The sequence below is a fragment of the Trachemys scripta genome, chromosome 13 (assembly GCF_013100865.1).
Source record: "Trachemys scripta elegans isolate TJP31775 chromosome 13, CAS_Tse_1.0, whole genome shotgun sequence".
Taxonomy (NCBI): Eukaryota; Metazoa; Chordata; order Testudines; family Emydidae; genus Trachemys; species Trachemys scripta.
The window spans coordinates 40395843-40466232 of NC_048310.1; the positions used below are offsets into that span (position 1 = coordinate 40395843).

Consider the following 70390-nt stretch of genomic DNA (forward strand, 5'->3'; position numbering starts at 1 on the left):
CTTGTTCTTGGCAATTTTTGCCAGCGGCAGGCACGACTGCAGAGGGCCAGATCATCTGATTAATATGCTGCTCCCACACTAATTGTCCTCAGCAAAGAAAAATGGCAACTGTTAATTTTTAATTAACAATCCTTTAAGTTCACAGCACTCACTGCATCTGTCATTTTATTAACACTAAGCCTAGTGCTCACAGGTCCAAGCAGAGGGAGGTTTGCCCAGCTTAAGGGCAGGAGGGTGATATAACTACAGCAGCTTAGATTAATGCAATATTAATATTGTCAATGAACTGAGTAAAGAGCTTCCCCCATTATCTACAGCTGGGTAACAGAGGTGAGGGACAAAATACTCTAGCAGCTTGGAGCCCAGCTCCAACACCCATTCTCAGTACAGCTCATGCTTCCAGTGGTTGTAACAGAAAGGGGAGGTTGGTATGCACAGACTCTTGGTTTTGATGCATTTTAATTTATTAGAAGGTTGACAATATTTACTGATATTTAGCACATTGGACTGTGCTCTGCAGACTTTACATTAACTAGTTAATCCTCACAGCAGCCCTGGGAAGTAGGTCGGTATTATCAGCTCGATTTTAGTCAAGGAACAGCGACAGAGGGGTGAAAATGAAGTGACTTAACCATGGCCACACCAGGAGACCTCAGAGCTGGATTAGGACACAAGTTGCTGGCTCTCTAGCCCTTGTTTTGAGCACTACGGCATGATTCTGCTAAAATGGATTCAGACGGAATGATGTGCAACATCTGCCTCTGCAGACTCCATTAGAGTAAACTGTAACCTATCAGCCAGGCTGATGAGAATGAGGAGGGAGTGGAGAGCATTCCCTTATGTGCCATGAGCCAGTGCAGGGCATTAGGTCAGTTCTTCAACTCGCCCAGGTGGAGCCTGGCAAAGTCTGTGGCCAGTTTCAGAGCCTTCTCTAAGCAGCCAACATTCTTGCCCGTAGCCTGGGCAGAGACATCTTTCCCACCACCTTTGCCATCCATCAGCCCCGACACCTCCTGCACCCACTGGTTGGCCTTCAGCCCCTTGTTGGCTGCCTCCTGGAAAAGCAAAAGAGTTCAGATTATTATAAAGACAGCGAAGTTTGGAGTCAATTCCAGTGCCGGCTGGGGGAAGGCAGGATTTCCAGGCTCTGTGCTGTGGCTGACAGTGCCAGGGGTTGAAGGAGCTGTCTTTTCCAAGCAGGCAAAGAGCCCCCATCTTTGTTTACATCAGTGGCTCAGACTACTGTACCCCTTTCAGGAGTCTGATTTGTGTTGCATACCCCAAGTTTTACCTCACTTAAAAACTACTTGCTTCCAAAATCAGACATGAAAATACAAAAGTGGCATAGCCACTAGTACTGAAAAATTGCTTACTTTCTCATTTTGACCATCTAATTATAAAAAAAATCAATTGGAATATAAATATTAAGAACAGCCATACTGAGTCAGACCACTGGTCCATTATAGAATCATAGAATATCAGGGTTGAAAGGGACCTCAGGCAGTCATCTAACCCAACCCCCTGCTCAAAGCAGGACCAATTCCGATTTTTACCCCAGTTCCCTAAATGGCCCCCTCAAGGACTGAACTCACAATCCTGGGTTTAGCAGGCCAATGCTCAAACCACTGAGCTATCCCTCCATCTAGCCCAGTAGCCTGTCTTCTGACAGTGACCAATGCCAGGTGCCCCAGAGGGAATGAACAGAACAGAGAATCATCAAGTGATCCTTTCCCTGTTGCTCATTCCCAGCTTCTGGCAAACAGAGGCTATGGACACCACCCCTGCCCATCCTGGCTAATAGCCATTGATGGACCTATCCTCCATGAACTTATCTAGTTCTTTTTTGAATCCCATTATAGTCTTGGCCTTCATGATGTCCTCTGGCACAGCGTTCCACAGGCTGACTGTGCGTTGTGTGAAGAAATATTTCCTTGTACTTACAGTTCAGTGTATAGGGTATAGAGCAGTATAAACAAGTCATTGTCTGTATGAAAGAAGTAGTTACCTTGTGCAGTAACGATGGTTCTTCGAGATGTTTCCCCCTGTGGGTGCTCCACTTTAGGTGTCGGTGCGTCCTTGCACTGCAAATCGGAGATTTTAGGTAGCAGTGCTCGGTCTGGTCATGCATGCGCAGTATCGTCTCTCGGTGTTGTTAGCGCCTCATGTAGCATGCACATGACCCAACCCTTTCAGTTCCTTCTTTACTGTGGAGCTCGAGGTACAAACTCCGAAGTGGGGGGGGGGGGGGGGAGGGCAGGTAGTGGATCACCCACAGGGACACAGATCTCGAAGAGCCATCGTTACTGCACAACGTGAATAACTACTTCAAGTAGTGTCCCTGTGGTTGCTCCACTTTAGGTGTCTATAAAGCAGTGCCCCACTGTGGACGGTAGGGGCTTGGGAGTTGTATGTTGTAGCAGAGAGCACAGTAAGGCCTAGTATAGCATCCAACATAGTGCACTGGGTGATGACATAGTGTTTTGCAAAGATGTGCTCTTATGCCCACGTGGCTGCCCCACATATATCGATTAGAGGGACATTGTTCAGGAAGGCTATGGATGTAGCCATGGCACAGGTAGAATGGGATCGGATGCCTGGTGGAGGTTCCTTGTTGTGCAACTGGTAGCAAAGTTGGATACAGGTAGCGCTCCATTTAGATAGAATGCTCCAAGGGCTGGGCAATATCGCTCTGTTATGGAGATACACAGGCTTGGGGATTTGCGGAAGGGTTTGGTTCTGTCTAAATAGAACACTATGGCTCATCTGACATCTAGTGTATGTAGGACAGCCTCTTGTGTATCCCCGTGTGGTTCAGGGTAAAGCGTGGGTAGGTGTATGGTTTGATTTACATGAAAGGACGTCGCTACTTTCGGTAAAAAACGTGGGTGTGTGGTTGTAAGATGATTTTGTCTTTAGTGAACACAGTGTAAGGAGGTTCAGCCATAAGTGCCCTGATTTCGCTGACTCATCTGGCTGCTGTGATCGCTACCAAAACACAACTTTCATAGACGTATGAAGGAGTGAACAGGGCGACAGTGGTTCAAAAAGTGCTCTCGTAAGGCATTTGGTACATGATTCAAGTCCCCTGGTGGTGCCGGTTGTCGGACTTCTGGGTGCATGTTCCGTGTAACAACGAGGAAGCATCTAGTGGTTGGGTGAGCGAAGACTGGCGTTCCCTCCATCTTATGGTGAAAGGTTGTAAAGGCTGCTAGGCATACTTTGACCGAGCTTATGGCTAAGCCCGATTCTTCTGAGTTCTAATATATAATCTAATATGATCAGTAGGGCGCCGTGACTGCAGTTAGTTTTTGTTGGCACCATAGTGAGAATCTCTTCCATTTCTAGAGGTAGGTATGTCAAGGGCTAAATCTCCTGCTATTTAACAACAGCTGTTTCACTCTTTCTGAACAGTCTGATTAGCTACGTTGGAACCATGTAGGAGCCATGTTTTGAGGTGGAGTTTCGCCAGATTCGGATGGAGAGTCCAGCCTCCATTCTGTGAGAGGCGATCCATCCACAATGGAAGAGGTCATGAAGCACACACTGTTAGGTGCGACAGGTAAGGGAACCAAGTCTGTCTGGGCCAAGTGGGAACAATCAGAATGTGTGCGCTCTGTCGGCCTGTATCTTGTGAATAACTCGTGGGATTAGAGGTATTGTGGGAATGCATACAGGAGTGATGTGTTCCACCATATGAGAAAGGCGTTCCCTAGTGACTTGGGTACTAGTCCCCCTCTGGAGCAGAAGAGTGGGCACTTGTGCTTTGCTGCTGATGCAAACAGGTCTATGGATGGATAGCCAGTTTAAGGACATTCATGTATTTCCCATTTGTGTTCCTCGGAGAAGTGTCTGCTTAACCTGTCCGCTGTTGTGTTCTGACACCCCGGAAGGTGATGCCACAATGGTTATGTTGGGGCGAATGCACTAGTTCCACAATTTCAGGGCTTCTGTGCAGAGAGAATGGGAGCGAACTCCTCTTTGTCGATTGATATAGAACATGCATGTTATGTTGTCGGTCAGTATGCGGATTGATTTGTTCTGTATGATCGGGAGAAAGTGTCGACACGCATTGTATACTGCTCGGAGCTCCAGGAGATTGATGTGGAGTTGAGTTTCCGCTGCTGACCACTTGCCTTGTATGGCGTGTTGGTCTAAGTAAGCACCACATCCTACCAGGGACGCGTCGGTCAGGATTATTAGTGATGGAGGGTCCTGTTGGAAAGGGATCCCTGTGCAGATGTTTTCTGGTTTCGTCCACCAGTGTACTGACGCAATGACCTTTGAGGGTAGTGTCACTTTCTTGTTTAGAGAGTGTTTGCTGGACTTGTACACAGTGCTCAGCCAGCCCTGTAGGCATATGTCGTCTCGCATGGTGCACGACGAACGTCGTGGCCGCCACATGACCTAGTAGTTGTAGGCAAGTCCTCACAAACGTTTGTGGGCTGCTGGTGACTGTCAATATGAGATTAGTTAAATTTATGAACCTGTGGTTGGGCAGCATTGCTCTGGCCTGTGTGGAATCGCGGTAGGCCCTGATGAATTCCAGTAGTTGTGTCAGGTTCAAAGTAGATTTCTGTATATTTATCTGCAATCTTAGTGTGTGGAACAGTTAGATGGCTGGCTGTACCCTGTGTGTTGCGTCTTCCCAAGTCGTACCTTTCAGTAGGCAATCGTCTAGGTACAGGAAGATAATCATTCCTCTCCTTTGTAAGTGGGCCGCGTCACTACCACAGAGGTTTTTGAAAAAACTTGAGGGGCAGTGGAAAGGGTACCAAAGGGTAGTACTCGGTATTGGTAGTGGTTGGACCCTACAGAGAATCTTAAGAATCATCTGTGAGCCGGGTGTATGGTAATATGGAAATAGGCATCTTGGAGATAGAAGGCTGAAAACCAGTCCCCCCGTCTAGTGTAGGGATAACTGTGGCCAGTGTGACCATCTTGAATCTGTGACTGCGCACAAATTTGTTGAGTTTCTGAAGGTCTAAGATGGGTCTCCATCCACTGATTTTCTTTTTGGTGAAAAAATAATGGGAGTAAAAACCCTTCCCTTTGTATTGATTTGGAACTTGCTCCTCGGCACCAAATTGTAGGAGATGGTTCACTTCCTGTTGTAAAAAGTGCTTGTAAGAAGGACCCCTGAAGAGGGACAGGAATGGCATAACCCGATCTTATGATCTCCAGTACCCATTGGTTCATTGTTATTGCTGCCCAAGCATAGTAAAATGGGCGCAGGCGGTGGCCAAAAGTTGGGGTAGGAGTGTCTAGCAGCACTGTACTGTGGGGGAGGTCATTCAGACCCTCAACCAAGACTTCAAAACTGTGGCTCGGTTGCAGATGTTTGAGAAGACTAGGACTTGTTCTGTGGAGCCCTACGTCTTTGTGGACGTTGTTTGTTTCTGTTGTGATCAAATTGCTGTTGTTGTGGGTGTTGGAAATATGTGTCTCTACCTTTCTGGTATGGTGTATACCAGCGTCGCTTAGTAGGCGGAGTGTATATGCCTAATGTGCACAGGGTGGCCCGAGAACCTTTCATCGTGTGTAAGACCTCATCCGTTTATGTGCAGAAGAGCTTTTCCTGGTCAAACGGAAAGTCCTCCACCTTCCCTTGGAGCTCTTTTGGGATCCCTGATGACTAACTAAGATGCTTTACATATTACGACAGCTATGGCCGTTGTTCGTGCAGCAGTGTCTGCTACATCCATTGAGGCTTGTAGAGTCGTATAGGCAATTATCTCTCCCTTGTTCATGATGGCAGTGAACTGGGGACGTTTGTCCTCTGGAAGGGCCTCTAGAAAGCCTTGCAGCTTGCTATAGTTATCAAAGTTGTATTTTGCCAGGAGGACTGAGTAATTGGCAACCCTGAATTGGAGCGTGGATGATGATTACACTTGATGACCAAAAAGGTCTAATCTTTTGTGCTCCTTATCCTGGGGGGTGGAGCGGAATTGAGGTAGTTTGCTGCGATGGTTGGCAGCTTCAACCACCAGGGAGTTGGGTTGTAGGTGGGAGAAAAGGAAGTCCATCCCTTTTGCTGGTACAAAGTACTTTCTGTCAGCCCTTTTACTGGTAGGCGGTACAGTTGCAGGGATCTGCCATATATTCTCTGCCAGCTCCATAATGGCATCATTGATAGGAAGTGCAATTTTTGATGAAGTAGATGTCTGCAATATTTGTAGCAGCTTGTGCTGGTTCTCTTGCACCTTCTCAAGCAGAATGTCCTGGCTGGCCTCTACTCTTTTGAAGAGGTCCTGAAACGGTTTCAGGTCATCTGTTGTACTTGGAGGTGGTGGTATGACAGCCTCATCAGGTGAGGAAGATGAGTTATGAGCTGGTGAAATGCCTTTCTGTTCCTGTTCTGAAATTTCTTCCTCTTCTTCTGCCACCCCTTCAAGTGCCTCCGATGTTTCCTTGCTCGGGGAAGGTGGAGGAGAATGAATTTCCTGTCGGGCTGGGGTAGAGGATCTACTATAGTGGGCTCTATACGCCGCCCAGGGGTCCCAGGGAGGCCACTGCATAGGGAAAGGTGGTGGTGGGCAGAATCAGGGTTGCCCATACCATTGTTGCATCTCATGAGATTGGCAGGGATTGGTTCTGGCAGCTTCCCATGGAGGTGGTCTCTCTGTAGGCGAAGAATGCTATGAGGAGAACTGGCTACCCTCTGCATCCTCCCTCTTCATCACTGTAGAGAGACTGAGGCAGGCGATGTGAGGAGCTGCTCCGTTCGTTGGCCCGGTGATTGCTCGGGGACGAGCAGCAGTGACTGCGGTACCGTTGAGACCGCTATGTCTTTCTGATGCAGAAACTGCAGTGGTGCAGATGTGGTCGGTGTCGTGCCATTATTGTGGTCCACCTTTATCGAGACAGTCAGCGCCATTCTCGATCTGTCTGCCGGTGCTGATGAATGAGTTGATGCCGACGGTGGCAGCATTGCCAGAGGAACTGGTCTCGGTGCTGAGTTCTGCATTGGAGTGGTCAGTGCTGTGGAGGAGGCATGACGTTTCGATTCCATGTCGGTGCAGCGGGGCTCGGCAGAGGTCCACAAGGGGCCAATTCTCCGGAGCCTCAAAGGTTCTCGCTTTAGATGAGCTCGGCACCGAGGATACCAATCTCACTGGGGACCTCTTCTTTTTCTGAGTGTTCCCTTTCCTGGAGGGGAGGGGGGGGGGGGGGTATCGCAGCTCATTTCCTAGATGGTTTGGAAGACTGAGCACTCCCGTTATTAGAGGTTTTGCTCAGAGAGCTCTGCTGATGTGGATTTGGTTTCCTGAGGAAGCTGAAGATATTTTTCCATCAAAATCATCTTGAGGCGGAGACCTTGGTCACGCCTTGCCCTACCCTTTAGGTTGCTACAATAAGCACATTTCTGGGGGATATGGGTCTCCCTCAAGAAATTTTTTCTTTGAATAACTGACTAATTAACAGTCTATGTATCTAAGAACTATATAACTACAATCTAAAACAGGGGTCGGCAACCTTTCAGCAGTGGTGTGCCGAATCTTCATTGATACACTCTAATTTAAGGCTTCGCGTGCCGGTAATACATTTTAACGTTTTTTAGAAGGTCTCTCTATACGTCTATAATATATAACCAAACTACTGTTGTATGTAAAGGGTGGCCTGCTGGGATTCCAGGCCCGAAAGCAGGATGAGCAAGGGCTGGAAACCAAGACTGGCAGCTGAGGTGAGTGGAGTAGGTGGCTGGTAGGCCTGAGCAGGGCTGGAGGCCTGGACCCTGTCTGCAAGAGAGCCTCCAACCGAAAGCAAGGTGAGTGGAGCTACATGGTAGAGACCCCTGCTGGCGAGGGGCCAGCAGCCAGAACCCCAGAGCAGCGACTGGCTCGGCCTGCCGCCACTCTGGGGTTTCTGCCCCCAGCTCCTGCCAGCTGAGGTCTCAGCCCGCTGCCAGCCTGGGGTTCCTTCCCCCCCAGGCCAGCAGCAGGTGCTGAATTGGACCCGCGGGGACCCCGGCTGGCAGGAGCCGGCAGCGGGAACTCCAAAGCAGGGCAGGCTGAGCGGCTCAGCCCGACCCCCGCTCTGGGGTTTCGGCTGCAGGCTCCTGCCAACTGGGATCTCAGCCCGCTGCCAGCCTGGGGGAAGGAACCCCAGGCAAGCAGTGGGTGCTGAGTTGGACCCACGGGGACCCGGCTGGCAGGAGCCGGCAGCGGGAACTCCAGACCGGGGCGGGCTGAGCGGCTCAGCCCACCGCGACTCTGGGGTTTTCACCAGCGGCCCCTGCCAACTGGGGTCTCAGCCCGCTGCCAGCCTGGGGTTCCTTCCCCCCCAGGCCAGCAGCGGGTGCTGAGTTGGACCCGCGGCGGGTCCTGCAGGAGCCGGCAACTGGCAGCGGAAACTCCAGAGTGGCGGCGGGGCTGAGCGGCTCAGCCCACGCCGCATGCCAAGAAAAATCAACTTTGGCACACTTGCCGTAGGTTGCCGACCCCTGATCTAAAACTAAATTTATTTCTAGAAGGAGAAAAATGAAGAGGCAGCACTGCCGCTGCGCTCTGTCTGCAGCGGAGGATGGTTGAGAAGGAGGTGCCAACGTCACCGCAAGACTACTGCGCATGCGCGACCCGAGCACTGCTACCTAAAATCTCCGACCTGCGGCGCAAGGACTCACCAACACCTGAAGTGGAGCACCTACAGGGACACTACTCAAAGAAGAATTTTAGTTTGTACTGACTTCACTAGTGCTTTTTATGTCGCCTGTTGTAAAACTAGGCAAATATCCAGATGAGTTGCTGTATCCCTGGAAGACCTCTGCGTACCCCTGGTTGAGAACCACTGGTTTACGTTACAGGCATCCCATGGAGAGAAAAGAGGGGTTGGAGGATGTCACAGAGTCCCCGGGCGATGCTCTGGAACTGCTCCCCACAAAGCCAGTCAGGATTTTGGGGAGCCTCCTCTCCCATGGAGCAGACTGTCTTCAGGGCAAGCAGCTCACATAGCTTCACCTCCTGGGTCTCTCCTGGGAGCATTCAGCATATGCCCCTCTGTGCGCTTCCCACAGCGAGTCCACCCAGGTGGGGTCCTGGGGAAGTCAGAGGGTCCTGCACCCCCACTTCACAGTCAGACGTGACTCTTAAGCCAGCCAGTAAAACAGAGGTTTATTAGATGACAGGAACACGGTCTAAGAGAGCTTGTAGGTACAGCGAACCGGACCCCTCGGCCGGGTCCATTCTGGGATCCCGCGAGCCAGACACCCCCGTCTGCCCTCACTCCTAGTCCCAAGCCAGCTCCAAACTGAAAACCCCCTCCAGCCCCTCCTTCTCTGGGCTTTGTCTCTTTCCCTGGCCAGGAGGTCAACTGATCTCTTTGTTCACCTTTAGCTATTTCCTTGCAGGGGGGGAGGGCCCTGGCCATTTGTTGCCAGGGAGACAGAATGTCAGTGATTTATGCACACTGGCCTTTATCCCACCACCTAGAGACTTAAGAAATGCATAGGGAAAACTGAGGCACCCACACAGTATTCAGAGGAAACATTAAGAACAGTCCCACTTTGTCACAGGGACGAGAAGCCCAGTACTTCACATGGTCTATAAATACAGCATCCAGGGTGAAAGGGCAGAGGGAGATGCTGGGCCCCAATATATACAAGATAATATCAGTGATAGGGAAGTGAGAGCCAACTGAACAAAGGGGGGCGGGGGAGGGGAAAGTGTGTCATGGGAAACAGGGAACAGAAGAGAGGTGAGTGGAATTCATCTAATGAATGGCCATGAGCCTGATCCAGAGCGATTTCACTCTGAAGGCTTGTCTACACAGAGGTTTTCAGGAACAGCTTTCAAAGTGGGTTAGACTACACTAGCAACAAGGCCCTCTTATTCCAGATGAAGAGTGTCTGCATGTGGTGTTATTCCAGAATAGCTGTTTCTGAATAACCCCCATTGTATATCCCTGAAACTACCCAGGAAGTTTGTCCTTAAATTGGACCAAGTTACTGAAGCTATTCTTCAGTATGGCATCCCTTCTGCACCTTGTGCCTGACCCGGTTCCCGCCCAGGCAGATCTAGGGACCACTGGCACAGAATTAAAGTGCCAAGCAAAGCAGCCGGTAGACACGTTCCTCACTGGAACAGCAGGGAGCTCTCACTCATGGAATATCTGCTGCACAGAGTTCAAACCTTCCTCTGTGCCCCCCACAGTTTGGGAACCACTGGGGGGAGGGATAGCTCAGTGGTTTGAGCATTGGCCTGCTAAACCCAGGGTTGTGAGTTCAATCCTTGAGGGGGCCACTTAGGGATCTGGGGCAAAATCAGTACTTGGTCCTGCTAGTGAAGGCAGGGGGCTGGACTCGATGACCTTTCAGGGTCCCTTCCAGTTCTATGAGATAGGTATATCTTCTCAGGATTTTTTTTTTTTTTTTTTTTAAACATGGTGGACACCCCTGTGCATGAGGGATGCAGGAATCCTGTAGTGGCCCCCAGCTGGTGGTGAGTGCTCTAACCCTCCATTTGAATGGCTGCAGGGTTGGGCGCATGGATGCGCGCGCACACACGGTACTACCTGAGGTACTTGGCATAAGCAGGTGATCTTTCCAGCTTCATTATCCACTGAGAAGAGCATGGCCGCAGTCTGAGGGGAATAAGCCTTGAATAGCTTCAGAGATTCATTCAGGGCCTGTGGAGTGACACATATATACAGAGAGTCATGGCAAGAACCAGTCCATCCCAGCATACCTTCCACCTGGCCTCAGAATACACTGCACATTGCAGGCTCCCACACAGATTACTCTGCAGCCCCAACCAGGACAGTCCCCAGTGGCCCTGAAGATAACTTGACACAAGCCATTACCAGGCCAAGATACTGGATCAAGATCTTCCTCATGCATTTTGCCTCGAAGCAGCACCTCTGCAGCACTCAGGCTGCAGGACCTGAAAAGTGATACCTAGAATACTCAAGGAGCTGACTGAGGAGATGTCTGAGCCATTAGTGGTTATCTCTGAAAAGTCATGGAAGATGGGAGAGATTCCAGAGGACTGAAAAGGGCAAATATAGTGCCAAGCTATAAAAAGGTGACTAAGGAAAACCTGGGGAATTACAGACCACTTAGCTTAACTTCAGTACTCGGAAAGATAATGGAGCAAATCACTAAGCAATCGTTTTATAAACACCTAGAAGATAGTAAGGTGGTAAGTAACAGCATGGATTTGTCAAGAACAAATCGTGTCAAACCAACTTGATAGCTTGTTACCCTGTCAAAGAGCTTTCTGGATAGAGGGAAGTGGTAAATGTGGTATATCTTGACTTAAGTAAGGCTTTTGATACTGTCTCACAAACTAAGGAAATACAACCTGGATGGAGCTACTGTAAGGTGGGTGCATAACTGATTGGAAAACCATTCCCAGAGAGTAGTTATCGGTGGTTCACAGTCAAGCTGGAAGGGCATATCAAATGGGGTCCCACAGTTCTAGGTCCAGTTCTGTTCAATATCTTCATCAATGATTTAGATAATGGCATAGAGAGAACACTTATAAAGTTTGTGGACGATACCAAGCTGGGAGGAGCTGCAAGTGCTTTGGAGGATAGGATTAAAATTCAAAAAATCCTGTAGTGGCCCCCAGACAAACTGGAGAAATGGCCTGAAATTCAAGGACAAATGCAAAGTACTCCACTTAGGAAGGAACAATCAGTTGCGCACATGCAAAATGGGAAATGACTGCCTAGGAAGGAGCACTGTGGAAAGGGATCTGGGGGTCATAGTGGACCATAATCTAAATGAGTCAACAGTGTAACACTGTTGCAAAAAAAGCAAACGTTCTGGGATATAATCAGCATGAGTCTTGTAAGCAAAACACAAGAAGTAATTCTTCTGCTCTACTCTGTGTTGATTAGGTCTCAGCTGGAATATTGTGTCCAGTTCTGGGCACCACATTTCATGAAAGATGTGGACAAACTGGAGAAAGTCCAGAGAAGAGCAACAAAAATGATTAAAAGGTCTAGAAACCAGCTATGAGGGAAGATTAAACAAACCTAATTTTTTCAGACTGGAGAAGAGAAGAAAGAGGGGACCTGATAACAGTTTTCAAGTACATAAAAGGTTGTTACAAAGAAGAGGGAGAAAAATTGTTCTCCTTAACCTCTGAGGATAGGACAAGAAGCAATGGGCTTAAATTGCAACAAGGGAAGTTTAGGTTGGACATTAGGAAAAATGTCCTGTCAAGGTGGCTAAGCACTGAAATAAATTGCATAGGGAGGTTGTGGAATCTCCAGATTTTTAAGAGCAGGTTGGACAAACACCTGTCAGGGATGGTCTAGATAATACTTAGTCCTGCCATGAGAGCAGGGAACTGGACTAGATGACTTCTCGAGGTCCCTTCCAGTCCTACGATTCTATGATTAGTCAGCAGAAGTGGGCTGCATGGAGGGTGGGAGCAGAGAGGCTGCATGGACTGGCAAGAAACAAGTCCCTGAGCACCAGGCACAAAGTCTTTCCAAAGGAGATGGAGCTCCCTCACTCGGAGAAAGATCTGGTGTATTTACAGAACTCCCAGGACAGGCTGTGTGTGTGGATAAGCTGATGCACATGGCTCCAGCTGTACTGTGAGATGCTGCCAGCCCAGGGGGCACGGTCAGGATGTGATGTCTGTAATCCCACTGTGTGCGCCATCCCCCAGCGCATTACTACACAAGGGACATGCCAGCAGCGCAATGCAGAAAGGTCCTGGACTCTGGTAATGGAACATAGCAAGGGAGATGCCGTGCAGATCGCAGTAATGGCCCCAGAAGAGAATTCTAGATCTAGAACAATGTTCTACTTCCCCACAGAAACCAACAGGCCTGCAGATACTATGGAGACGAGGGCTGTGTAAGTGGGTGGCTGGAGCTGTGACACATAGGGCAATTTCCGGCAATATCTTTGAAAGCTATTAACTCGATGTCTTATTGTGAGCCGGGATTGGACGTCTCTCAAGATCGGTGGGGAGACCTGGGAGCTCCAAGGACTATATTGAAAATGTGCCAAACACTGGACTCTGGGGACAAGAAGTCTTCAGTAGATTTCCTGCAGACTCCCAAGGGCAGGTTACTACAATTTCCTCCATCTCCAGTTATGGAAAATCCCAGCCTTTGGAAGCTAGGATCTAAGGCATGGGTCATTGCCTGCTGATCACCTGTTACCAGAGACTGGAGATCAGCCATTGCTTTATACAGCTCGGGCCTCTGAACTGCCAGCCTGGTTCTGGTTTGGAGTCAGAGACAGTTATGAACTTGTCACTACAGGGAAAACCCAGTTGTGGGTTCTGAAGGACTGACACCTACTAGAGCCTGAGACTGGAGTTGGGGTGACCTCCAGTGCCTATGGGTTTTTGTTTTTGTAAATAGGATTTCTCTGTAATGCTGCATGCTAACTTATAACTGCAGGCAATGCACCGGGCCTATCCTCTGGAGAGGAGGCAAAGTGCAGCCTTGTAGGCAGTCTGGTTTGCTGGCAATAGCACAGTGTAGGCAGGGAGGAGTGCAGCCTTAAAGGTCCCCTGGTCAGGAGGGAGTACAATGCAGGTCTCCGCCCAGGAGAGGTGATGGCTGGGAGATGGAAGTGGCCTCCTGGGACCAGAGGGGGGAAAGCAGGTGCAGTTACCCTGAAACTGACAGGAGGGATGGCTGGAACGAGAAGAGCTGGGAGGCTGTCCATGGAGAAGTTTAACAGGGGCATTCAAAGTGGATGGCTGCAGCCTCGTTTACCACGACTGTCCATTTACGACTGGTGCTTGTCAGTGGTAGAGCTCACTCAACCAGCACAGCCAAACAAGCGCCGCAAAGACGAAAGAATGGATTCAGCTCATGGCTACTTGAGATGGAGGGGGATGGGAAACAAGCTTGCTCCCGCCTGTAACAAAACCAGCTGGACAGGCTACAGAATCCAAGAAATCAGAGCTGGAGAATGACACTCCACTCTTCCCTTGCGCTTGTCCTAGGCTCCACCTAGTCCCTGCCTGGGGGCCAGCACAAGACACACTGTACTCATCTGGCTAGTTTTCAGTGTCCCATGTGACAGAACTTCCGCTGCTTCTCTACAAATCTTCCTGTTCAGAAATGTTTCCAGCCTGTATTTCCCTTATTCTAGCTACCTCCTTGGGCTACCCTTACTGGGGTCACTTAGGAAAGTCATTGAGAGATTTTTGAAGGGATCCCCATCCGCAGCCAGAGTCTGGAAGCTGGGATGTGGAAGCAGAGGAGAGCTAGAAGGACAAGTAACGGAGATCCTCACCATTCTGGTTATGTTTAGGGTGGGCTTAGTTAACCCAGAAGGAGGGGTGCAGAGACCCAGCACGTGAACAGCAGCACACACCACTCCCCACCCTAGTGTGTGCCCCAAGATGGAGGCTCTCAAACCGGCTATGTAATGAGTACGCTGCGGAAGTGTCCGCCTGCCCAGAGCACAAATCCAAAGGCTAGGTTCCGTGTGTACAGAGGGGCCTGGAGAGGCTGTTCTGCCCTGGGAGCTGGGTTACCTTTGCTGAAGCTCCACTCTCCAATTCCAGGACCACCAGTGGCTGGTTCGGATGACTGTCAATGAGCTGCTTGGTCTTCTCCAGCACCTGCGAGAATAAGCGGCGAGTCAGACTGTAAATCGGTGCATGTCGCTTGGACACGGGAGGTCCACTAGTGACAGGGAAAGATTTCAAACCTCTGCCAGCTGGAACTCCCCACCTCCCCATTCCCCTCCCTGATCACTCCACCCCAATCCTGCACGGACCCAAACACTGGGCCAGCCACAGGGCTGAAAGTAATTTACAGGACTTACCGGTACTGCCGGAGTCCTGAGGGGCGTGGTCTCAACCGGACGAGGCAGGGCCTCTCAAGATTTAAAGGCCCTGGGGCACCGGCTGTGGCTAGGAGCCCCAGGGCCTTTAAATCAACCTGGGGCTCCCAGCTGCAGAGGTGGCTGGGAGCCCCCGGGGCTCAGGGGCAAATTAAAGGGCCCGGGGCTCTGGCCGCCGCGGAGCTCCAGGCCCTTTAAATCCCCCCTGCAGCTCCAGTGACCAGAGCTGTGAGCAGGATTTAAAGGGGCCGGAGCTCCCGCGGCTGCGGGGAACCCCGAGCCTTGCCGGGCTGGGGCGGGGATTTAAAGGGCTCTGGGCTGCCCGCAGCCGTGGGGAGCTCTGAGCCCTTTAAATCCCGGCCCCAGCCCAGCCGCCAGAGCCCTTTAAATCCCCGCCGCGGAGGCCAGCGCAGTCCGGCACGGGGTACTGGCTTTTGCCGGTACACCGTACTGGCTTACTTTCACCTCTGCACATGCTCAGGGGTTGCATTGCACTCCTGGCTGGCCAGAGGTGAAAGTAAGCCAGTACGGTGTACCGGCAAAAGCCAGTACCCCGTGCCGGACTGCGCTGGCCTCCGCGGCGGGGATTTAAAGGGCTCTGGCGGCTGGGCTGGGGCCGGGATTTAAAGGGCTCAGAGCTCCCCACGGCTGCGGGCAGCCCAGAGCCCTTTAAATCCCCGCCCCAGCCCGGCCGCCAGAGCCCTTTAAATCCCCGCCGCGGAGGCCAGCGCAGTCCGGCACGGGGTACTGGCTTTTGCCGGTACACCGTACTGGCTTACTTTCACCTCTGGCCAGCCAGGAGTGCAATGCAACCCCTGAGCATGTGCAGAGGACGATCTGTGTATGTGACCCAAGAGAAGGTTGTGCTGTACACAGCCTCCCCAATGCAGTCACCAGTTACCACGTGGAGTCAGAAGCAATAACTACCACTCCATTCAGCTGCAACCCATGAATACCCCACATCAGGCCCTCGGCTGGCCCTGAAGCATTTTCCAGGAACTAAGGTGGCTCGCCCACCTTTCTGTCCAACAGCACCCCTGGTGGTCAGCTGAATACATTTATTACTGTTACAGAGGACTGTCCAACCTCACCCCCATGAGGTAGCTGCAGAGGCATGGGGCAAAACAAACAGAGACCTTGACTGGAAAAGGTGGGTGCCAGCTAGACCCCCACATTTAGGCAGCGCAGGCCCCTTCCACAGGGAGGAGAGCAGCATACATTTATTTGGGTTGGGAGCAGGAAGCAGAGGCCACACGGATGTCCACCATAACCCCCATCCCACCAGCGTTATCCAGCTGGGCTAACGGGCTCACTCGTTTCTGGACGTCTGCTTTGCTTGTGCGGTCCAGGTCATCCATAACCTTCTTCAGTGCTCTGAGCGCCTCTCTCAGCTCATCCTTCTGCCACTGTGGGATAACTGCGGTAGCCAGTGTCTGGAAGCAGAAGAGGGGGGTTCAGGCTCATGGCCTATCACAACAGGAGGCCGAGGTTTCTGTGCTCCCCACCCTAATGAACTGGCTTTAAACCCAAAAAGCCACTCAAGCAGAGCACCCAGCAAGAAACTCCCTTCCCAACGTCACACATGAGACACCTAGGATACTTCTGTGGCCTCCATCACCGTACTGTCCCAGTGCCTCCCAATCTCTAGCAGATTTAGCCCCTCAACACCAGTGTGAGGCAGGACAGGGCTATTACTGTTATTGGAATAGTGGGGACTGAGGCACAGAGATCCAGGGACGTTGGCAGAGCAGGGAATTGAACCTGGATTTCCCAAGCAGCACTTTAGGCACTAGACACAGGTCTCATGTACCCTTGGGCCCCAACTGCTAAGTGACTTGCTTTGATTTAAGAACCCAGGCTAAGGCATCTCTCTCTTCTCTGCTTCTGCCAGTCTGATGCAACGCTCCTGGAGGGGCGGGGTCCCAACCCACCTCACTGAGGTCTGCAATCTCCTTCTGCACGTCCTTGTTGGGAGCAGTCTGGACCTTCACTTTGGCATCCAGGGCAGAGAGCGATTTCATGAGGCTGTCCGCATTCCTGAGTGCCTGAGAGAGCAGAATTCAGTTCTTAGCTCCATTGGAGGGCTACCGAGCACTGGGCTGTCCAACACCATGCGACAAAGGACAGAAATACAACCCGCGAGAGAGAGATGTTTCCACAGGGAGCTACAATGAAGATCTCTCAGCAGCAGAGCTCAAGAAGGTGGTGCTTGTCTATTAGCCAATCTCACACCCAGTACCTGCCACTCCCCTCCTAGTACTGGCCTATGTCAGATGCTTCAGAGAAAGCCATTAAACCCCACAAAGATGCACCTCACTGACCCTGGGAGAAAACACCCTCTTGACACCAGCTGGGGACCAGTTTACACTGCCCAGCACAAGGACTGGAACTCTTGTGATGTTTAGTCTTTGTTCACATAATTAATTGCAGCTGACAATATAGTGGTTGTCCCAAGAGCTCTGTCTCCACAGCTCTGCTCCAGGGCCGTGTTCTTTGTGCCATTTGCTCAGTAAGCGCAGAGAACACTTACAGATCTATCATACCAAGAGCTGAACTACTTCCCTGGGAAAGCATCGTCCCATAAGACACCAGCCCAAGCATGGAAGTGCAGCCACTACAAAGCTAGCAGGAAGCATTTCTTCTCCATTTCTCTCACCCCTTTCACCACTCTTTGCCATCCTTCCTCCCACCAACCTGGCTTGGCATGGCCTGGCAGGAAATCAGACACTGTAATCACTCCTGTTGCACTGCCAGTCTGACTGACACAGCTGGAGGGTGTGCAACAGTATTGCATGCAAGGCTCCCCAGCTCCACCCTCTGGCTGGAGGCCTGGCCAGGGAACCTCCCACCCAGTTCTCCTAGATCTGCAAGGGCATCACTCGCTTCCCCCACCGGGCCTGCAGCTCTGAAGCTAAAGTTAGAAGCTGTAAATGCTGCAGGCACCTGGGGTCAAATGCTCAGTGGTATCACCCCAGTGGAGTCAGCGGTGCAAGGACCATTTAAACCCAGTGGAGGATCTGGCTCTTAATCTTTAATACAGATGAAAATCTCTTGTCCACGATCAGATTGCCACACGCACATGCTCCAGGAGGCTACTCACTATACTTGGATTTCACAATGATCCCACTTCTCTCTCCACTTACCTTCAGCGCCTCAGCACCAGTGATTGCAACTATCCTCCGGATGCCTTTAGCAATCGCTTCTTCAGAGGCAATCACAAAAGGGCCAGCATGGCTTGAGTTCTGCAGGTGTCTTTGGAAAGAACAGACAAGGTAAGATGGCTAAAAATCCTATCACTGCCTCCCCATCCTCTTTCTATTCAGATACTCACGTCCCTCCACAGAACTCGACGGAAGTGATGGAGCCAGCGGCACTGGAGGGATCGGCCAGCATGTCCTCCACGGGGATGCCAATGGAGACGACACGCACGGGATCGGGGTAGGTCTCATCAAACACAGCCCGTAGGCCCTGGATAGCTTTTGCTGCTGCCAGAGGGCAATCCTTGGCATACACAGTCTGGGGAGGTCAAAGCAAGGGGAATCAGATGGGCACTGCCAGCACAGACAGAAATGCAGATACAGGTTAACAGCTGTAACCAAAGCATCAGAACTTCTCATCTCATTTTCAACAAGCAACAGTTGGATTTGTCTCTGGGTGAGCAGCCTCAACTCTCACACCTTCTCCTCAGACATAACACCCGTTCTGTGCTAACCGCTGCTTAGAGTTAGAGTCATAGCCTGACAGATTTCAGCATCCAAATTAGCCTATGGCTAATGGCTCATCAATGATCCAGTGACACCTGTGTGCTTTTCCAAACCTGGAGAACAGTGACCATGAGTACTCTACTGGCCAGCCCACCAAAGACATGTCATGTACACTGACAACAGGTGCAGTGAATAAAGAACAGCCAATTTATATTCTGGGAAATATTGATGAGGCTCCCAGAGTTCAGTTTAAACCTGTATTTTCCCGTGAAAATAAGGCCACATCTTACCAGGAAATCTGAGTTTACACCAAAGAGGCCAACAAAGAGCAGCTCCTTACCCTCCAGTGACTGTGGTTCTTTGAGATGTTGTACTCAGTGTGGCTCTCACTCAATAGCAGTGCTATGAGAAAGAAGCCGCTCTGAAACACGGGGTGCAGGTATCCCTAGGATGGGATGCACATTGACACACACTTGAGGAACGTCTCTTGCTGAGAACATGATCCTCATGCTCTCAGCTTTGCAGTACCATTGCATCCCGCTCAGGACTGTGCCACATTACAGATCAACACTGGCCACCTCCAGACCCAATCTAACATGAAGGGCATGCAGCTAGAAGACAGAGAGCCAGCTCCCGTAGCAGGAGATATTCAGGTCATGTCTGAGATGAAACCTCTACCCATGAAACACGGGCAGAGCCATGCAGGGTGATCTGCTGTGAGGAGACAATGGGGATCCTTGATCTGCTCTGGTCAGCCAATTCCACACTTGCTCACACTGCACAGCTGACAGTCAAGAGGGTGGGACAATAAGGAACTGGGCTGTCAAGGCAGCACGTGTCCTTCTGCCTGCCCCACTCAACATCAGCCCCATTTTTTCTGCAAATTAATGCCCTGATTCTCCACTTGGCCCAGGTTTAGGAGGTAGAGAAGGAGTCTGCGTGTAGCATCACCACCACCACCACAGGGGAGTGAGGCGGAGGGTTAACTCAATGGACCGAGCACACTGGCAAGCTGAGCCTGCGGTCCCACCATCAGAGTCCTCCAGCAAGCACCCTCTCCCCTGAGCACACCTTGGCTTCCTTTATCATTTGGTTGGCAATCTCTTCTGTTTTCTTGATCTCCTGGGTGGACATGGCTCCCCTGGCAGTGAAGTCAAATCGCAGCCTGTCTGGGGCAACCAGGGACCCTCTCTGGTCAGCGTCCCCCAGCACCGAGCGCAGGGCAAAGTTGAGGATGTGGGTGGCAGTGTGGTTGCTCATGATGGGTCTCCGCCTTGGCTGCAGGGAGCAGAGGGAAAGCAATTATTAAAGGGCTCTGTTGGAGGGGCTGCCACGTGCCCCCTGCTTACACACCGTTGGCCCAGCCCAGTGAGAACTGACTATCCATGGGACAGAGAAGCAGGAGGTTACAGCTACAAATCAGTTCTGCTTCAAGAGAAATCTGGGCCAACGCAGGATGGAGAGATCAAAAGCAGCTTCTGTCTTGAGGCTGCTCTGGGACCAGCATCAAGGAAAACAGTCTCAATCCAGTTCCCAGGACCCCTGTCACAGAGATCATCTCCCCAACTGTCCCGCTGGTTGGCGGTGCTTGGTGAGAGGCCGTGGACGGGGCGAGGCACAGTGGGGGGAGTGCACAGGGCATGGCAGGCTGCCCATGTACAGGAGAGAAGAAGATTTTACATGCTAGGGTTCAACCAAGTATCTTCTACCAACATTGAAGACACCCGAGAGAAAGAAAAATTTCTTCAAAAAAGAACTGGATAAGTTCATGGAGGGACAGGTCCATCAATGGCTATTAGCCAGGATGGGCAGGGACGGTGTCCCCAGCCTCGTTTGCCAGAAGCTGGGAATGAGCGACAGGGGATGGATCACTTGATGGTTATTTGTTCTGTTCATTCCCTCTGGGCACCTGGCATTGGCCACTGTCAGAAGACAGGATACAGACCTTTGGTCTGACCCAGTATGGCCGTTCTTATGTCCTTATGTAACTGAAACCTCGTAGAGACCAGGGCAGCTGGACAATCCCTTCCTAGCCAGGATTTCACTAGTGCCCCAGTCTAACCCCCATCGCATTAACTCTTTAGGGCAGAACACAAATTCCAGCCGCCAGCTCCTGGGGGACTCGTGGCTCAACCTTAGCTCTACTAAATGACATCTGCTGGGATGCCCTGGTGGGAGCAGGCAGTGGCCTCAGAATGGTGGAAGAAAAGGAGACACCGATCTCTCACGGAAAAGAGAGATGGTGTCACTCACCGTAGCATTACTCTAACTCACCTCGTCAATATACAGACGGACTTGGTCTCCCACTTTCAGGCTCCCGTAGACCATTCCTATGTGAAGCACATAGCCCCCCCGGATCTGCACGTTCTTCACTGTGAACTCCGTTTTCTGTACCAGATGGGGGAGAGCACAGACAGCAGGGGAATTGTCGTTATTATTCCACCCAGCATCCTGGATGGCAACTGAAAAGCCCCCAGAAGAGTAAGTCCCAGGAACACAGGCCTCTCTGGTAGCATGAGCAGCATGGTAGCATGGGTCGGCCAGCTCTCTCTGGGGACTGACAGTTGCAGTGGGAGTGGGGGACAAACAGGGAACCAGAAAATTAAATTAAGACCAAGGAGGAAAGGTGGCTCTGGGGAGTGCAGTGCAGAGCTCAGTTAAGCCCCGATTCAAATCACTGAACAATCGGCCATTACCGCTCGGCAGGTCAGGATCACGGACAAAGAGCCAAAGGGGGGGCCTGCAGATTTGGCCTCCATCACATGTGAGCACTCGATCATCTGTACCGTTTACCTGCACACACCCCTGGGAGGCAGGTCAGGGCTAGTCTCCCCATTGGCATCGACAGGATTAAATTCAATAGTGCAAACTACTTCACTTTGGCAGGAAAAATAAATAAATCAAATGAATAGCTACAAAATGGGGACACCTGGCCAGGCAGTCATACTGCTGGAAAGCATCTAGGGGGGTTCTAGTGGATCACAAATTGAATCTGAATCAGCAACATGATGCACTCGCAAAAAAGGCAAATGTCATTCTGAGGTGTATTAGCAAGACTGTGGTATGTAAAACGTGGGAAATGGTTGTCCTGTGCTCAGCAATGGAGTACTGTGTCCCAGTCTGGGCACCGTGCTTTAAGAAAGACGTGGACAAACCGGAGAGAGTCCAGAGGGGAGCAACGAAAGTGATCAAAGGTTCAGAAAGCCTGACCTATGAGAAATGGTTAAAGAAAGTGGGCAGAAAGGAAAGCTGGGGGTATGGGAGGGGAGGACTTGATAACAGTCTTCAAGTTATGTTAAAGGTTGGTACAAAGAGAATGGTGATCAATTGTGCTCCATCTTCCCTGGGGGTAGAACAAGAAATACAGGGCTTAATCTGCAGCAAGGGAGATATAGGTTCAATACAGTATTAGGAAAAACAACGAGGAGTACTTGGGGCACCTTAGAGACTAACCAATTTATTTGGGCATAAGCTTTCGTGGGCTAAAACCCACATCAGATGCAAGGAGTGGAAAATACAGTAGGCAAGTATAAATACACAGCACATGAAAAGATGGGAGTTGCCTTACCAAGTAGGGGGTCAATGCTAGTATTAGGAAAAACTTTCTAACTCAAAGGGTAGCTAAGCTCTGGAACAGGTGTCCAAGGCTGGTTGTGGAATCCCCATGGAGGTTTTGAAGAACCGGTTGGACAAACACCTGTCAGGGCTGATCTAGGTTTAATGGTCCTGCCTTTGCGCAGATGACCTCTTGAGATCTCTTCCAGCCTTCTATGATTGTACAGATGGGGAACTGAGAGCCTAAGTGATTGTCTGTGGTCCCTGTGGCTGAGCAAGGAATTGAAACTGGGTCTCCCACAGCCTAGGCCAAAACACTATCCACCGCACCACCCTTCCTCTCCCTCCCTGTCCCAGCCCCACTGTCTTTTCACCCTTCTTTCCCAAGAATGGCACTCAGGGAGTGGTTCTGTTTGTACGTCAGCACACAGGTGCCTGGTCCCACTTACATCCTCGCTGCTGTCGTTGTCCTTGACCAGGTAGCCCTCGTCATAGATCTGACCGCCCTGCTCGGCGTAGAAGCAGCTCTTGTCCAGCACTATGCCACACTCCTGGCCCGTGGATACTTCCTCCACAAACCTCTTCTCCCTGCGGATTGCTTGCACAGTGGCCACTGGGCTCTCAAACTCTGTCGCCGGTGGGAGAGGCAAGGTCAGTGAGACGACAATCCCAGCCATTTACACATAGCCATAGACACACATGCCCAGCAGCCACTTCTGGAGTGCTGGAGCGGTTGCTTAACAGTTTAAGACAAGATGTGAAGGAAGAACACTGAGTGGAACCTGCAGTGGGACATTTAGCTGGGGTGGGGAAATCGCTGGGGTGGTCAGCTCTGTGGGGCAGGGGCTGCCTTTGTGTTGTGTCCGTACGGCACAGAGCACAACGGGGCCCTGATCCATGACCAGGGCGCCTCAGGGAGCAGGCCCAGGGCTCAGTAATGGACCAAGATACCGGGGAATCCAGGGATGCCCAGATACAAAGCTGGGGTGAAAAGGAACCACTAGGGGGTCCCAATGATCAGGCAGGGAGCGTATGAGCTGGACAGTCCCTAGAGCAGCCAGAGAAATCGGTTCCCTTTAAAAGGTTTCCGTGTCTCCAAACAGTCAGTGTCTTCTCCTGCCAGGCAGTGGATTTGCCCCTCTGATTTGCACTATCCTCCACCTGCCTCTGTTGGCAGCTGTCAGCCCGCCATGGTTCTCTCTCCTCCCTCAGCCCTAAAGGTTGCCAGCCAATCACCGGGCAGGCGTGAGATGCAGGAAGACACAAAGGCACCTTCGCTGCAAGCTACGGCAGAGTCCACAGACTAGCCTCCAGGCCTGACCCCATGCAAGACCCACGAAGCGAGGCTAGGAGCAGGGGAACCATCTGGAGGACACTTTGTCACATACCGTAGACACCACTGGGATCCGACGTGTAGTTGTATTTAGGCGAGTCGTCGGTCACCTCCAGTCCCCGGGTGCGGAGCTCTTCAATAGCATAGATGTCCAGCATGATGAGGTCTTCCGCCCCATCTCCCTTGCCCTGAGACTTCAGCTGAGAATGGCAACGGGTGGAAGCGTTAGGGGCAGGGAGAAGATCCCTTAGCACTGCCATAGGGATCCAATCCTTGTGCATCAGCTGGTTGGGCTTTAGCAGCACATGCAGGGCTGGAGGCATGACTGGGGCAGAAGGGACACCCGACATCGTGGGCCAAGTCTAGTCTATGCTGTAGCCCTGCATCAAACACACCGATATTCACAGCTTTCCTCATTCACAGCGAGTCTGCCAAGAAACTGAGGAGGCAAGAATCCAGTGGGATGGCAGGGATCCACGTTCTGTCCCCCTGAAGGCCACCAGGTGAAGGATGCTCTGAAGCAGGATGACTGGCAGCACGACAGCCATGACAGCACTTCAGTAGCAATCCCATCCACCCACTGTGGGGCGCTCCCTGCACCGCTACTCAGCTATTGCTAAAGGGGGGGCTAGCGAGAGTTCTGCTCATCCCGCGCCTGCTCTACTGCAAGTCAGCTGCAATGCAAAGCAGCCAAGCTGTGAATCCAATACTGCACTGGCTGTGCAGGACCCACAGTGCCTAGCTCTGCGCTACTGAAGCACCTAGAAGGTGCTCAGCGGGTAGCATGAAGAACACAGCTGGATTTGTAGGAGCTTTGTCTACACTAGTGATTGGGGGCGGGGGGCTCCCCGTTTCTCTGGCCCTGGTGCAGCTTCCATGCTGATTCCAATGACGGGACCACAGGTCTAGGCAGAGCGCTAGGGTTCTAACCATCAGATAGCTCAGCTGCATTCAGAGCATGCCTAGATCACACAGCATGGCCTGAAGCCTGCCTACACCAGTGCTCCCCACAAGCAAGGCTGCACCAGCCTACAGTAACGGGGGGAGGGGGAGAGAGTCTCTTAGAAACTCTCCTGTAAATAAGGCCTATTACTATAGGGTAGATTAAAACCAGGGCATCTTGGATCTAGTCTCAGGATGAGGGTGCATGGAGCACTCTTGCACTGGACGTTGTAGAACCGAGGTGCAGTAAGTTTCCCCTTTCCCCCCCTTCATGCAGAGACAGGCGCTGGCAGGATGATCCAGGTGTCTTCCCAGTCCCATAAATGCAGCATTACGTGGCATGAGTCCCAGATCCATGTAGAGCAGTGGTTCACAACCAGGGGCCGACGAGCTAATTTCAGAGGGTCCCCGAACCCCGGTGCCCTATAAGGCAGAAGTCCCGAGCTCCAGTACCTTCAGGGCAGAAGCCTGGAGGCCTCGCCCCCTCCTGCTGGGTCTGGAGTTTTTAATAGCATGTTGGGGGGCCTCAGAAAGTAAGTTTGAGAACCCAGACCTAGAGACCCATCTACACAGAGATTGCTGTTGGCTACACCCCCACTGTTATTCCTCTGTTGAAGAAGTCTTAGCCCAGCCTACAGAAATCTAATCAGTGAGTCTGCTTCAGGCAGCAATGGGATGAACACAAGAGGGCATATTTTCAGAAGAACCTGTGACGTGGGACAGATAGAGCCCAAGGGGGACACAGGCCAGGGCAGATGAAAGGCAGGTTTCCCATAACCTCACAGAGGAGGAGGTTTGGAGTCTGTGTGGACAACATGGTGCTCCCGATTGCTGAGATCACGAGAAAGAAGGAAGGAAAGCCACACGACATCTGCACAGCCCCCCGTGAAGGTTTGTGATAGCAGGGCTGATTCTCATGCAACCTGCTCACTGTTTACTTCCGGGAATTCAGCCTTCAGGAGGGCAGTGGGGAAAAAAGCTCCATGAGAGCTGGCAAGGAGCTAGGCACCCTGGTAGGAGGCAGAGGTGCCCAGTGTTTCTCCATGCAAATGAGGCTGCACCCTCAGGATCTGCCCTCCAGCCAGACTTCCTGTGCTTTGCCCCAGCCTGCCCCAGGACCCAGCAACATGGCCCAGGGTGCTCAGAGTCAGGTTTCCTAGGAGACGCCCTGTTGTAAAGGCGCAGAGTGTTGTCCCTTTAAACCACTAACAAAGGAGTCCTCCCACACCTGTGCCCCCACCTGCTCCTTGTAGTAGGGTCAACGCAGAGGGGCTGGTCTTTACCTGAGCCATCTTCCGCTCTTCCTCGAAGCCTTCCATGTCCACAGTGAGGCCCTTCTCCTCGGCAATGAGTCCAGTGAGATCCACGGGGAAACCATAGGTGTCGTATAACAGCCAGGCAGTGTCCCCTTGAGAGAAGAAACAGATCAGTCAGGTCTCCCACTGCTCCTCCATCAGAACCCTCCCACCTGGAGAAAACCAGCTCCCAAAGGGCCTGGGACACTTCCTCAGCTAACGGGGAAGCCTACGAGACTCGGCAGTGGACCTTGGAGATATGCCTGGCTAATGGGCACTGCCAGTCAGCGGTCACAGTGCCGGGGTCACAGCCTGCAGGACACCCGTAGGTGGATCTCAGTCCAGTCCCTAGCAGACAGCTGTCCACAGTAAGATGTCGCCACCCACCAGAACAGGAACCAATTGTTGGCAGCCGCATCAGAGAGCCCAAGGACTGAACAGGCCATGGAGACGGGATCATCTTGTAGGTCACAGGTGAGCCCGTGGCAGGATGGTGCCCGGGGGGGCTCACTCTGCAGCTGCCCCCGCTGTGATAGAGGGCTTCAGTCTCCAGTACCATCAATCTGACACCTTTCACCCTGCTAAATTCACAGGCAGCCCAGCTGAGCCCTGAACGACTCAGTAGCAGATTTCCACCGGACACAGCTGGTGTGTCGGGGCAGGAGGATTCCCTGGAAGCCTCATTCAGCATGAAAGGAGTGAAAACAAACCTTACCAGGGATCGTTTTACTGCCTCCCAAGCTCTGGATCTTCCTGTCCAGGATGCGGCGCCCTCTACTGAGCGTTTTCAGGAACTGAACCTCTTCTTCATTGATGATATCCTTCACCATATACGGGTCCTTCTTTAGCTCGGGGAACGCGTCGCCCTGCAGACACAGAAGTAGCCGCCATTAAGAGCAGAGATCAGCATCAGACAGTGGATGGAGTCTCCAACCATGCACAACCTTGGAGTCTCATGCAGTTACTGTGCAGCAAAGGGACCTACCAGCGACTGCACCACGACGTCGACCAGTGAGGCGAAGAAGCCCTTGGGGGCATTGAGCTTCTCGTGGGAATAGCGCACGGCCCGCCGGAGAATCCTTCTCAGAACATACCTGCAGGAACAGCGCAGAGAAAGGGGATCCTCACTCCGATGTTACACCCCTCTCCCCTCCTGCCAGTGGGATCCACCAGCAGCTAACCATGGGCAATGCGACTGAGGGCCTCTTTCTCAGCTCCTCCCACCTAGTTTTGGAATCCACGCCCTCAGCTCCTGTGGGTGGGAGATGAGGTGCGCTGGAAGAGTGTGGGAAGCAGGACTAGAACAGCAGAGGGGCTAGGTGTCAGGACTGAGGGGCATCAGCACAGCTGGGAGAGACACGAACATGCGCCAGGCTGCATCAGAGCCTAGGTCCATCAGAGGAAGGTGTAAAATCCCTACAGTAATAGATGGGAGATAATCTGCCCTCTATTAGTTAGAGCCTAGCTTCCGCCCAGCAGCATAAGGTTTCACATCCCGTCCCAAAATGTTGGGATCAGTAATTATGATCACTCTGGCTATTCTTGATATCTGTATAAGTGTCCAATGCCTTTTTGAACCTTGCTAAATTCTTGGCCTCACAGACTTCCTGTGTTCATGAGTTCCACAGTCTAATTATGCACTGCGTAGAAAAATATTTCCTTCTATTAGTATTGAATTTTCTTCCTTTTAATTTTATTCAATGTCCCCTTGTTCTTGTGTTATGAGACACAGACACCAGAACTACTGGATCTACCTTCTCTAGAACAGTCAGTATTTTCCATACTTCTACTGCATCCCCTTTGCTCTCTCTCTTTGCTCAGGTAACAATCCCAGTTTTTCCAATCACTCGTCACATGAGAGTTTTTCCAGGCCATTGATCATTCTCATCACTCTTCTCTGACCACCTCTCTAGTTCTGCAATGAGATAGGGTGACCAGTGACAGACAAGACCACACCTTTCATTTACATCAAGGCATTTTACTACTTTCAGTGTTATTCTCCACCCCATTCCTGACATCCTAAGTCTCACTGCTTTGACACCCAGGTCCCTTTCTAGGGTTGATCCATCTATGAAGTTTACCTCCTTTATTTTTAGCTTTGGGGCCTTTTTGACTAACCTTCACATTTTACTGAAATCTCCCTTTCTAAAGGTTAATGATGCTGTGTCCCTTTCTGCAGCCTACCCGCCCCTTGGATATCAACACTGATTATATTGTGGTCACTGTTTGAGTGGCTCAACTCCTCTCCCTTCTTGAACTGGTGCCTGTGCATTCACTTAAAGCCGAGTTAAGAACGACCTCTCCTCTTGTGCTCTAGAACTAGCTGACCCAATGGGGCCAAGCTGGAATATTTGACCATTTCACATGGTTAGTGGGGGTCTCCAATTACTACCATGTTGTTCGATTTTCCTACCTCTGATCTCTCACCACTGCGCTCACTCAATCTCCTTTACTTGACACAGAGGCCTGCAGTATAGCCCTATTCATATATTTACATCCTTACAGCTTGGGAACTGCCTCCCTGTAGAGCAGCTGCACGTCAGCATTGAGGGACATTGGCCGAAGTGTGTGTGGCAAGCCCAGAGCTGGAATAGCAGGGGCAGAGCTGAACCTCAGGACCGAGATGCACTGGCAGCACTGGGTGGAAAGTCTGCACAGCACTTACCCAAACCACAATAAGCCTGGCTCCAAGCCCTGCTATTGATCCCTTCCAGCCTTCTCAGTTACAAGGAAACAGGGCCTTGCATGTGCGGGTGGTTCAAATGCGGGATCTCCAGATGCCCAAAGGAGTGAGAAGACCCTCACTGCACCCAAAGCAAAGGGGGACATCACACCACCTCTGTTTCCAAGATCAAGATGTCAATGGCTGTAAGTTTCACCTGCCTCTAAATGGTGGAATTTCATCATCGCCATGACTGAATTGCAGCCTCTGGACACACACATCCGCAGTAACGCCACTCTGGCTTCCTCCCCGGTTCAGTAATGCACAGTTGTGCCACATGCACTCTTACCCTCTGCCAGTGTTGTCAGGTCTCCCTCCATCAGCAAGAGCCACGGTGATAGTTCGGGCGTGGTCTGCCAGGACTCGGTATGCCATGTCTATACCGTCTACATCCTCAGCACCAACCTTCCCTGTGTATGGCCTGGCCCCAGTGCCCTAGGCAGAGAGAGGAGACAGTGGGTATGGAGAACCTTGCTGCCTTGTCTGATTAGAGAGAGACACACACATATGGTTAGAGACATGGCTCTGCTCGGCAGCATGGCTTGGATGACCCAAGTCCACGGCTGGCCTTGCTCTCCTTGCTCAGGGCCAGTGGAGGCTGGGAATGTTATGGAGGCACCACACTCCTGTGGATGGGAGGAGGTTACCTCGCTGCCTCCCCCCGCCCCCCCCCCGGAATAGAGGTTGAGTGGCTCTGGAAGGAGCCAAGCTCAGCTCTCCCTGATCAGAAGGACACGCTGGGCACACGCAAAATGAAACTGCTTGGTTCCAGCATTCAGACAGAGCCCAGGTCAGCGAAGGCAGAGACCGGATTTGGAGTGACAGCTGGGACAGGGGCACGGCTGGTTTTGCTATGTTGGGTCACAGACTCCAGCCAGGCATAACCAATACAACCAACAAGTCTTTCCCCCAAGCAGTTTCACTGCAGTCCCCATTCCATTTACCACGCTCTGTTGCTGCTTTCAGGGCCTGGCTTCTTCCTTCACTGACAAAGCCAGAGAGTGTTCAGGCAAAGCCGCCTTAAAGGCGACCTGTAAAGAGAAACGTGTTTGTGGCCCTCTCTTTGTTCTTTTATGGTCGATGGAGATGGCCTGGGAAGGCTTTTCAGAAACAAGCCCCCAAAATGCAGCTTTTCTGACTGTTTTTTTTAATATTCAAAATATTGATCCTGTCAACTCATTGGCAGAAAGGACTCTGTGGACAACTGGGAGACTGGTAGGATGAGGATATCAGAAACCCCCAGTAAGTGAAAGCCTACTGGGGAAGGGATTTTTATCAGACTGTGAAACCCATGTGTTAACATCTAGTCAATTCCAACGTTTGAGAACCATTCAGGAGAAAGGATGTCTTCGTTAAAGATTCAACACCCCTCACCCCCACCCCCACCCCAAGGGCTAAGATTGCTCCCAATCCACAATTCAGAGTCTTCCAGCAAAATCAAGATGATCACATGGATATTCCGAATGAGAAAAGCAAGCAGAAAAACAACTCTTTTTGAAAAAAAATCTTTTCAGGCTTTATGTATCCATCAAAAAGGAGCATAAATCCACCCGCTTCTGCTGCACACCTTTCAGACACCACCCAGCAGGCCAGCATACAGAGATGGATTATAAAAGTCAAGCTACATAGCCCGGCAAGCCTTGGAGCAGGGGGTTTTAAGTAAGGCAGGTGACCGGCTGCTGAAGTTTGGCTTTGGACCTAGTTTCACCACCTAGATCCCCACATTGGGTCCCCACAGTGTCTTTCCAGTTGAGAAGAGCTGGATGTGGCACCCTCCAGAGCACAATGAGACTTCCCCAAGTGCTTAGACAGGGTCGGGGAGAGTAATCAAAAGGAGAGGTGGGGCATCCTCTCCACCAAGACTCCCAAAGGAGGGACATGCTGCTTCTACAAAGTTCCCAGCCTCTGCTGGCCCAGAGCATGACAAATGGAGCTTGGCCCTGAACACGGAGCTGTGCCATCTCAAGCCTACTGATCAGGTCCGTTTGTTTAAAATGGAAGTCCCTTTGAGTCAGGCTTTCTAGGGCTCTGAAAATCTCTTAGTGCAGTTAGAAAGCTTGCAAAAGGAAGGCAGCTATAGAGGGGCGGGCGGTGTCTCCTACTTTCAAAGACGACCAAATGGTTCATGGTCAGCACATCTCACATGCTCTTCCCAGATTCACTCCTAAAGCAGCAGCTACGGAATAGTCTAGTCTTCTACCCTTGCCAAGGTACAAATCTGCAAGCCAAGCGCTTTTAGGTTCATGACAGGTCGTTCTCACAGCTGCTAGGAAGTCACCATGGTCCCATCCTCTGGGACAGCTTCCCTGACTGCACGGTGCCATGCACACCTATGAGGCTATGCATAACAGGGGAAGCAGATACATTTTGATCAGGTTCAATGGCCCAGTCATGGATCTGTACCTTCTGGATGGCTTCAAAGTAGGGGATGAAGAGATCAGTGTCATAGTTGGACATCTTGTTTTGCAGCACAGACACCAGCCTTTCCAGACCCAACCCAGTATCAATGTTCTTCTTGGGAAGAGGTTTCAGGGTCCCGTCAGCCTCTCTGCCCAACCCCAGGGAGAAAGACAAACAGTCGTTGAATGGGTTGCTGCAGGGAGGTTGCCATCTCTTCCCTCATCCCCACATGACTTTAAATGATCCCATTGGTCTTATGAGGCAGGCATACACATGGGCCCCTGGGAGCCTTAATAAGAGGGTAATTAACAAGACACTCAAGAGCAAACTAGAACCAGCATAAACAAATCCTCCCTCACCCCAGAAAAATGGGCTGAATAAGTGTCCGCTGCCTCCCGTATATGGGGGTCGGGGGGAGCACCACCAAAGTCACAGGCCAGTGGCGGAATGGCCCTCCTTCCAGAGCTAGAACGAGGGAAAGGTCAGCAGCCTCAACCCCACTGATCAGGGGCTGTGATGGGAGATGGCACAGACGTGAGCCCGGTGTTCGGTCTGAAGGACTCTCACTGAATGACAGGCAGCTTGCAGAGCCTCCGAGCAGCTGTGCTGACACATTCTGCTCTCACTGCTCCATGACAGTCCTTTCACTCAGTAGCTGGGCTTGGTTATTTGTTCCCAATGGCTGCTTGGGCAGGATGGTTAACACACAAAATACGCTGTACCAAGTGACATGGGGCGCTGAGAGTGCAGCTTATCTGCGCGGGTGTGGAGGGTGAAGAAAGAGGAGTTTTAATGGGGCCCCCCTGTGCCTGACGAGGAACAGCAGTGGCAGGAGCTAGTCACGGGGCATAGGTGTTACCTCCCACTGTTTTTCTCTGTGTAACAGCAGATGAACTACAACCTCCCTCCTCCTAAATCCCAAATTTCACAATTTAACCATATTCCCCCAACACCCATCGGGGGCAGCTCAGAAGCCAGCTGTGGGGTTGGCGAGAACAGTTCACACTGGAGGGTGGAGGCTCCCGGTGCTGCGGCTTTCCAGAGCTGTCTTTTTACTAGAGTGAAGTGCTCATTCTCCATCAAACAAGAAATGTGTGGAGGGGGCAGGCTCTTGGCTCACCTGTTAAACTGTATGAACACCAGGTTCCAGATCTCCAAGACATTGGGGTCATCTTGATTGACGAGGTGCGCGGCATCCCTGTCCCCAATCCGGTCATAATGAATCTCACTGCAGGGGCCGCAGGGGCCTGTGTCTCCCATTTCCCAGAAGTTATCCTTCATGCTGCCAGGCAGGATCTTGCTCTCAGCCAGTCTGTACCAGGAAAGTGCCCGTTAAATTAGAGAGGTGAGAGCAAGACCTCCCCCAATTCAGGGGCAAACAAAGAAACCACCTTTTACTCGTTAAAACTCATTGAATGGGTTGGAAGAGCCCACAGGCTTTTGAGAGAGACCCAGCTGAGATCCTGCTTTCTAACACCTACCAGTTGGACTTCCCATCCTAGCAGGACCAAACAAGTGCCCCCCACCCAAACTGACACATTCACATTCTCTCATGGGGAGAGGCCTGTTGCACGGAGAATATTTTTAAGGTGCACCATGTGCTTTTAGAACGGAAAGTGATCAATTTTTTACAACCTTCTGTCCTCAGGGACGAGGCCCTAAAGGCTGCAGCTGGCCACTGGCCTTGGTTAGGCTTCATTAGAGGTTTTCTTCTGTGTAGAATGCCCAGGCTTTATTTAAACAAAGCTACAACGGGATGCACCTCAATCACTCCCTTTTCATAACGAGTGTCACCTCAAAGCACTTGGCTTTATGGCTCTGCCACCCAGAGAACATGATCTGTGATATGCTGCCTCGGTGAAGACCCACTGATGTGTGTCCATTGCCAAATAAGACATGCTGCATTTCCTTAAAATAAAATGCCATGTGAAGTAAATACCACCCACTGTTCCCACTGCAAAGTATATGGGATTTCAGCCAGCAATGTATCTTGGGCATGGTCATAAATTGGTTTCCATGTGGTTTCCGATTTCATTTCAGTGGTATAAGGCAGGGATGATTTAAATCACTAGTCAGGAAGACTCGATTTAATCATGGATTTCTACATAAAAGTGCATTCTTGTTGGTTGTTATAACCTTAATACATATTCTTCACAGGTAGAGGAACTTCATTAAAATATTCCCAAACTGCTGTCATTATAGGTTTTCCCTTCTAGTGAGAGAATGGTATGGTAGATCTCAAATCAATGAAGGCTACACTCAGAAAGGCCTTAAGACTTCTGGAATATACTGCTCAAACAGTTTCATTTTTGTTTCTACTGCCTGTCCCTCCCTTCTCAAATTTATCTCCAGACATCTTCTCCTTGTCCAGATCTATTTATCCCCCAACAATCTTCTATTCATTCAACTTTTTGAAACTTTGCACTTTTAGAGAGAGGGAAGGGATTGACTCCGTGTACACAAATTTGCAGAGGGACAGTAGGGTTGAGATCTGCTATTTCTCACCTCTATATATTATTTATTTAGGTCTTTAAAAACATTTTTGCTGTTAACAAGCATGTTATCTCTGGAGACAAATCCACAGTTTGAAAACTGCAAAACTAAGCATCTCTGATGGTATCTTCTAGACTGAGCACTGAGTCCCATTGGGTCGATAGAAAGATTAACCTAAATAATCTCTACAGCTGCCCCTGGAACCCCATAAAATTGGGTCCCTAATCCATGAACTGTTGGAACTGATTTACAAAACTTTTCTTAAACATTACATGAATATATTGTCTCATACTATAAAATTAGGATTTATGATCCCTGTTCCGTGATGAGAGATCTTTGAGCTATAATGTATCTTAATTAAAACTATCTTTAGATAGATTTTTCCCCTCAAAAAGCATTTTAATCAAAAAAATCCGATTTTTTTTTTGTTTTTTTTTTTTTTTTAAATAATTGATTTTTATTCACCCTGCTTTAAGGTTAATTCTTTCACGACAATGGCCCACTCTTGCTGATGGAAGAGAATTTGCACGTCCTGAGTCTGTCCAGTAATCCTGTGCTGAAAGGATTCAGCCTTCACAGGTGCATCTACGATCCCAGAGATCCCACTTCCTAGCTGGCAAGGGTTGCATGGTTAGGCAGGGTCAATGTTTTACTTGTTTCAATCTCTAATCGCCCAGGCTCAGGTGCCACTGGAAATCCAATCTGTGACTACAGAACAAAGCAGCAGCAGATCTCAGCTCTTGTAAAGGGCAGTAAATTAAATCATCACTAAATGGAAACTTCCCTTCCCCTCAAATTTCCCCAGCCTTCTCCCGTTCCAAACACCCATTCGAAAAGACAGATTTTGCAGCATGCCCTGGAAATCAGCAGATCCAGACTATTTCAGCCCAAGAAGAAAGCAATCCCCAAGTCACAGGCTCCTTGTGGAAAACACCAAGTCAGCAGCTCCCATTCTGGCAAGCCAAAGCAATTCCACCTCGAATGTTTTTGCTGAGCACTACTGCAGCAGGATGGCGCAGGAGTGCTCTGTCAGGCAAACGCATCCCAGGCCGTTTAGGGCTTTACCGATCACAGCCTACACCTTTAACTCCATCTGGAAACCAACAGGCAGCCAGGCCACGGAGCATCAGTGTCACGTGAGTCATCTCAGCAGGGAGGTCAAAGACTGACTGGGCTGTGGGGAGTGAATTATTTCTCACCCCATCAGGCTGTCCCTTTAGGGTGTGGTTTGGCTCACTGGTGAGACAACGTGAAGCTTATTCTGCCTCAACCATGGCATGGGCAAACAAGGGCCTCCAGGTGCCAAGGCTGCCAGGCCTGCACCTATCACCAGCACTGTTTTCATAAGAACAGTTATATTTTTAAATGCCCTTACCCCAAATCCCGCCAGATCTGTTTGCACTCAATGTCTGGCTCTAATCCGGCTGCCTCGTTGCCACCAAAGTAAGTAACATAGAGTCTTTCAATGGGGATGCCGAACTCGTTGGTGAGAAGGTCCAGAGCCAGTTTACAAGCCAGTTCCTGCACCAGGAAAGACAAGGTGAGTGAGGAAAAGCAAAAAGATCTTCTTACCCATACAACACAGCCCAACCCAGAGCAGACAGGGGTTGAAGGCACAAACTGTAATGCCTCAGAATAGGCTTTGCACATCACAAGTCTAAAGTAAACTGAATAGGAAGCACAGGGAACACAGAACACAGGAAACATCCTCTCACTGACTCCATTGCGTGCAAAAGAATTGAGGCCTGGAACCTACACAATGGATTGCCCCTCTCTCTAGACCCACTGCACATACCCCTTTGAACTGCCAGCTCTGCCAAACACCTGCCCCTCAGAACCTGAAATGAGCTGAAGTCTCAGACTTTTAGATAGCAAATAAGCTCAAAAACCGGAGTGCTTTAGCTAACAACAGCTGAAACAGGCAGGCCAATATTTGCAGGGGCCAGGAAATCCCCATACATCAATAAACTGAGCGTTCCCTGGATGGCTTCATACAATCAGCCAAAGAATAAAAAATTAACACTTAGCAGGTTCCATTGTGATTCTCTCTTTCCTCGTTGATTTTTGGTTCAACTGTTATTTTAATCACCTTGCTGCACTTTGATCAGCTTTATGAAGTTCCTTGGCACAGCATTAACTCTTGAACTAAGCCACTTGCAAGGACATCACACTTCCCCATTTTATGCTCCTATCTCCTCAGCAAGTCCTTCTCACTAACTCCGGCTTGCACCCAAAACATCCGCTGGAACCTTGCCTCCAAAGTTCTAATGCCTGCAGTCTGAGTCACCTACAAATGAAGGGCTGCAGAAAGTGCACTGGAAAATGATCGTTCTGGATGATAGCCTGCCTAGACGCTAAAAGCCTGATACAAGGATTTGCTTTGCCTTTCGTAGCCCACTGGACCAGGAGACTTTAATCCAATTTAAAAGTACTGGTTTATTTGTATTTTTTATTGATTCCCTATTATTATAAGAATGAATGTTGGTCACGCTACTGTAGTGCTAACAAGATGTTCAGATAGTGCTGTGTAAGAGGTCATAAAAGTACAGAGATTAGACAGACAAGAACAATTCTACAGAGAGCTTTTCACATGCGAAGTGCTTTACAAACGTTAGCTAATTAATCCTCTCAACATCCCTGGGAGGCTGGTAGGCAGCTATGGGCTTTTTCCACCTATAAGAGTCCCAAGTGCTTTACTATCCGATGCTCAGATACGTTCTTCTTCGTTTTTGCATTTTTACTTTCTATCCAATCAATGGCCCCACTGCTGTGAGGTGGTATACAGAATTTTCTGTCTTAGGCAACTGACTTATGCATCTTACTACCATGCTCAGGGGCTAATTGATCACCAGATTTGGGGTCGGGAAGGAATCTTCCCTCAGGTCAGATTGGCTGGGACCTTTAACCAACCCTCTAACAGGCATAGCCAACCTAATCAGTTCCCTGCCATCACAGGGAACATGGGCATTAGTGGCATCTTAGTCACTCCCATTCTCTGCAAGCAGCACACAATAGTCCTTGTGTTAGCCTCCCAAGGACTGGTTTAACTGAGGTCATTCGGCTCAATGTAGAGGTATTTGGGTGAAGTTTAGAGACCTGAAGGTCAGACTAAATGATCTGATGGTCCCTTCTGGCCTTAAACTTCAAGAAAGCTCCGCTTAGATTCCAGATCCCCATTGAGCTTGAAGCTTACCTTGAAGTAATCTCCAAATGACCAGGACCCCAGCATCTCAAAGAAGGTGTGGTGGTAGACGTCTTTCCCCACATCATCCAGGTCGTTGTGTTTGCCCCCAGCTCGGATGCACTTCTGGGTATTGGCGGCTCTGGTCAGTTTAGCCATGGGGTGGGAGGGATCAAGGGTATTGAGGAAAATGGGTTTGAACTGGGAGGAAATAGCAACAAGATGATTTAAACTTAAGAACTCACCTAGGCAGCGAGCACTCTGTGGGTCAGTATATGTGGGCCAATAAGAACATGCCCGATGCGTGTATTTAGAAATGCTGAGGTCGCCACTCCACCACACTAAGGCACCTTTCCATCACTCCTGCCAAACCAGGAGCAGTACTGGTGGACTCCCAGGGGTGCCGCATCCACCTGTCTGTGCCAAGGAGGACAATTATGCTCCCCCCTCACCCCAATTCAAATAAAAAGACTACCAATGTTTTTTTAAAAACATGATTTGTTTGCTTGGTGCTAAGCGCCTGTAGTCTTGTCCTGACTGCCTGGGTTCTTGGATCAGGCCCTAGTGACGCAATGACAGAATGGGAATGAGGAAAATGCGGCCTGGTGCACAGAACGGAAATGTCTCTGACGAGCCCTGTGTGTGTGAGCAAGACTCCCCTGAGAAGCAGGGAGCAGTCTGCACCTCCACCAAGGATTCCGTATGGGGAGGGAGGGAGGCTTTAAACACCAACCACAGCTTAGCAGAATCATTGTGGAGAAAAGCTGCCCAGGGATATGCTGATTTAGTACATCCCCCGGGTGCCATGGCCAGACTCCATTCCCAGCCAGGGATGCCCTGCTCTGCGCCCTTCAGAGTCCAGGGACATCTTATCTATAATCATCACATCACAGCACTGGGAGCCCACAGCCTGACAGGGGAACTGTTGGAGCAATTCAGGCCCATTATATCTCACCAGAATGAATTTCAGTGTGATAAGTACTACCCACAATTTATACACGGCTAAGCACCCCTCACTTCTTTGCTCCTGCAGAAAGCACAGGACAAGTACCAAAGTCACACAGTCCTGGGAGAGAGTCCTACCTGATTCATGCCAGCATTGGCAAAGAGCAGCGTAGCATCGTCCAAGGGGATAGTCGCAGATGAGTGGACATAGGTGTGCTGGTGCTCCTTGAAGAAATCAATGAACTTTTGCCGGATCTGCCTAGCTGACAGTGTAGTTTCCATCCTGAGATCACCACGCAAAGCTAGCAAAAGAAAAAAGAGAACGCAGATGGGTGAAGGACACATTCTACTCAGTTTAATGGGACAGTCATGAATAAGGATCCTGGGGAAGGGGCAACTGGGATGTAATTCACCCAATTCTTTTGTCTGGGTCTCATGAAAGTTCCGATTTTCAGATGTTAATTTCTAGTCTCACTTGTTTCCAGGAGTGTTGTGAGAGACTCACTGTGCCATACATGGTACTGGGCTAAAGGATCACAGATTCCACAGCTTTAAGGCAAAACATCCCCTCCAAACTTGTGTGGTGGATACCAAACCATTAAGTCAGATTGAGCTTGGCTCCTCTGGGGAGGGGCCCTGAGTCACAGACACAAAGGCCTGCAGTACTGGTGACTCTGTGTTGTGGCTCATGCATGCCATCCAACAAGGATCACATTGCCTCGCAAACACAATAGACAGAAAATGGATTTTAAGTGATCATTGCATGCTCTACAAACCCCGAGTCAGGGCTGGCAATTCAGTAATTCACTTAGCAGGAAAAAAGGGAACAGATTGTTATAGTTTAAAGAAATCCTAAACACCAGGATGAAAGGAAATCGGGACTTAAGGATACTGCACCAATCATCACTATCCTACAGCAAATTGACTCCCAGCCCTTCTCCCCAGAGAGCACTGGCAGCTTCATGCTGCAGTCCCTGAAAGTGTGTATGGGAGAACTGATAAGCAAGGTCTACTCCAGCTGCCAGGAGACAGCAGGCAGACGTAGGAAAGGGGTCTGAATGGCTTCTTTCTGGCTGCTTCTCCAGAACCACAGGAGCAGCAAAGGAACTAGCAGCATGATTGTCAGTGCAACACCCCTTCACCATTTCCACCCAGGCCCAGATTCACAAAGGCATGTAGGCACCTAGCTCCCATTCAATGTCTAAATATCTTAGAGGAGCTGAGTCTTGGAGTCCATTCTGGAACCCTCCAGAGGAACTGAGAGAGAAAAAGGTGTCCCATTTTCACAAACAGGAGACGGAGCAGACTCTGCCTGTCCACCACTCAAGTCATTAGAGCAGCAGCTGCTCTGACTGTCTCTGAGCAAGAAAGAGAAGGCTGGGGTTGGAAGCAAGGGGGAAAAAGTTACATTTAAAAAAAAAATCATTTTTGAAGTGCACTAAAACCCCTACTGGCATTTTAGCTGTCAGGCTGTTTCACTTCTCCCAGAGTGAGGATTTTGGCAAGAACCACCCATTTAGCAACTTGGCCAAAGGTCACATGCAGAGCAACGAATTGAACCCAGGAGTCCTGACTTCCAGTCCCCTGTTCTAACCAATACCCCTCATAGCATATGCAAATGGAAAACGGGCTATGCCATGTTAAGCAGGGCTAAGATGATGCAACAAGACCCCAAACAACTACAAATAGGGAAACAACCCCAAAGCACCTGGCATGGGCTACTACGAGAAGACCATTGGTCAGACCCAATACGGCCTTTACGTTTTTAAAGTACATTTAACATGCAGGCCCACCGGGCCTGACATTTGGGAGATCTGGTTTGAAATATTATAGGCAAAAAGCTGCACTCAGCTCTACTCCGGAATGCCATGGCCAGGGTAGTACCGGAGCCACGCCATGTGTGGCACTGATACAGGCTCCCTGTGTGCCAGGAGGTCCCGCGTCCCCGCGGCAGGTCTCCCCAGCCCTTCTGACGTGACATGGGGCGCCCACCCCTGCGCCCACGTGGCATGACTCCGAGGGCACATGGAGCCCCAGGCCCCGCCACCCTGAGCCAGACTCCCAGCATCCCCTGCGGCTGTAGCCCTAGAGCACCAACCCCAGGGGATGCTGGGAAAATGGCTCAGGAAATGGGGGCACCGTGGTAATGGGGGAGGGGGGACTGCTCCCTACCGGCACGATGTAGCCCAGTCCGGTCTCCCCTCCCCCGCCGCCAGAGCCAGAGCCAGCGCCAGCCCCCCCCGGCCTGCCAGGCGTTTACCTCCGCTCCGCACCGCCACCAGCAGCACCGCCGCGCCTCGCCGCGCAACCTAACCCGCTGCAACCTCCGCCCCGCCCCCACACCACCCTCGGCGCGGGCGCCGGCCAGCGATTGGTCTGTACCGCTGACAGTCACCCGCGGGGCCCTGGGGCGGCGGGTTTGTGACGTCACGTGGAAGGGGCGGTGAGGCGGCTGATGCAACGGCAGTGAAACGGCCTCTCGTGGGGGAGGGGACAGAGGGCCGCCNTGAAATCTTGGTCCAGTTGAAGTCAATAGCAAAAGTCCTATTGATTTCAGTGGGCTCAGGATTTCACCCACTATGTTTCATTTAGCTATGTTGCCACTGGGAAAAAAATTGCTCTATATACCTTTTAAATGACAATTGCACTAGAACTGCTATTAATTGACAAAATGTACAGTAATTGAACTCGTTTTGGTTAGTTTTTATTGTGTGGAAAAGCTGTTCCCTTCCCCTTCCCCAATCATGCACAATCCAAACTGAGGGCAGGTCTACACGTCAGACTTAACTCGATCTAACTTACGTCGCCCAGGGTGTGAAAAAGACACCCCCTGAGTGAGGGAAGTTACAGCGACGTAAGCGCTGTCCGCACCAGCCCTATGTTAGTGGGAGAGACTCTTCCGCCGATATATCTTCTGCCTCTCGCAGGGGTGGAGTAATTATGCTGCCAGGAGAGCGCACTCCCATTGGCATAGAGCGTCTTCACTAGACGCCCTACAGCAGCTGTGCCGACGTAGCGCTTCTACTGTAGACCTGCCCTCAGCTATCATCGTGAATTCAGAAATTGTGAAACAGGAGCAGAAAATAATTTGTACCAATATTGGGGGAGAGAAAGTTGGTGGCGAGAGGAGAGGAACAGGAGTGTAGTAAGAGATCCATATCCAGTGCATTGTCTGGGACAGATAAACTAATGTTAGGTAGGAATTTCAAAGAAGCCTTGGAAAGTTCCAGCCTTGGTCATTACTTGGACTGGTCTTATGAGTTTAAAAAAATGCATTCAGAAACTGATACAAAAATAAAATAGTTTGGCAAGTATTTCATGCTTACATCAAGTTTTTGACTGTAGCAATGCTCTCAAAATAGGAGACTTGTAAGCTGAAGGTAACCGTTTGCACAGCTCTAGAGCACTGTAAATTGTCAGACAAGTGCTTTGAGAGCCTTGAATTTGAAGCGCCCACATGTTGTTTTGTTATTAAAAATCCAGTAGATAATTGAGGAACATTTGTTTTTGCATTTATATATGAATGTATTGGAAGAAGATTGGGCAGTGAGTTTTGCTATATGAATGTTTAAAATATGATAGAAAAGTCCCCCAGTTACATTGCTGTGTTTTATGTAAATTGTGAACTCTTTCAGAGGGTTTTCCTATTTTTCTCTGTTTTTACAAATAAAAAAGGAAAAGTCTCACCGTTCTCTCAATCTATCGTCTGCTGTTTGTGTTCCATATCGCTCACGGTTACACCTGTTTTGCAGCTTTATATGTCTGTCTGTCTCTCTCTCAAAAAACAAACAAACAAAACCAATGGAGCCTACAGTACCGTCAAACTTTCTTTTTCTTTTAGTCTGTTCAAGTACTTACTGTTGTGTATTAATGTTTGTGCAGTTCTTTGGAATACTCTGATGTGGTATAGAGTATGAACATAATGAAGTGGAGAGCATTATTTAAAATATCCTAAATATGAAAAAAATATAATTACTAAATAAATATGCAACAGTTCAAACAGCAAAACTGAAGAAAACAAATAATCCAATAGGATGCTAGGCTGGAGTTAAAGTTTAATTTAACATTACTTATTTCCTCTTACTTAAGTGGGCTTTTCACTAATTAAGTGTCAATGGGGGTTACTTCTAGCACTGAGAAAAGTATTTTCCATTTCTTTAAAAGCTTGCTGTAGAGTCCTCTTTTTAGATGTTATTTTTCTTTCTTGCATGTCATCCATTAAAGATTAGCTGAGGCAGGGTGGAGCATGGAGAGATTATGAATGGCAGAACAACTCCTGTGGAATAATAATCAGGTTTTGATATTTAATGTTTCTTATTAACCTTTGGTACAAAGAGAAATCCAGGTTCCTGATAACTCATGGAGAAGATGAATTCAAGATCCTCTTCCAATTAAAGTGAAATAGGACCTATATTGGGCTTTAGCCAAAAGAACTCACTAGTTATCTACCCTTCTGTTTATAAACCTAAATACGTATGACATTCTACAGTTGTAAAAAGTATATAATGCATATACTTTCACAAATTATCCAGCTCTCTGTGTATAATTATTCATTGTGTATACAGCATACATAATTATTCCTTGGTTTTCTTGTCATTAATGTTGCATTATGCAGACCCACTTTCTAAATGTTTTATCAAAATGTGTCGTTATAAATAGTAAAATCTTTAAAAAGACAATAGTGTTTGAGTTATGAGGTTGGGAAAGTACACTGAGCTGTCGAAAGAACAGACAATGTAGATTTTTCTTTGCAACTCTGATGAAGAACTGTTGGCAACATAATGAATGTTTCACTTTAAAGTTTACTTTGAAATTATCAGAAATGTCAATAGTCTAAAAACAATATACAGGTCACAACTATCTAAAGTATAAAATTTGATTGGATGGAACAAGTTCAGTATTTTAGTTATTAAGCCATGGACGTTTTTGCTTTTATGTAAAAATAAATCCAGCATTTATTTCGGATAAGGCCCTGTTAAGTGAGTTTTTGCTCCATGATGCCAAGTAAACCGTATATATAAAAATTGTTTTTCCTTTACACACAAAATAAAGGACTTCAAATCATGTTCTTTTTAAGGAATAGCATGGATTAAACCCATTATAGTTGTTGAAGTATAACACACAAACATGACCATAATGTGCTTACATTTGTATACGTACCCATGTTACTTACCCATCTTTTTTTCATTAAAATAATGAAATAAAGCTATTCAGGAATCAAGAGTTATTCACAGAAAAAGGCTGAACAAGATTGCTGTTCAGTTTTTGAAAAGTCAGCTGTGTGGAATTCAGTATGTTGAAAGCAGAGGGATTAAATTTGTCCAAGGATTAGCTTTCACAAGAACCAGGTTAGGCAAGTCCTGTGGAGAGTCGGTATCTAAACCCACAAAAATTACTTTTTCTTTTTCACTAGCTTGGATCTGAGCACACAGTGAAACCATGGTACAGAGACACTTTTGATAACTGCCAACTATGTAGTTTTAGCCATCAGTGTGTTTACAGCATTGGAAATGTAGGAGCAGGTGAATACAACAAACTAAATATATATAGCCAACACAAAGCAATAAAAGTGTCAGTGTGTTTTATCTGTGTTTGTACAGATTGATTTATCTACAGAGTCACATTTATATGTAATAGCTTGTAGTCCGGTAACTCCTAGTACAGACCAGTCAAAAATGTTTTGCAATTTTTGTACATCAGCAATGTGCTTCTAATTTTTAGTTACATGACAAAATTTAAAATAAATTAATGGTAATTTTCAAAATTGCACTGAAGAACCTGGCCAAGTTGTCCGTTTCATAGCAGAACATTACAGATCATTAAAAAAAAAAAAGTAAGACATGGGAGCTTTGCCACTGAGTTCAATTAGAGCAGAACAGGGCCTTTAGGGTTAGAACATTCCAGGCTTATCAGCATTTTGCAATGTGTGTGGAGGCGGATTAACCGTACATTTTAATGACAGTCACAGCAATGTAATTACTCTGTTTCAGTTTAATTGACTGTTATAAGTTCAATTTCTAAAATAAGAAATTGGGGGTTAATGACTAGACTCAAACTTGAAAAAAGTCTGTCAATTTATTTTGATTTCTAAAGTAAATGAATAAAGAAAATATTTTTTTATTGGAAATTGTTGGCAAGTGTTTTTAAACAAATATCAATAGTACTGGCCCATCTAGAAATGGCAAAGACAGGCTCCAAAGCCTTCTCTGCCCAGAAGGGCAGGGCACCCCAATGCTGGGGGAGGTGCAAAGATGAAAAGGAAGGTGGTTCTTGGTGAAACCCTTCCCCATTTTTCTCCTTTCTTGCCCCATGCTTGCCCTCCTTCCAAAAACAAGTGTAAGCAGAGTCAGTATGAGCTCTACCCTGACATCTGGTGGTGAATTATGGCGAGCGTGGAAAAGAACTCCAGGGGCTGATCTTGTTTGCATAGGCACACCCGCCTGCCTAGCCTGGGACAACAGCAACTCAAAGTGGTTACTTTGGCTGGTGTGGGATCCCCAGTTTCTCTGTTATTGGGGCAGGAAGAATAAAGTGTTGTTACCCTGATTCTGTGAATCAAGGCCAGTGGAACTGTTGTATGACAGAGGGACTCACCAGTAACTAAGTAGCACTCGCTAGACAAGGGGCATGGGTTACAAAACCCAGTAAATTGAGAGAGGTTGGGGACAGGGATGTGTACCTGATAGTATGGGTGCCCTTTAAGGGCCTGGAACACCAATTGCACTACCTTCTCTCCACTGTTAAATAGCAGAGCTAAGTTTGCTTCCAAACTAGTTTCTAGCTAGATGTTGCTAAGCTGAATTCACTTTGGGCCAATGGTGCACCAGCACTGGGGCTCCCCTACTACAAGCTGAAATCACTAAAGGAGCTTAAATTGCTGAGCTGAGATCAGTGAGTACTGTGTTAACTAGTGTGGGAGCCTGAAGAAATATTGCTAAGCAGCTGGCAGAGCTGTGCAGTTTGTGGGACGGTTGGAGCAGCCCACGGAATGGGGAGCAGAGCAGTTTGCGGGGACGGCTGGAGGAGAGGAGAGGCGCGGTGCGGCTGGTAGAACAGAGCCATTTGTGGTAAAGGCTGCAGCAGAACTCCACGGAGAGGAGTTCTATATAGGTGGGGCAGTTGGCCTCGGACCACGTAAGGTGCCCCTTAACACCCCGTGTGCCCCCCCATTTTCTGCCCAGGCTGGGGGAGGGTAAAACTCTGCAGATAAACTTTTGAACTCTGGGGCAGCACTGACCAGGAACAGAGACTTTGGGGTTGTTGGACTTTGGGGTGATTGGACTTAAGACCCTGAGGGGAAAAAGACACTGCCAAACTTACTTGGAAGTGGGTCTTTTGCTCATGGTTTGTGTTATGAATCCTGTTTGTGGTGTTTCCACAACATAATTCCACATTGTTTCCCTCCTTTATTAAAAGGCTTTTGCTACACTCAGACTCCGTGCTTGTGAGAGGGGAAGTATTGCCTCCTAGAGGCACCGGGGATGGTGGTATGTAATTGTCCCAGGTGACTGGGTGGTTGCTCGAGGCAGTTTTGCATTGCGTTATTGAAACGGAACCCCTAGATACTGAATCCGGCCCTTGTTGCTGCCAACTTAGAGGGGCAGAAGGGTTACACAAGCAAACCCAAAAACCCCCAAAACCATTTACAACCATTCCACGGGATAAATTTCAGCTGACAGAGCCTTCATAGAACTAAACAGAACAAACAAGAGACCCATTACAGGAATCTTAAATTCAAAGCATGATTTTACCAAGTGTGGTGTTTCTTGTATTTTACTTTCACTTTGATATACGTTCGGTGGGGAGGGAGAAATAGAAAATATGTCATTTACTTTGTTTTCCCACAAACTAGAGCTTAACTCTCTCTAGAGCTGTATGGACATATTAGTCAAATCATGTAGTAAAAAAGACTTTGAAATATTTTATTTTCAGTTCTGAAAAATTTTAACTAAGGAAACTCCAAGCATTTCTTCATAAAAATGTACCCTGTTACCCCAGCATTGACCATAACATTAAAAATACATACAGTAACTCCTCACTTAAAGTCGTCCCGGTTAATATTGTTTCGTTGCTGATCAGTTAGGGAAGATGCTAGTTTCAATTTGCGCAATGCTCCCTTCTAACGTTGTTTGGCAGCCACCTGCTTTGTCCACTGCTTGCAGGAAGAGCAGCCCGTTGCAGCTGGCTGGTGGGGGCTTGGAACCAGGGGTGGACCGGCAGCCCCCCATCAGCTCCCCACTCCCCTAAGTTCCCTGTGCAGCAGCCACCCAGCAGGCTAGCAATTGCAAGCAGTTCAGCTGCTCCACCCCCCACTGCCATGTGCTGCTCCTCCCCTCTGTCTTGGAGCTGCTCCCAGGAGCTGGGGGGGGCTAATGTCAGGGTGTCCCCCTCCCCTGCTCCTGCCCCCCCACTTACCCCTTCTCCATATAGAGCAGAGTAGGGACACAGACGAGGGAGAGAGCTTGCTGGCCACAGCTGCTGTCTCAACTTCCTGAGAGTGGGGTCAGCGTCCTTAAAGGGACAATTCGCAGCTCTCTCTCACTCACACGCACACACATATATCATATGTCTCTGTCGCTCTCTGCCATGCTGTCTTCCCTCCATTCGTACTGCCTTGTACAATGTGAGAGGCTACATGAACGTGTTAACCCTTGAGGGCTCAGCCAAGTGCTAGTTCATAATCTTTGTAACCAAAAAACCTATTACACTGGAGCTCTTTATTTCAAAATGATCCTTATGCTAAGCCCATCAACTCTAAAATAGTTGTAGTTTTTAGTAAAGAAAACAACTGTAAACAGACAGCCTTGGTGAGGTAGACAGCCATTACAAAGTTCACTTAGAAAATCAATATAGCGTTTTAGTTGGAATGTGCTCATTAAACACCCACCGCTCTCATGCAAATTATGATCGACTGAATAAAGCAAATACATATGCTTCTTTCTTTTTATGAAATGTAAAATCTGCTGTTAATTGCTTCTGTTATGTCCTATAAACTTTTCTCCTTAACTATTAAATGGAAGCTTTTCCAAAAGTTATTAGAGAGCCTCTTTCTTTGACTTGTATAACTTTCAATATTTATTCAGTAAAGGTTCACAGCAGTTAAATTACATTAACAAATATTATTAGCTACTATGTAAGCCAACTAAGTAAAATACTTATGTTGCAGGTAAAACAAATCATTGGGTGTTTACAAGAATATTTGGATATGCCCATTTTGAAACAAGCTTATCAAATATCCTGTAATTCTTAGTCAAATGAGAAAGGCTCAAAGTAGATTCTCCCCCCCCCCCACCCAAATACTCAAATTTGTTTAGTAAGCTAATTGTTTTCTAATATGGGTGAAAGTAAACATGAAGGAGATGAACCGTACCAAGTATGAGTTTACTGAGTCAAAGTAGTGTACATAGTTTCTTAGTTAAACCTGATTCTGTTTGCAAACCTGTCTTCCACACTTTTTAAACTACCTTTAAAATACAGTAGTAGCAAGAGAGCGTGTTGGAAATCATTCTAGTTTAAACATTAGTTCATGATTCTCCAAACAACAGAACTTTGGGGGGAGGGAGGGAGTATGTTTCCCAGGAAAGAAGACTGTTTGCTGATTTCCTAGCGGTCATATGTGTAAATAGAAAAACTGAATAGGAAAGGCAAGAAAGAAGAAATTGTTAGGATTTAAAATATCGCCCTCAGCAGAAATCACTTAACATTACTCCTATCAACAACTGAAAAAGCCAGAATAAAGGCAAGACCTTATAACAAAAAGATGAGATCACTATCCATGGTATTATCTCAGAAGATATAATAAATATTACTGCAATGTAATTGACTTTCAAAATATACCAATATTTTTGCACTTTATAAGGTGTTTTATAAACTAAATAATAAAATTCTGCTGTGTGTGTGTGTGTGTGTGTCAGAACAAAAACCAAAAGCTCAAAGAAGTACTGCAGGGTTTTATTTGTTTGTTAGTATTTTGTTACTAACTCTAGTTGTGATTGTTTATTGGGCATGTTCATGGAATACGAGTGGCAAAAGCAACTTGCGGTTTATAATATGTCATTCAGTCCTAGTCCCCATAGGCTCACAAGGACAGAGATTAGCTCAAGCCCGCCATTGGAGTTGGGGGGAGGGAAGGCATACCTTGTCCCCTGCACCATACTCCTTGCACATTCACCCTGGGGTAGCTCTAGGCAAAATCCTTTTTTGCTTATTTATCTTCAAATATGAGCTTGATACTGGGTGGGAGATAATTTTTGTTGTTGTTGTTGCAGGTGGGTGTTTCTCATTATTAACTTTGAAGAATTACCATCTTATGCTCCAGTCCTACAGCCCTCCTGAACTCTGTGCAGCTACAGGCGTCTGCCTTTGCCAGGCAGCTTGTGGGAGTGGGGCTGTACTTCTATACCTGCCAGATCAATATCTCTTTCAAATGTTGAATATTGCTGTGAAAAGAAATGTCTCAGCCCATGTAGCTACCGTGATAATTGCACCCTGTATGAAAGGATTTTTAAAAAGAAATATTGATATAATTTTAGAACATTTAAAATTTATGAATATTAATTGTCAGATACTGTCAGAAATGAATGAACATGTTGACCATGAAAATATGGATGTAGAATCAGAAGAGAATCTGGCCAGCAGAGAAATCTGGCAGATGGTAGATGAGGCTTCTGCAGCCAGTCAAGTGAGTTCAGCAAGAACTTTGCTGCTTTCACAGGGAATGTATGCAACCAGGAGGGCAAATGTCAGGGACACAATGTTCCCCTGTCTGTTATTTGCTTACTGGGAGGTTGTGGCACTTTGTGCCTGAAACCAGCATCCTGGAACCCCCATACTCACCCGTCATATAATTATGCTATGTTGTGTATGTACAAAGTATGCCTTGTGAGGCATCATTTTAAAAGGCTTGATCTGTTGAACATTAATGTCCTGTTAGATTGTATGTGCTATCACTGTATGGGAAGTTATGAAGTTTTGCTGTGTGTGTTAGTGGAATACGTTGTGCGGTTGGGAACACCCACGACCAGCTTTTCCGGTGCACAATGGAGCAGCCAGACACTGACGGTGGCCCATTAAGGGAATCCACACTCACAAGGGCTGCCCCAGGAACTGTATACAATGGAGATGTCTCACCAGAGAGAGCACGTAGACAATGGAGACTGCTTAACTCACGTCATAGCCAAGGCCCTACCAAATTCATGGCTGTGAAAAACGTGTCACAGACAGTGAAATCTGGTTTCCCCCATGAAATCTGGCCTTTTGTGTACTTTTCCCCTACACTATACAGATTTCACAGGGGAGACCAACATTTCTCAAACTGGGGGTCCCAACCCAAATGGGGGTCACAAGGTTATTGTAGGGGGGTCATGGTGTTGCCACCCTTCTGCGAGGCCTACAGAGTTGGATGACTGGAGAGTAGCAGCTGCTGGCCAGGCACCCAGCTCTGAGGGCAGTGCCCCTCAAGCAGGAGTACAGACGAAAGGGTGGCAATACCATATTATGCCATCCTTGCTTCTGCGCTGCTGCTGGACGTGGCACTGGCTTCAGAGCTGGGCTTCCAGCCAGCAGCCACCACTTTCCAGCTGCCCAGCTCTGAAGGCAGCGCCACCAGCAGCAGCAGCGCAGAAGTAAGGGTGGAAATACTGCGATCCTCCTACAATAACCCTGTGACTCCCCCTCCCCCCCAGGCCAACTCGCTTTTGGTCAGGACCCCTACAGTTACCACACTGTGAAATTTCTGATATCATTAAATTTATGATTTTAAAAATCCTATGACTGAAATTCCACAAAATGTGGTAGGGCCTAATCACAGCAAAAGGTCTTCCCCTCTTTTATACTTTCTTCCAGCTTGGTGGAAAGTGACATCATCATTTGGCCTCTTTCCCCACAACTCAACCCCTGGAAACACGTCTGGAGGACAAAGCCTGAACTGGGGAGATGGTCCCAGGCTGAAGAGACGTCCAGCCTGTGTATGGAAGAGCTGTGACCTGCTTGTATTATCGAACCGGGTGAGCCAGTACTTGATTTAAATCCTGGCTCGTTTCGAAAACGCAGATTGCAATGTTACTTTTATTTATTAGGTAACCAACTTTGATCTGGGCGCTTATCACTTGTAATCACTTAAACTGTTTTATATTTTACCTTAAACAGGGTGTTTTGGTTGAGGTGCTTGGGAAATCTGCTCCGTGTACAAAAGCTGGTGCACGTCCTCTCACACTGAGGCAGGGGCAGACTAGGTCATAAGCTTTCACTGGTCAGGCTTCTTACCAGGGCAAGACGGAACAGCTCTGGGGTGCAACGCTGGGGAGCTGGAGGAATTGGCTGGAGCCTCTATTGTTAGTTCGTGAGTGGCTAGGAGAAGCATTCATGTAACTCAGCTGGCTGTGTGAGTGCAGGATCTGGAGGGGTTTGCAGCTTCTCACAGCATCACCGTGTGAGAGGGCGCTCGGGTTGGTAAGCCAGAGGGCTCAGCGGTACCCCAGTTCCAGGTTGCACCCCAGGGAGAACCCATCACAGAGGTACCCCAAGAGTCCACAAGTTTTTCCCCATTTCATCTGCTGTATAGGAGAGACATCAGAGGTCCCCTTGATCACAGAAACTCCTGGGAGCGTGGCTCTGAGGCAGAGGGGAAGCTGGTGGCTGAATATGTGCAAAGGGCTGGGGAGGATTCACAACGTGTGGTGGGGATAGTGCAGCAAAACCTCCCCAAAAGCCAAGCAGCTCCAAAAGCACGGTCTGATCCCAACCCTTGGGAGTGGGGATTTGACGGGGGTGAGTCCCTAGAGTTCACAATGCAGAACGCAGGGAAGGGCCCATGGAGGTGGGAGGAAGGGTTCATGACCTTACCTTCAGCGTAAAAAGGCCCCGCACCAGGGCTGCACCTAGACTGTGCTAGAAACAGGTTCAGAACATATCACAGCCAAGAAGCCTTTGGAACCGTGACGTGCTGTGCAGGGCAGGATTCTCACAGCCCCTGGCCTTGGGAGCTGAATGCTACGGTGACACCTCCCCCTGGAGCACTGAGGGATGTGAAGAGTTAACCCTCACTGACAAGCAGATGTTCTGGCTGTGCTGCGAAGGGACTGGCTGGTATTTTCCAGCAGGCCAGGATCTGCCTCATGAAATGGTCCAAAGCTGGATCCTGCGGGATCGCAACCTGCCCTCGGCCTATCGCTCAACTGGGAAAGTGTAGGAGCAAACGCCTAAGGAGATCAAAAGGATCTTGGACATGGGGATAATTGCAGAGTCAGATGGTCCCTGTGTTTCTCCAGTTGTTATAAGTATTAGAGCGTTAGTAGCTCCTACCCTGAGGCCAGGGTTGAATCCCCAACCAATGCAGAGAAATCAAATTTCTGCACAGCTAGACCTGGGAATTTTTTGCTAACATTTCCTAGAACAGACAAAGCCTGAAAATGCAGAAGGGATTTTGCAAGAGAGAAATTAGAATTTGGCCAGGAATAATTCCCTGGGTCCTATGGAAAATTATTTCCAGTCTGAATAGCGTTTGTGTTATGGACAACGTTATCAGCACACTTGGCCTTATAAAAAGAAACCAGATTATTGAATGAAAACTGTTGAATGTATGTTATTCATTAAATGTGCAGTAACCATTTCAAAAGGAATCTAATCCCAAAATAGATTAGAACAGAGCCCTAGATGTATTTCCTCATACTCTGTATTGTTGAAGTAGCGTACGTTTATTACAAGAATTGGAATGGCCGACCTAGCCGGTGTTATGACAGGATAGTTTAGGTGTGTGCAACAAGAACTTGTGACACTCTATACTGGGTAGAAATGAACGTATGTAATGCTTTGCATGGCGTCTGGTAAGGCGGGGTTCTCAGGCCCTACCCAGCAGATGGACCAGAGGAGGCTAGCGTGAAATCAGAGCTTTGGCCAATCTGACCATCTTTCCTCATTAGACTGTAGTGACTTCCAGCTACTGCTCATCTCCAGATGAAATACCATACAACACTAGAGGCCTAAGATACACACACACCAGGAGAAGGAACAGATACAGATTTTATTTTGTACAACATAAAATAAACCCCATTTTTCCAACTGTGGCACATGAAAGAAAACCAACCCCTCCGATACAGTAAAAGTGCGCATAATACTGAAACCAAAGGGCAGGGGAGAGCAGGCTGCTTACAACAGAAGGAGAGGAACAGAACGCTTCAGATTAATCCTTTTATTAACAAAAAAAATAGTTTTAAGACAGTCGTGTGTCGAAGTAGCAAAGTACACAGAGGCTATGGGGAAGGCTGGCAAGCTGCTCTTCGGACTGGTTTATAGGAAGGGTGGGTGAAGACAGGGGTGGACCATGAGTCACCTTTACAGAGAGCCCGGCAGTGCCAGGCATCCGGCAGAGGACTGTAAATTCAGTAGGATACCACAGGACCCATAGGTGCACCACAGAGGAACCCTCCATTTCTCCAGTTGGTGTGAGCATTTGGGGCCCCAGTCCACCAGAGATGCACGTGAATAGCCCCACTGACTCGAATGGAGCCATGCAGCTGCAGGAACCTGCACATGTGCAGAAGGAATCCATGCAGAATTGGGCCCTTGGGTTGTCTTTCAAAGTTCCTCAGGACTGAACCATCCTGGACCAGCCCTGAATTGACAAACTTGCTCTCTGCAGCTCCCCGCACGTCAGGACTGCCCCGACTCTGAGTGCAGAGCGATTTCTGAACTGTTTTGATGGTGATGGAGATAAACTGGGACAGTCTCAGCTGAGTCCAAGCTGGTTCCGCTCGTCTCTGCTCCATGCTGGAAGGCACCAGTGCCCCTTGCCCATAGCCTCTGTGTAGTTTCCTCTATGTACAGTACAGTGGTATTTGTAGACAACGCACCCCACATTCCCATTTCCGCGGGGGTGGGTTGCAGCATGCTCATGCAGGTGTTTGTTGGCCAGGCTGCTAAGGAAAGAAGTGTTAGCAAGTCCTTGTAGCCGGGTGAACTCACGGAAAAATGGAATCACTCCTCCTCCGGCTGGGCAGTGTGCGCTTTGCAGGAGACCAAGCCGCCAGACTGGCTCTTGGATTCGAGACCACATGGTTGGTGGGGTGGCTCCTGTCACTCCTTGACTGTCAAGCCAGTCCCGCCTCTGCCCATCAGCCAGGAGGGAGACCAGCCCTTCCAAAGACAGCAACTGGATTTTTAACCAGGTGCTTCTCCCATCCCGTTGCACCAGCCAGCACCAAGAGCAGCAGCAGCTCCAGAAAAGGCGGCATCTGGCAGCATCTCTGCTCTCCCCAGGAGTGGCGTTTTTCAGCTAACCCCAGCACCTCGCTCAGACTGGTTTTTAACATGGCGGCAGGGAAACAATGAAGGAAGCAGCCAAGCCTGCCACTGAAAGCAGAGGACATGGACATCCTGGCATGGTTGGTGAACCCCAGACACAGCAGGGTCAGTGGGTGGAGTCCAGTGTGACAGACAGTATGTGATTCAAGGCACTCTGTTGCTCATGGTTTGTTTTTTATTTCTTAAAAAAAAAAAAAAAAAGATAGCGGAGAGTGGGCTTGCACTAAACCACTTCTCCCTCCCCTGGTTCCCAAGAAGAGAGCGGTGCAGAAAGAACACAGGTTTCACTGTCCTATCAAGCTCCCCAGCATGCAAGGACTTGCTGACTTTTGGTTTCCAATACACTATTACAAGCCTCAGAGGGTCACTACTATGGAGTTACTTCTTTTGGCCTGGATTATCCAAAATGACTGCTTGGCAAGCAGGTCATGTGATCGCATGACATCACAAGCAGACCTTTCGTTTTAAAAAAACAGCCTCAGACCTTCATCCACCTCACTTCTTTAGAGCCCTGTAGACTGAAAACGAGAGCCATCTGTCTGGCTGCTGTAATAGGCCCCAGGACATTCATTTCACAACTGCAGAAGAAACCTCAAAACGGGAGAGATTGCCATACAGAAAAGTCACAGATACCAAAAGAACCCCCTTTCCCCATCCTAATTTCTTTAAATAACTATTGCAAAAAGGAGACCTGGCCGCTCTGGGCCCTGTGTCTCCCAATACCACACAATCCAACGAGGATACAAACCGGAAGAAATTATTCTATTCAATACTGTTTGGCATGATTGCATTTTATTTAGTCCATCAAATACCTACCTGAAAACCCCACCAAGCAAGAAATAAGAATCCGTTCTCCTTCGATTTCACTAATACCTCTGAGAGCATTTCATAGCTGCAGGCTTTGCCCCCTAATGGAACACACCCCAGTTTGGACCAATCCCACCAAACAAACCTCTGTAGTTGGATGAGGTTATTTCACTCTCTCTTTGCATCCTACCACTAGGCCAGGAGCTCGCACTTGACTGTGTAAACCCCACGAAGGCAGAGGAGATGATAGTTCCCAGTGCAAAGCAGGGACTGGCTTAGGTTGGGTTCCAATCCAGTGGCATGGTCCAAGCCAAGCTAAAATGAATGCACAGGAAGGGCAGGACATCCCTATTGGGTGAGAAGAGTTAAGGGTGGCAGAGAGGTCTCAGCTTGCAAAAGGGAGTCTGTGAAAGTCAGCGGAAATGAGATACTCCTTCCAGTGGTTATAAGATTTCAGAGAAGCCTTTCCCGTTACCCTTAACTCAGCCTCCTGCCCAAAGGCAATTAGTCCATGGAGGAGTCAAATCCTAGAGGTCCTTCATGATTAAAAACTGGGCAAGCGCTTCAGGATTTGGGCTGTCTAGATTTAGTTTTTCATTTTTAAACACACTTCATTCACCCAAGTTCTAAGTGTTCTACAATTTGCTCTTTCATCTAGTAGCAGAAAGGAAATCCATTTTTTCCCCTTTATCTAGTGTGCAGAAGCACCCCCAGGCCAAACACTGTTGGGATCTCCATCAAGGACAGTCCCCTACCTTGATTCAGAGAGCTTTCAGCGGGTACCTTCCTGGCAAGTTCTCTACAAATCCATCCTCCCTGCTCCCCACCTCTCTCCTTTCAAGTCTTCCTTTGATGCCCACAGGCCAACTCTCACTAGCTGCCCCAGCTGTCTCTTTGCAGGGGAAAATTAGCATCTGGAATGCTGAGAAGCAGCCCACTAGAGAGAGGAGAGGCTCTGCCCGTAACATCAGCAGTGAGATCAGCGGTCTAACAGCTAGGACAATCCCTTCACCAAAGCCTGGCAACTTCCAGCTAAATGGCTAGTTGCTACCGCAGCTCAATTCAGAGGTGAGGATGAGCGGGGAAATTTACAATGAACCTGGAAAAGCAGGACCTTACCCAGCCGCGGGCCACCCTTCCCAGTCATCAGAACTTGCCTTTGCAAGAAGCCACGACTCTTACAAGGACAGTTTGTTGCAAGAACACGCTCTGGTGGAAGAGATAATGGAGGCAACATTTGCGGGGGAGGGACTGGGGTGGGGAGGTAGATTGTGGTTCTAGACTAGACTAGACTAGAGAATTCCCCCTTCCCTCTCCAAACCCAGGTGGGATTGGGATGGAGATGGGGAAGGGGTCTAAGCCACAGGTTCTGCAGACTTCTTAGCTGCCTTTGGCATGGCTTCTCTTCATTCGGTCCTATCAGTCAGTCCTAGAGCAAGACACAGCCCCTTCTCACGGGAGTAAAAAGGCAGACACCAGACTTTCAATGGAGGTTCCCCCTCCTCTCCGTTCCTCCCACTTATTGAGACTAGCTCCCAACCAGCGTTAACCACTGGTCAGTCTCAGAAGCTTCCAGTCTGCCAAGACCCTACATCAGAAGCACCCAGATGCTGCTTCTCCCTCTTGATGTTTCCAATGGCTTTAAAATCCTCTGCTCAGCAAGAACTCTTCTCAGCAGGCTCCATTCCTAATGGTTTGGACCCAGCTGGCTGTCAAAAAGCCAAGAACCGCCCCACACCCCTTCCTCTACTCCCCCATCCCCTCCCTTTGCCAAGCTGGAACTTTCCCAGTCACCGATTGTGCCCACACCCGAAAGGAACTGATTGTCTGGTCAGCATTTTGAACCAGATTGTACAAAATAAAGAGACACTGGAGCCTCCTCTGGGAGAGCGATTGCCAGGCTCCAAGAACGTTAAAAAAAGGAGACGTTCACCCGGGTGTTTCCAAGCTTCTTCCGGCTGGGCTCAGAATGGGGCGGCTCGTGTAAAGACCACCCCACTCCATTGGGTCAGCCAGGGCTGAAACTCACAGGCTAGTGTCATTCCACTGGGAGATTGGTCGAAACATGCAGCTTTGCCTTCGGCCTGTGGCCACGATTGGTTGGGCTTTGTTCTGAAGTTATGATTGGTTTTAAAAAAAGAGCAGCATTTGGTTTGACCATGAGGCGAACCGGGCTGGAAGCCTCCAACATAACCAGGGGCCGGTTTTCCTTGTAAATCCTTTTCATCCGAAACTTTTAAACAAAAAGAAGTTTCCTTTTCTCTCTAAACATGATTGGCCGGCAGAACCAAGTACCCCCACTTGGCCACTGGTCAGGTGGGGTCACAGACCGAACCCTGTAGCTCATTGTGATTGGTCGGGGATCTGTCACAGCGAGGCCAGCGACAGCGATCCGTCTCTTGAAACCTGATTCTGAAATAAAAGCTAGAGGACAGAGCCCAGAGCGTCAGTTGCCGCGGTAAACTTGGATCTTGCTGGTTTTCGCCAGCATGTCAATTATGTGCGCCTCAAAGTCCGCATCATGCACCCCGGTCTTCCGGAACTCCCCTGCATAGCGATTGTTCTCCCAGTAATGGTGCCAGTTGCCCCGGCTGTCTGCCCCGAATCCAAAGACATTCACCTGCAGCCAGAGAGGGGGAACAGCAATTACATCAAGAGCATCAGAGCTTGGCAGGTGGAGACGCTGCTTCTGGGCAGGAAGCAGCACAGGGCAGGAAGGTGCATTGTGGGTTTTTCTGCCTGCCTCTGACATCAGGCATTAGCCAAGGCTCCAGCCTGGGAAATCCTGCACTCTGGTATAACAGGGTACATTACAGCAGTCTGCTCAAGGAACCCTTTCTGCGCACCAATCTGGAGCCCAGGCATTAGGAGTCGTCATACTGAGATGGGTGCGGTCCATCGGACAGACAGAAGTTGATCCCACAACCCCGGATGTGCTAGGCAGGTCAAGAGCACGGCCTCATGCTCTAGTTTGGTGAGGAGTGGGCTGGAATTAAGATTGGGTCACAGTGTATGGGCACCAGCGTGTTACGTAACACTGGGGGGAGGGGAAGGAAGGTCTCTGGCCTGGGTCATGCAGGAGGTCGGACTAGATGATCACAATGACCCCGTCTGACGTGGGATCTCGGAAAGACAACTGTTTTTGGCTGTATTTTGCCTGAACGAAGAGATTCTAAGGGACGGCTGGGGAAAGGTACCAAGCGGCACAGTGGGCTTCAAATAAACCCCGTGAAGAAGCTACCCGAGTCCAAAGCACAAAGCAGAACCCTTAGCCCAGCCCAGCCTAGGATGCCCTGCCACCACTCCTGGCAAATCACCACCACTCCCAGAGAGAACCGACGCTTTTCCCAGAGTAAGAAACCTGCAAGGACTTGGATTGGCTTTTTCAGGCCATTTCAGCACGAGATGGATAGACAGTAGCAGCAAACTGCTGTCTAGGAGACAGTCGCCATTGGCAACCGTGGGCAGACTTCGGCAATGCTGTGCTCCCGTGCAGGAATGCTAGGCATGGTACCAGCTGCATGAAGCTGGCTAGGACTGAGTGTTACTGGCCAGTGCGTCTCTTGCCAGCGTGGTGAGGAGGCGAGTGCAGGGGAGGGCACGTCCCATGGAACCCCAGATCTCTGGCTCTGCCCTGGCGGCCTTACCAACCATTCCTGAACCCACCTCATCGCAAACATGAAGCGCGAAGAACAGCACTAGCATCCCCGTGGAGGGGTATCGCCCGTGGTGCTCGGTCCACCTGTCGTGAATGTATTTGAAGAAGGCTGGGTTGTAGATCTGCACCTGGAAGAAAGCCGAGGTCCAGAGGTCAGGCTGTGTAAATGCTCCCCGAAACTAAACACAGGGAGGGGAGAAGCACATGAACAAGTAGCTCAGGACTGTAGGCTGGTCTAGAACCTCCCTCCTCTAATGGTCAGAAACATTCTTCTAATTTGGGCATTGCAAAGTCAGTCCCACATTGCTTGGTTGTGCGGGAATCTGGTGCTCTCTCCCAGTACCGACCAGCTCCAGGCCACCCCCCTCATGGGGACACAACTGAATGCAAGATCAGCTGTGGGACCAGCAGAACATGGTGCGACCTTTGGAAGAAGGCAACCCCCGAACCACAAGAAGCGAAGAGTCTGAGAAGTTCACGGTACCCCTCGTCGGGAAGATACAGCAACGTTCACTGGCTTCTAGCTACCCCAGAGCCCCCGCAGCCTTGTCTGTGCTAGGGATGAAGCTGTTGGACAAAGACATTCATTTTCTAGCCAGGGCTGGAACAGTTGCCCACGCGCTCAGTGCTGAAGTGCCAAGGCAGAGTTAAAGGAAATGCTTCAGAGGGGACAGGAGTGGGGGTTTCTCTAGCCAGCGGATGCTGAGCAGGGTGTTCTGTAGCCCCCCTACAGTCAGGGCTGGCCTAGGAAAGGGAGCCTGGAGCCAGCCTTACCTTCTCCTTGTCCACGCGAAGGAAGGGCTTCACAGGCGCATACGTGCTGGAATAGCAGAGAGGCAGGTTATCTCCAAGGCCACCCAGCACTCCACAAGGCGTTATCATGAGAGGGGACACTCAGCAGGGGAGAGGTCGGTCACTTGCGGCCCGATTCAGGAGGGTCCTGCAGCCTGGTCCCACTGACATCAGGAGCAATGCTCAGCTTAAAGTACCATTCTGAATTGGGACTTTTGAAACAGGGGATCCAGGCCTGCCGAGGTCCCCTTCTGCCGGGTGGTGAGGGGGAACTGCCAATGCACTCCCCCCTCCCTGCCCAGCAGCTGGGGCCCGCTGGGGGGGGGGGGGAGAGAGAGACCCCCGCCCCTTTACAGATGGGGAAACAGAGGCCCGGAGAGATTACGCAATTCCCCCCCCCCCCGCCCCATTTCCTTTTATTTTCCCTGCATTTACCTTCCAGTCACCTTGGCAATGGCTTCTCATTCTAGTATTATGGGATAGTGTTAGAAGGAGGTGCCCTTCCGAATACTTAGGTACCTCAGGCAGTACCACACCTTTCCCCTGGAGGGCAGCAGTGGGGAGGCCCTCTGCAAGTGATCCCTTCCTTCCCTCCCTGCATTAGGAATGGCGCCAATTCATTCTGTGGGTAGAGCAGCGAGGGCGAGTTACCAGCCCGTGCGGGCATCTGCAGGGGGTGGCAGGCGGGTGTTACTGCAACACTCGCGAGCGCATGCTCTGCTCAGCATTAAACAAGCTTGACGGGGAGAGACAAGCCCATGGGTGGAAGAAGAGCTGCTCAGAGTCTCTCCAGGGCCCCGTTCGCACAGTAGGCGTTAAAGGACTGTCCAGTGGCCTGGTGCCCCAAATTAAGTAGGCAGATGCTGTAATTCTCTCCATGCCAGTCTGGCTCCCAGTCAAGCCACCGGCTCTCGCCCACTCCGCCCTCCTGCCTTCCTCTGGCGAACGCTACTAGCCCCGCAGATCTAAGTCCCCCGTTCCGAGCATGGAGCAGGGCCTGGCCAGCTTCGGATGCACTACGTCCTAGTAGCAAGTCTCCTCCCGCACCTCAAGGGGCTGCCACTTGGGGAGTGCCCTGGGCACTTCTGAATACCACAGAGAGCTGAACGAGAGCCTCATTTAGGGCCTGATCCTTTGCCCAAGGAATCCATAGCAACATTCACTACTGGCTTTCAGTGGTGCAGGATCGGACTCTGAGCAGAAGCCATCAGGAGATGGTGGCTTCTGTTCATTCCCAGACCTGCACTGGGAGCCAGCAGCCAATGGGGACAGGCTCTGTGTCCCCCGCGTGGCGCCAGAGGGGTTGGCACACAGCATCTCAGAGCTTGCCAGTCAAAGGCCAGGCAGGAGGACCGTTTCTTCCCGCAGCCTCGCCGGCTACTCACAATCTGATCTGCCCGGTCGACAGGGCACTCGTGATCCACAGCAGGTCCAGGGCTTTGAAGGGCACCAGCACGAAGCTGACGTTGGCAGGCAGGTTCTTGGCACTCTCTGGGTACATGAAGTGATGGGTGGTCCTGCCCCCGACGTCGGCTTCAAACCCCACCGTGGGGGCCTGGTTCATTCTGCAGAGAGAGCAACCGTCTCGTGACCGTCAGGTCATTTGCACAGAACAATTGGCTTGGTTAGACACATAGCTGAAGCAGGATTGCTGCCCTAGGTACACTGTGTATGTGCTTCGTAATCAATGCAAGGAACCCTTTCCATTCCCTCCCCCGCTGGTCAGTCTCCAGCCGCCGTGCTGCATTCATTGAGGGCTCTGCATTTATTTGAGGCTGTCTCCTCTTCTCTTTAAAGACTTTTTTTAAAGACATCCCAGCTATGGTCCTGCAGGGTTCAGAACTGCACCGTCCCGAGCCAGCACACCTCCACCTGCTCCGCTCAGGCGCACAGCCAGGGCCCGAGCTGCAGCCATGCCAAACACCCACAGCAGCCTTTGAACATCCCCGGGAGTTTGGGGAGCTGAGCAGCCAGCCCTTAGCTGTAGCTGTAACAGTGTCAGTGGGACAGACAGAAGCAGGACTGCAGCCCAGCAAACATGTACCCAACGCCGCACGGGAACGCTGCTTTTTAAAGCCATGGATTTCCACTTGGGGGCAGGGACTAGCTCACGGGCGGTGTTTGTACAGCACCTGGCCCAGAGGGACCCCAAACTCAGCAAGTTCTAGGAACAGGCCCTGCCAGACCGGACCAGGCCAGGGATCCATCCCAGTGGAGAGCAGCCTGTGCTAGATGCTTCAGTGGGATGAGCAAGAGACCCAGCCCCAGGGAACGCGTTTCCCAACTCCCAGTATTCCCCAGTGCAGACTGGCTCTACGGGCCAGGGGAAGTGACCCTGGGAATTTAAAATTCCCCACAAAGACTGGCTGAGTTCTAAATGAGGGCAGGGCAGGGAAGGCCTACAGAGCGATCTGAACCCTTGGGAAGATGGCCCCAGTCAAACAAAATGTGGTAAATACACCCAAATGCAAAGTTATACACCGAGGGCCAGGACTGCAAGGAAGCCAGATGGGAGACTGTGCCCTAGAAAGCAGTGACTGAAAGATTTAGGGGCCACATGAGCTCTCGTGTGATGCTGTGGCCAAGAAGGCTCGCATGATCCTTGGATGTACAAGCAGGGAAGTAGTGGGTTGGAGCAAGGTGGTGATTTTACCTCGGAACATGGCATTGATAGGACTGATACTGGAATCATGCGTCCAGTTCTTGGGTCCACGTTTTAAAAAGGATGTTGAAAAATGGCAGAGGATGCAGAAAAAGAGCTGGAGAAGACACCGTAGAGCGAGAGAGTTAGCTCTGTCTGTTCAGCTCGTCAAAAGGCCGATTGCAAGGTGACTAGATTAGCGTGCAGGTACCTTCACGGAGAGAACATCCCTGGTGCTAACAGGGTCTTTAATCAAGAGGAGAAAGACCGAACGAGAACCACTGGCTGGAAGCTGAAGCCAGACAGAAATTAGGCACAAATTGTTCCCAGTCAGGGTGACGAGCTGGTAGCAGTGGGTTCTCCATCTCTTGATGCCTTCAGATCAAGGCTGGATTCCTTTCAGGAAGATCTCATCAAAGTCAAGTTATGGGGTTTCATACAGGGCTATCTGGGTGCAATGTAATGGCCTGTGATCTAGCTGATCTAATGGTCCCTTCTGGCCGTCAATGCTATTAATATAGGAACTCAATGGCTCTTCCCATTAGCAGTCATGACGTCACGTTTTTCTTGTGACTTTGCTCTCTTCCACCATCCAGAGCTCCTTGCTGCACTGTACCACATCACCCGAAGTCCAAGCTGCATTTCACCACTATGTGGCAGCAGTGAAGCAGGAATTGGACACGGAGCCGGTTTCGGGAGAAGTCCCGGCTGCACGCATTTCTGGCCTGGCTTGCGGCCTCAGTAGTGAGCATCCTTTCCAGGGTGCAACTGTCCCCAAGTCACAGACCGATGGAACGTGACGAACCCTATAAATGTTCTATTACACACACACACACGACAGGAAACACCCCAATTACAGGTGCCTGTGCAGCCTCCCGCTAGCCCCTGGTGCTGCTGCCTGGCGATGCAGGCTTTAATGACACGACCGCTTTCCGTGCAGCAGGCCTGGCTCATTTTGTGCCCAGGACGGGGCAGTGCTCAGATAATGAACAGCTATGGACAGTTCTGACTGCGATCCACAGGCCAGTAACCACTGCCCCCCAAACAAACAGTGCCAGAGGCTGCTGGCACGGTGACAGGGGTTAGCACGGACCCCTGATCGAGCCATTGCGGGGGACACACAGGCCGGCCTGGAGAACGTTCTCCGTGAGCTTCCCTGAGGCTGGGCGATTAGAGACAGGGCAGCAATAGAGGAGTTTGTCAGCGTCAGGAGCTGGTTTCTGGAGCAACGTCCTAACGGAAGGATCGATACAATTCCGCTGGGGCAGTCAGACTGCAGCGAAGGTGGAGCTGGACCAATTCCTGCCTCCTGCAGCAGCTGCTGCATTCGGCTCCGGCCCCGCTCTCGGCTAGCTATGTATGGGCAGGGCCCTACCAAATTCACGGTCCATTTTGGTCAATTTCACGGCTGTAGGATTTTTTTTAAAAAATCATAAGTTTCATGATTTCAGCTATTTAAAATCTAAAATGTCACGGGGTTGTAGCTGTAGGAGTCCTGACCCAAAAAGGAGTTGTGGGGGGATCACAAGGTTATTGTTGGGGGGGGGGGGACTGCTACCCTTACTTCTGCGCTGCTGCTGACGGGGGTGCTGCCTTCAGAGCTGGGCAGCCACAGAGCAGCAGCTGTTAGCCTGGCGCCAGCTCTGAAAGCAGCACCCAACAGCCGCCGCCCTGCGGCCGCCCAGCTCTGAAGGCAGCGCAGAAGTAAGGGTGGCAATACCACCCCCCCCCAAAATAACCTTGCAACCCCCCTGCAACTGCCGTTTGGCTCAGGACCCCCAATTTGAGAAAGGCTGGTCTCCCCCGTGAAATCGGTATAGTATCAGATAAAAGCAACAAGAGACCAGGTTTCCCGGGGGAGAGCAGATTTCATGGTCTGCGATGCGTTTTTCATGGCTGGGAACTTGGTAGGACCCTACGTACGGGGCAGGAAGAACAGTTTGATTTTCAGACCCCAAGCTGAGCTGGCAGTTCGAGCGAGTTTTGTTCCAGCGTAGGTGAGCGAACAGCGTCTGCAAGTCAGAGGGAAAGCAAACAGCAGCCAGGCATTTCTACAGCACCTTCCATCCCAAAGGCTCCTGGGGACTCCACGAACCTTTACACGTGCGGCGCAGCGCCACTCAGAGGCAGCTGCCACAGGACAGAGCATGCCGGGCTGGCAACAACCTGCCTAAGAGCGGGTAGAGCAATGCACACAGCGAGGGCTGATTCTGGTCAGTGAGGCTGGGTAAGCCTCTGCACGGAGGCAGATCGATGGGACGTTATCCAGGCCGACTCTCCGCTGCAAGACTGGGCTGGCATTTGGGGGAGAGGCACATTCCTGATCACAGCCCTACTTCAGAAGTTATTCCCAGAAAATGACACTGCACAATCTCAGTGCCTAGCACCCGACGCTTGCTGCAGAGGAGCCTGGAGGCACAGGGGTGGCCTCCCACGTGATCCAAGGAGCCCGGATTGGTCTCAAAGCCCTCACCTGGGTTCGGATACTTTTGGAGCCATAATTCCCCATGGCTGCGAAGCGCCAGTGTTTTTGAGAACCCTGAGTCAGCATTAACTTAGACAGGGACCTCTCCCTGCAGCTGAATGTTCCCAGCCCCACTCAGAGTCAGGGCGACATCTTCTCCTGCCCCCCACTTCCCTGGCAGAGCAGCAACTCCACGTGGGAAGCCGGTCCCCAAGGGCCTCCCTCCTGCATATAGGAGACCCCAGCCCAAATATACCCTCCCTGATCCAGTGCAGTCCCAGGGCCCCCAGAATCCAGCCTCTGCACAAACACAACCCTCTGCGTGCCAGCAACCACAGGGCCCGGATTTATGGACTCCTGTGTCGGAGGGTGAGCTCCAGCAGGCAGAGGACAAAGCCAGGAGGAGCGATCACAGCGGTAAGACAGCAAAGGCAACCGGGCTGCATCCAGATGAACCGCTGGCCAGCTTACGACAAGTGGGCGTTCCTCCTGCTAGCTGCGAAGGGAAGCGGGGAGGAGAGTCTATGACAGGGCCAGTGATGCGGCCCTAGCTACGCCATGGTGCGGAGCCAGGCCTGGCCAGGGAAGGGGTTGGGGAAAGGGCGCGGGGAAGGAAGGAGGGTGTCGAGGTGTCTGACAAGGGCAGGGGAACAGCCAGACATTCTAGCTACTGCTCAGGGTCATCTAGTGACCAGCACAAGGACACTGATGAAAACGGACAGCGAGTGGCTGATCCACCTGGACCATTCCACCAAAGCTCTTGGTAAGAGGCCTTCGGGCTTCCCGAGAGGGGAAACCAGCATGCAGAGGGGGGTGCGCAGCAGTGGGGTCTTCAAAAGGGTCCAACTGACTTAGGAACACCAGCTCCACCAGGACTTGTGCTCCCCAGGTGATTCAGAAGATCTGAACCCATCCCCCAGAGAGTCAAAGGGCTCTTGGGCCTGTGTGGGCAATTGCACCCGGCCGTTCTGATTTTTGGAGCAAAGAGCGTGGATCAGAGAGCAGAGCTGTCTCAGGTGGCAGCTGGGCTGGGAAGCGAAGGCCGGATGGAAGGAAGGTCCTCCCAGCAGGGCTAAACACCCTGGAGGCCAAAACACCCAACCCCTGTCTACCCCGCAGCCCCCACCAGTGCTGCCACGCACAGCAAGTGAGGGATCCCTGGTCCCTCTAGTGCAGAAATGGGCATTGCGGCGGGGAATCAAGAAGGAAGGAGGTGGGAGACCTCACCATGAAGGTGGATGAGCCAGTCCCAGATCAGCCAGCGGCCTCCTGCACCGCCCTGGCCAGGGGATCTCCGCCTGTGATTTCGGCACTCAGCTCAGCTTGGCGTGGATCTCGAACCCTGGACGCGTCTCTACTGGTGATCCTGAACATTGCAAGTAGCCGACTCTTTCCTCCCTGCGCCTGCACTGTGCCACCAAAGCATGCTGGGAAACCTGCCTTCCCACCCCACCCCACTGGGGGCGGCCATGGGGAAGCTGGGTACACAGAGATTTTATCGTTCCACTGTTTCAATGATCGGAAACAGAAAGGTCTTTAAAAGAATGGAGAAGGTTTGTTCCTCCCACCACCGCCATTTACTAACCAAGGCCTGAGTCCTTGGCTTGAGCCTCCCAGTTGGGCTGACAGCGAGGAGCAGCCGCCTTCCCTTGGAGCTGCTGGGCTCGGGACTCAGCCCTGGCCCCACACCTGGGCTTGTGGAGCTGGCGTTTCCCAGGTTGTGACCCTGGGCTGACAGCTGCTGGACGCGGCTCTCTCCGTCATGCTGAGACCCCCGGCTCGGGCCTGCAGCCACGCTACAGAACAGGGCTTGGACCAAATCACAGCAGGACTCGGGCTCTGACTCACCTCCTGGCACGCTCCTATGGCCTGTGATTCGTGTGTGGATGGAAGGGGCTGTGGGCTCAAACCTGAGTCACAGCCCAGGCTCAGTGTGCAGTGTAGACATACCCAGGGAGGCTGCGACCTGACGCTGCATGTGCTAAACACGGCAGCTGCCTCTCTGCACACCCCACTCCCTGCTTTCCAGGGCAGGTCCCAGCCTGGCTGTCCTGTGTTCGTCACAGACAGCCGCTCCCCAGGGACACGACAGCTCTTCCCCTGCCCAGCAGCCACTTCCTCGAGACTGGAGTTAATGAAACGAGAAGCCCCGGCCTGGGGAGGGCGGCGGAGACAGGACCCAGCCTGCACAGAGCCAGGCCCGAGAGAGGTGCCGCCCTCTGAGGACTTGGAGGGGCGGGAAGCTGCTCTGAAATGCAGGCAAGAGCAGCACGTGCGGACAAAGCGCTTTCACCTACTTTGCTCAGACATGATCCAACGCGAAAGCCGTCCCGGCGCTCAGATTGTGCCTCCGTCCGCAGCTTGCCGCCCCACGGGAGCCAGCCGCACCCCCTCCCCAGCGGCGCCGGCCACCCACCTCATGATGAAGTTGTGCCCGTCGATCTCTCGCCCGTAGCCAGAGCCGCGCAGGTTGCCCGAGTTGCCCACCACAGCGCAGCGCCGGCACTTCCTGGGGTCGCGGGAGCCGTAGGGATTCTCACCCGGCACGATCTGGAAGAGCTTGCCCAGGACTTCATTAGTGTTGTGGGACTTGAACTGGGGCTGCAGCATCTGCAGAGACACACCAGGGCCAGTGAGACGTCAGGTTTCTATAGCACCCATCTCCATGGCACCCAGCCCCAGCCACCCACCTGGGCTAGACAGTCCTGCTGCCAGGCACTGCTCAGACTGCGCCCATCGGCCTCCGACTGGCAGCCGCTCCTGGGGCACTGGGCAAAGGAGGAGATGGGGCCGGCCTTACCAGCAAGCTCCTGTGGGCACGGGAGCAGCATGAACAACGCTCCTGGGACAGGACCGGAGACCCACAGTGGTGGGGGGGGGGGAAAATCGGAGGAGAAAGGAAGGGGCAAGATGTTAAAGCAGGGCTGGGCAAACTTTTTGGCCCAAGGGCCACATCTGGGAATAGAAATTGTATGGCAGGCCATGAACGCTCACAAATTGGGGTTGGGGTGCAGGCTCTGGTTGGGGGTGTGGGCTCCAGGGTGGGGCCAGAAATGAGGAGTTCAGGGTGCAGGAGGGGGCTCTGGACTGGGGCTGGAGCCGAGAGGTTTGGGGTGCAGAAGGGGGCTCCGGGCTGGAATCGAGGGGTTCAGAGGGCAGGAGGGGGAATCAGGTCTGGGGCAGAGGGTTGGGCCGCGGGGGGAGGCTCAGGGGTGCAGGTTCCAGGCAGCGCTTAACCCAAGTGACTCCTGAAAGTAGCGGCATGTCCCTTCTCTGGCTCCTACACAGAGGCACGTCCAGGCAGCTCTGCACGCTGCCCTGTCCACAGGCACCACCCCTGCAGCCAAGGCTGGCTCCAGGCACCAGCTGAGCAAGCAGGTGCTTGGGGCGGCCAATGGAGAGGGGCGGCACGTCCAGCTCTTCAGCAGCAATTCGGCGATGGGTCCCTCGCTCCCTCTCGGAGTGAAGGACCTGCCGCCGAAGAATGAAGTGGCGGCGGTAGAGCTGCCGCCGAAGTGCTGCAGATCACAATCGCGGCTTTTTTTTTTTTTTTTTTCTTTTTGCTGCTTGGGGTGGCAAAAATCCTGGAGCTGGCCCTGCCTGCAGCTCCCATTGGCTGTGGTTCCTGGCCAATGGGAGTTGCGAGGGCAGCGCTTGGGATGGGGGCAGTGTGCAGAGTGGAGCCCCCTGGCTACCCCTACGCGTAGGAGCCAGAGGGGGGACATGCCACTGTTTCCGGGAGCCGAGTGGAGCGGCCCCCACCCCTGCTCCCTGGCTGGAGCACCAGAGTGGGGCAAGCCCCAGATCCTGCTCCCCAGCGGGAGCTTGAGGGCCAGATCCAGCCCGCGGGCCGTAGTTTGCCCACCCCTGTGTTAAAGGAACAGCGACACATTTTCAGTCTGGGCCCAAGACTTCTGCCCCGCCCCGCAACCCCTGTGCCTTTAAAGACAAGGTCAAACGTGCAAGATCTTGGGATGGTTTGATCCCATGAGTGGCTCACCAGTCTGAAACACAGCTTCAGCATTAGGTGGGCTTTGCTGCAGCCCCCAGGGCACACACCAAAAATAGCCCCTAGGGGATTACTCACACTGCCTGGGTCCAACCCCCGGCTGGATAACAAGCCGAAGCAGTTGGCACACGACTGCCACACATCAGCCACTGCTCCTCCCACTCAGCGTCTCTCTCGCAATTGGGGAAGCCAGCGTGAGCTGGGCCTGGCTGAGATGATGCCCGATGTGCAGCTCGGGTCTCTTAAATGCTTTGAACGGACTGCAAGACTTTGCATTTAAGCGGAATCCTTTTGAGACAAAAGCGTCTCGGAGAACCAGCAGCATCAGGTTTCAAATTCTTTGCATTTTTAACTATGCGGTTTCCTTCCCTGTGTCATTTACATTTTGGCCTGGTAACGCGGGAAGGCGGGGTGTGGTTTTGTCGAGTTTGTCTTCTGAAGATGGAGCTTACGACCAGGATGGTATTCTAGGGGTGTCTGTGACCCTTCCAGACCATATTCTTATGTTTGAAAGCTCTTTGTTCGGCACCATTAAACAGCAACCCAGAACTGACAGACTGGATCACACCCAGACCCCATCTAATCCACGTTCCATCTCCAGCAATTGCAGGGACCCCGGGGTGGGCAGCCATGGGATAATCTGCCCCCCCCCCCCCCCATGAGCTCTCCTCCTGGTCTCTAAGCCCATCGTCTTGCAGTTTTGTCCCCGCTGGGACAGCAGAACTGACCTAATGAAGTCACCCCCCTTTCCAGTGCACTGCCCTGCCAGACTCTTTCACACTGGTGTGACAGCAGGCTGGTTTGCCAGCACTGCAGGGGAAGTTGTAATGAAACCCATCGCCAGCCAGACGGAAGAGCGTCGAGAAGGACGGTTCACATAGTGCTGTCAGCCTGCCTGGCGCTTCGGAGACAAGTGAGACGATGAGGGACCCAATTCTCACTCACACTCCGCTCACTTCCTTATTCTTGAGTTACATCCGCACACGAGTGGACGCGGGCCCACGCTGCTTAAAAATACAATCACTCTGGAGGGCAGGAGGGTCTAATGGACAGGGCACCAGGCTTGGACTCTGCAGATCTGGGGTCAGCTCCCTGGCTCTGCCACAGACTCCCTGGCTGACCCTGGCCAAGTCTCTTATTTCTCCCCGTGCCACTGGTTTCCAGCTATAAAATGGGGATCGCGCTTTACTGGGGTGTTAAGGAGGAACTCAGTGTTTGTGGGGCTCGGGTACTGCAGGGATGCGAGTCCTCACAGGTCCCAGCCAGTGATTTCAGTCCACGTTGCCCTGAGAGCATCTCGTATGAAGCACCTGCCTTGTTCTGCCCAGCAGCCGAACGCAGCAGGCTACAGAACGGGGGGCGGAAGGGCAGCTTGGTGCGGAGAGCCAGAGTGCTGGCTCCGAGACCCCCCACAGGGCAGCGGTGAAACATGCGGTTGTGCCGGCCGATGGCTCCAAGCCCAACCTCTCCCATCCCTGCAGAGGGACGCTCTCCCGAGCTCCCACCCATCGGCCTGGCCCAAGAGCATCGTCGGCTTTTATAACAGCCACTGAAGACCCCCCGGATGGTAACAGTTTGCAGGACCAGCTAGGTCATACGGGAGCCAGTGACTGCAGTGGAGCAGCTCCCGATTCCCATCCCCCCACCCCAGTGTGAGAACTGTCTCTAGGAGTAACACTGCATCAGGGCAATCGTCAATATTTAAAGCGCCCGATGCTCCTGCTCCCATGGCTAGATTCTGCTGGGCGAATAACCATCCCGAGGCACTCTCCGTTCACAGGAGACACGGGCTGGAGTGAAGAGGGTCAGTGCTAACCGAAATTTCCAAGGAACCATCCAGCCGTGCCAGGGCAAGTGAGGAGGACTCTATTGTCCAGGGGATTAGGGCACTCGCCTTGGATGCGGGACACCAAGGTGAGTAATTTAGACAGAGTGGGATAGCCTGAGAAAGCTCCAGCCCAGAATAGACCAGTGGCCAGGGCTCCCTGCTGCAGTGGGGAAGAGCCAACCTCAAAGCCCTTCTCCACATCAGGCAGTGGGGGGGGGGGCACATGAACCCAGATCCCCCCTCCCTGATGAGTATCCTTCCCACGGGGCTAAAGCTCACCACCCCAGCCGTTTTGGGACTTGCTTGCTGTTGGCAAAATGCCTGAAAGTTGAAACTAAAATGCGGGGGTCAAAGGAAACATTTCGCCAAAGGAGACGTTCCAGCTTCTCCCGTCTGGTGGAAGCGATTCAGGGAACTCGGCAGGAATTCAGCAATACTTTGGGTCAGCCCCATATGTCCTTTTTCAGCAAACAAACCATTCAGCTGAAAAACATCACCCAGCCCTACCCGTTCGCCAACCGCAAATCCAGGGCTAGCGTAGGGAGAGTGGTGGAGGCAGCGGTACCGGTGGGTAGGCGGAGCTTGCCCACTTCTCAGTTAGGAGCCTAGATTAGTTTATCCACTTTTTTTTTTTTTTTTTTTTAAAACCACTAAGCCACGGGAGCAGGGCTCTCGGGGCCCAGAGCCAGCATTGGGCTCAACTGCAAGAAGAGCGGGGGGACGGAACGAGCCCCTCGTGGCGGATCGAGAGCCCACGCACCATCACAGCTGACGGGGACGGGCGGGGAGCACAGGGGCTCTCGTGGACTCCCAGAAGGGACGTGGGAGATCCCAAGGACGAGAGCTAAGACTCTCCTGCTAGCTCGGCCTCAGCTGGGCCAGCCAAGGCTGTGCCAAAGCAAAAGCGGCCTCTCCATCGCACAGCCCTGGCAAGCTCGGCACAGAGCCGTGCAGCAAGCGGCAGCAAAGGCTGCGAGCCCATGGACAGACGGGGCTCATTACCCAGAGCTATTGGGCAAGCAAGGGGCTTCTGTCTCCAAGCCACCTCTTGGCCTCTAAGCCTGGAACATCAGCTAATGGCCCTGACAGGAGGGGCAGGGCACGCCCCCCCAGTACAGGCAAGGAGACGAGTGGGAAGAGCAGGAACCCCACCCCCGGGTCCTGCACAGCTCAGGTGCCAGGGGACAGGCCTAGCAGGAGAGAGACCTGGTCACCCCCACAAAACAAGCCAGCCCCTTCCCAGACAGCAGCCAGGCCGAGATGTAGGAGGCTGACGCCTCCTTCCTTCTGGAGTGGGGTGTAGCCGCCAGGCCCCATTGCAAGCTAGGCTGGCCGGGCTGCTCTGGGCACAACAAACTTTTGGTCCATGGGGGCCTAGATGCACCGAGCCCCCTCAACTCGGCAATGGCTACACGCACTTGGCACTTCTGGAAGAATGAAAAGCACAAGCTGGCAACTGACAGCTCCCCTCCCCCCGCCTGGGCAGCTGCATGTGGGCATCTGGACGGGCGGCAAGCTGGACAGCTGGCTTGAAACCCAGAACCAAGGCATCTGTGT

At 50.8% G+C, this 70390-nt stretch overlaps 2 protein-coding genes across 5 annotated transcripts in view; both read right to left on the minus strand.

The window, feature by feature from the left end:
- Nucleotides 1-442: 442 nt before the first annotated feature.
- AARS1 (alanyl-tRNA synthetase 1) lies at nt 443-39698 on the minus strand. The gene is made up of 21 exons (XM_034788359.1): nt 39595-39698; nt 37473-37636; nt 36402-36590; nt 34584-34729; nt 31836-32027; nt 30719-30863; nt 28605-28750; nt 26579-26687; nt 26309-26459; nt 25582-25706; nt 23412-23556; nt 22473-22651; nt 20743-20856; nt 19540-19746; nt 18096-18280; nt 17908-18016; nt 16696-16809; nt 16078-16197; nt 14454-14540; nt 10507-10620; nt 443-1055 (listed from the first exon to the last, which is right to left on the minus strand). Exons 2-21 carry the CDS (start codon nt 37614-37616, stop codon nt 870-872), a joined length of 2907 nt encoding a protein of 968 aa, XP_034644250.1. The 5' UTR covers nt 37617-37636; nt 39595-39698; the 3' UTR covers nt 443-869.
- An 11635-nt stretch (nt 39699-51333) lies between these two features.
- ST3GAL2 (ST3 beta-galactoside alpha-2,3-sialyltransferase 2) overlaps nt 51334-70390 on the minus strand; it is an 89747-nt gene continuing 70690 nt past the window's right edge. For all 4 annotated transcript variants that reach the window (XM_034788129.1, XM_034788131.1, XM_034788130.1 and 1 more), the window contains 5 exons: nt 65413-65606; nt 59277-59456; nt 57874-57919; nt 57108-57227; nt 51334-56061 (listed from right to left, as the gene is read on the minus strand). In XM_034788129.1, coding sequence (XP_034644020.1) covers nt 55888-56061; nt 57108-57227; nt 57874-57919; nt 59277-59456; nt 65413-65606 — 714 coding nt within the window. In that variant the 3' untranslated portion in view covers nt 51334-55887. The remainder of the gene's footprint in view (nt 56062-57107; nt 57228-57873; nt 57920-59276; nt 59457-65412; nt 65607-70390) is intronic.

Bases quoted from the DNA above. Each gene is read 5' to 3' on its own strand.
- AARS1 (XM_034788359.1), bottom strand. From the start codon at position 37,616: ATGGAAACTACACTGTCAGCTAGGCAGATCCGGCAAAAGTTCATTGAT. The intron at 19,747-20,742 runs GTGAGTTAGAGT...TGCTCCCTGCAG, and splicing joins TCCGTCTGTATATTGACGAG to CCAAGGCGGAGACCCATCAT. The intron at 18,017-18,095 runs GTGAGTATCTGA...TTCTTTCCAAAG, and splicing joins GTCGAGTTCTGTGGAGGGAC to ACACCTGCAGAACTCAAGCC.